The sequence below is a fragment of the Myxocyprinus asiaticus genome, chromosome 8 (genome assembly GCF_019703515.2).
Source record: "Myxocyprinus asiaticus isolate MX2 ecotype Aquarium Trade chromosome 8, UBuf_Myxa_2, whole genome shotgun sequence".
NCBI classification, from domain to species: domain Eukaryota; kingdom Metazoa; phylum Chordata; class Actinopteri; order Cypriniformes; family Catostomidae; genus Myxocyprinus; species Myxocyprinus asiaticus.
This window is the reverse complement of record NC_059351.1, coordinates 33,548,392-33,620,480: the sequence shown is the minus strand read 5'-3', so window position 1 is coordinate 33,620,480 and position 72,089 is coordinate 33,548,392. Positions and strand designations below refer to the sequence as shown.

The window sequence follows — 72,089 nt, the reverse complement described above, 5'->3', positions numbered from 1 at the left end:
CTATACTGGAGCATTTGGGACTGATTTACATTCTTTGCTACTTAAGGCCATGCCACTCCTATTTGTCTGTGTTTTTGTTTTGTTTATTATGGCATCATGGCTATGTTTTCTTTAGAGTGTCTAGTCATGAATTAGAGTTTCTGTTTACCTTATTGTGATTTTTTTTTTTTTTTTTTTTTTTTTTTTGTATTCTATTGGTTAGATTTATTTTTCCAGTTTTCTTCTTTACCATTGCATTTAATTTGCCTGTTGACACTATTATTATTATTATTATACTCATTCTCTTTGTTTTGGCCTTTTGTTTAAATAATTGTTTTTTGTATTTGTTCTTTTCCTCTGCGTGTGCCTGTGTATTGTACCCTTTATAGAATTACAGTGCTTTTAAACTTGTGTGTGTTTACAACTTGATTTTTTATTTATTTATTTATTTTTATCAGCAATAACCATTCTCTTTGTCTTTTATCAGGGGCCTGTACCATGAAGCTAGTTGGAAAACTCAGGGTTACAAGAGAGTTTTCAAGTTGACAAAACCAAATCAATCCAATTAGGCTTAATTTTTTTATTTGATTTATTTGACAAGCTTTACAGAATGTACAAGAATGATAAATATAAAACATCCCATACAATGTAAAAAACTGTCGAGGATAAACAAACACAATACAGCCAAATGCTTATTTCCATTGTGGTCCACAATAATTGGTACCATGATGCTGCTCATCAACTTTCTCTGTCAACTCTGATGCTGTGGCTGCATCCAAAACCAAAGGTAGCTGTCTTGGTGCCTCGCTTCCCTATTAGTCAATGGCTTAAAGAATAATGTTTGTGTACGATGGTACCTCCAGAAACTGGGTTTGGACAGGCTACTGAGGCAGCATAATGTCACATTGCTAGGATACCATCAACTGATTATCGCCATCTGGTGTTCAGTAAAGGTAACGCGTCTGCTTCAATCAGTCCAACTGAATCACAATGGTCTAATAATCTAGAACAGGGGTCTTCAACAGTTTTCGGACCAAGGACCCCTTGGTGGGTACAGATACGGAGCCAGAACCTCTGTTACATATTGTATAAAATTGAATGTTGCATTTTATGCCTATTAAAACATGTATGATAGGCTACCGTATTATTGGATATATACACTTTATAAAGTTTATTGCAAAGCTTTTGAAATAATCATTAAATAATGTACAGCAGGGGTCTGCAACTTTTATGACATGAAGTGACATTTTTCATTTTCCTTGTTAGTCACTGTTCCATTCCCCCTCCTTAATGAAAATAAAAAGATAGACTGACATACAGACCCTGTCCATGCAGAATAAAATGTTTGTTATAAGGTTACTAATAGTCTTCATCTCATGTGAGTGATCAACTTGATACAAATTTCATTAGGAGTAAAACTTTGCAATGAGAAAAACTATGACCGAGTGCACCTTTAATTATGTTGTTTTGAGAGTCACCGTCTTGTGTTTGTGGAATGTTAAAGCTAGGGTGTGCAATCTTTTCCAGAAACATTTTTCGTTATACTGGTTGAAAGTATCTTCACATCCTGATAGCAATCAATAATTTAAGTGGTCTAAATGTAAGTAAATATATATATATATATATATATATATATATATATATATATATATATATATATATATATATATATATATATACATATCTCTCTCTTCTGTGGAAGGGACAGGACTAAAAAATGATCGACCAATCATTGCATTCGGTCCGAATGGTATGATCGGATGTCCTACCTGTCTGTCAGTCTATATTTGCATACCACCGCGCAACTTGTTCGCGTAGACAATCACACGACATCAGCGCGGGTTCCTTGACGCTGTGCAGAGCGAGTGAGCTCTCACTGTGAAAACTCTAACATGCAAAAAAATCATATATTAAAAAAAAAAACAAAAAAAAAAAACGTATGACATTATATTATTGCGAAATGTGATTTTTTTTAAATCTTTTTTTTAAACAGTTTTCTTTTTTTTTTTAAACATAACTGTAAATAAGTTGTTTACATTCGTTATTATTGTAATGTCTAACATGTGAATGAGACATGAGGTAATCTGAAACCGTTGCAATCGATTCCACCAACACGTCTCTCCTCCTGGCGCTCTGTGTGTGTGTTCATTTGTGATAGAGGAGGCGTGGCTTTGGAGACACCTCTGAAGTGAGGGCAGGCTCTATGCTTTCAAAGCTAGCTTGCTAACTGCTAGCCTCTCTGGATTACACACCCTATTTTAAAGGACCGTGTATGCCAGCTTGATAATCTCAGCAGTAACTCTTTATTTACACCAGGCAAGTAGGCTATTTGTAACGTGCAGGCAGAGCGAGATGAAGAGATGCAGTGAACACAAGTGCAGTTTTATTTAGACAAAACAAGAGGCCGAGAACTAAACTGAACAATGTTACATTAACAATACAAGACAAAGCACAGAGGAAAACATATGACTTAAATATACAGACAAGGGTAACAAGATGACATGACAACCAATGACAGAATGGAACTAAACAAGATAAAAAGACACACCTGGGAGCAATACAAGGGAACACAGTGAATAAAGACAAGACCACAGCATATACTTCTATATAAAAGTTCTTGCAAAATTAAAGTCTCAAGACACACAACGTTACAGATCCCCCCTTTAATGGGTGGCTCCTGATGCCCAAATATAAGATATTTAAAGACCACGGGGGGAGGAGGGGTGGTGGAAAAGTGGGAAACTATGGAGAATCAGGAGAGGGCAGAGTCCAAGGGGGACAGAGAGAGGGTGGAGACCAGCGAGGGGCCGGTGGTCACGCTGGAGGCCAGTGCTGAGCAACAATCAGACAGCCAGGAGACCAGGGTGGAGCTAAGGGTGGGCGAACAGGGGACCAGGACGGAGCCAGCGAAGAGCTGGAGACCAGAGTGGAGCCAGCGGAGGGCCCAGAGACCAGGGCGCAGCCAGTGGAGGGCTTGGGGACCGGGGCAGACCAGGAGACGAGGGCAGTCCAGGTGACCAGAGTGGAGCTGGTGGATGATCCAGAGACCAGGGTGGTCCAGGAGACCAGGGTAGAGCTGCTGGAGGCGGAGACTCGGAGGGCAGAGCTGTTGGAGGCTCAGGATGCTCAAGGCGGCTGGGGACTCAGATGTCAAAGCAACATGGGGCTCAGAGGGCTCACAGGGCTCAGAGGCCAAAGCAGCTGTGAACTTTGGGATAGTATTCACTGTAGGAGTGTCAAGATCCTCAGCCACTCCCGTTCAGTGAAAGCTGAACCGCTCAGCAAAAGAGCATAGTCTATATTTTTAGAAGAATCCATTCTATAAGCCCTGCAGGCATCAGGGAATAGAGTAGCTCACTTAATCCCGTGTGGAAAAATAACTTGAGGCATACTGTATCTCAATGTGGCGGAATGATCTGCCCCTCCGGCTTATCATCGTCGCCCCGCCACTTAGGGCAGCCCTTCAGCCAGGCTTACGACGAGAGTTGGACGGGAGAGCGAGAAGAGGTGCATAATTAATAAGCCTTGTTTGTCAGTGGTGAATGAAGCACACCTGATAGGTATAATGCTTCATCACTGCTGTCTTTAAAACGCAGAGCACACCTCTACTCCGGGAGCTGGCTTTAAATCTCCATGTGTGCAAACACTGGCATTCTCGCACACCCAGGACCAGAGCTGGGAGGGTTCGGAGCTGGATGAGATGGTGTTCTGCCGGACCCATTCCTCGGACCCCTGGACGCGTTAATGAGTCGCCGGGGGTGAACAGCTTACGTTGGGCTGCCTTCCCCTCATGCTTGCCGCGGGCCTGGGAAGACAGGCTGCCAGTGACGCCACCGCCCCTCGCACCATGGACTTTGGAGGGGAGCGTAAGTGGCCGATTGACCCAGCTCGTGCCTGGGCCATCCTATGGACACTACCCCGCCCTTCACGGAGCCCCGTTTCACTGCGAGGATGCCAGATTCCCCCTTTATTATAAACACAATTCCCCCTTGGACACTTTATTACCCCTTTTGGACATTTTACATTTATTATTGTTTCCAATAAATGCCTCTCCGGGGCTTAACATCACACCCACTGTGTCTGTCTCTTGCTCACCCTGCCACAGTGGTGGAGAATGCGGGCACTTTTGTGGGCAGAGACGGCGCAGCTGTGCACCAACAGTGACGTCACTCTTCCTCTCATTCGCCAGTTATATGGAAAGCCTGGAGAGGGATGGAGAAAACATGAGGACGGCCTCCCAGCTGCATTAAAGGGTAAGTGGCATTTAATAAGCATTTACCCTGTGGCTGGTTGAGGCTGACATATTAATTCGTGTTTTTTCTCTGTTCCCACCCAGGCGCGAGTGAGAGGAGGAGCTGGCCCGGAGAGGTATACACCATATGTCCACTCTGACCATAGGGCCTGGCTGAGGAAGTAGCATTCCCATGTGGGCGGCTAAAGGGTGTGCATGGTATCCATGATTGGATAGGAGCGTGGGAGGAGGTGCCGACGGGGTGACGCTTGGGGGGGGGGGGGGGGGGGGGGGGGTTGGGGATGTGTTGAGGATGCCAGATTCCCCCTTTATTATGAACACTATTCCCCCTTGGACACTTTATTACCCCTTTGGACATTTTACGTTTATTATTATTTCCAATAAATGCCTCTCCGAGGCATGACACCACACCCACTGTGTCTGTCTCTTGCTCACCCTGCCACACTCATCAAAATCCAACCAATCACATAATTCCAGATAGTCCACAACAAAGTCCTCAAGAGGACTTGTATTCTGAGAGCAGGATGAGATAAAGAGATGCTGTGAATCCAAGGCACAGAGGCAAACATAGGACTTAAATACATAGACAAGAGTAACAAGATGACATGACAACCAATGACAGAATGGAACTAATCAACAAGATAACAAGACTATGAAACAAGACACACCTGGAAGCAATCAAGAGGAACACAGTGAACAAAAACAAGACAACAACATATACTTCAAAATAAAAGTACTTGCAAAATTAAAGTCTCACGACACACAACGTTAAACTATTGTTCTGAAAGCAAAACACAACTAATAATAAAAGAAACTGTAGGCAGTCATCTGCTCAACCGCACAGCGCAAACAATGCAAAGCAGACGCGCTTACTCATGCGACCCTCTACCGCAGTGCTGCTGAACCTGATGTGTGTCGCGCTTTGAGTGGCTTGTAATGAGCATGGGCACTTGAATGGTTTTTCCGTGCTGCGCGCTTCAGCTGACTAGCTCAGTTTAGTCACACTTTAATAGTGTTTAGCATTCCAATCAGTTCATATCTAAATACAACAGGATGCATGAATACTGTATGAGCAAGTATTAAAAAGAAAGAGGAAGTTTTGGCATGCAGGTGCAAGGAACTTCAACATGTCAATGGATTAAAATGCATACACTTATCTCTAAATACTGCCCACGTGTGAATGATTATTACAAGTGCCAATGGTGGATCAAACAATAATTTGCGGACCACCTGCGGTACCACCACGGACCCCCTGAGGGTTGCGGACCACCTGTTGAAGACCCTTGATCTATATAAAAAAAAATCAAGAGCGTTTTGGCCAGGAGTATTTCTAGGGTCTGTAGATATTCAGGGATCAGCCCAGACCATTGTGGATACATAAGGCCACCTTTGATGAAATATAGAAATATAAAACACTTTATAATAAAACTTAAAAATGTTTACATCTGTGAAGTGTCCTTTCATATAATTAATCTTTAAATATTACTGAAACTAAAAATAAAAATGTCCTACTCATTTTTGTCTCATATATGCAGCTCAAAGATCAGAAATTGCGTGCTTTTAATACTATGTACAGTTGTGCTCAAAAGTTTGCATACCCTGGCAGAAATTGTGAAATGTTGGCATTGATTTTGAAAATATGACTGATCATGCAAAAAACCTGTCTTTTGTTTAAGGATAGTGATCATATGAAGCCATTTATTATCACATAGTTCTTTGGCTCCTTTTTAAATCATAATGATAACAGAAATTACCCAAATGGCCCTGATCAAAAGTTTACATACCCTTGAATGTTTGGCCTTGTTACAGACACACAAGGTGACACACACAGGTCTAAATGGCAATTAAAGGTTAATTTCCCACACCTGTGGCTTTTTAAATTGCAATTAGTGTCTGTGTATAAATAGTCAATGAGTTTGTTAGCTCTCACGTGGATGCACTGAGCAGGCTAGATACTGAGCCATGGGGATCAGAAAAGAACTGTCAAAAGACCTGCGTAATAAGGAAATGGAACTTTATAAAGATGGAAAAGGATATAAAAAGACATCCAAAGCCTTGAAAATGCCAGTCAGTACTGTTCAATCACTTATTAAGAAGTGGAAAATTCGGGGATCTCTTGATACCAAGCCATGGTCAGGTAGATCAAGAAAGATTTCAGCCACAACTGCCAGAAGAATTGTTCGGGATACAAAGAAAAACCCACAGGTAACCTCAGGAGAAATACATGCTGCCCTGGAAAAAGATGGTGTGGTTGTTTAAAGTAGCACAATACAACGATACTTGAACAAATATGAGCTGCATTGTCGAGTTGCCAGAAAGAAGCCTTTACTGCGCCAATGCCACAAAAAAGTCCGTTTACAATATGCCCGACAGCACCTTGACATGCCTCACAGCTTCTGGCTCACTGTAATTTGGAGTGACGAGACCAAAATAGAGCTTTATGGTCACAACCATAAGTGCTATGCTTGGAGAGGGGTCAACAAGGCCTATAGTGAAAAGAATACCATCCCTACTGTGAAGCACGGTGGTGGCTCACTGATGTTTTGGGGGTGTGTGAGCTCTAAAGGCATGGGAATCTTGTGAAAATTGATGGCAAGATGAATGCAGCATGTTATCAGAAAATACTGGCAGACAATTTGCATTCTTCTGCACAAAAGCTGTGCATGGGACACTCTTGGACTTTCCAGCACGACAATGACCCTAAGCACAAGGCCAAGTTGACCCTCCAGTGGTTACAGCAGAAAAAGGTGAAGGTTCTGGAGTGGCCATCACAGTTTCCTGACCTTAATATCATCGAGCCACTCTGGGGAGATCTCAAACGTGCGGTTCATGCAAGATGACCAAAGACTTTGCATGACCTGGAGGCATTTTGCCAAGACGAATGGGCAGCTATACCACCTGCAAGAATTTGGGGCCTCATAGACAACTATTACAAAAGACTGCACGCTGTCATTGATGCTAAAGGGGGCAATACACAGTATTAAGAACTAAGGGTATGCAGACTTTTGAACAGGGGTCATTTCATTTTTTTCTTTGTTGCCATGTTTAGTTTTATGATTGTGCCATTCTCATATAACCTACAGTTGAATATGAATCCCATAAGAAATAAAAGAAATGTGTTTTGCCTGCTCACTCATGTTTTCTTTACAAATGGTACATATATTACCAATTCTCCAAGGGTATGCAAACTTTTGAGCACAACTGTATTTTAAAACGTGGTTTAAAAAACACTATTATGTCCCTTTTTGCCTTTCCATTGTTCACTGCACATTGTGTCAAATTGACAGTTTTATATCTTATTATTAACTCGTCTGGTGTTTTTAAATTAGTTTAGAAGATAACAGGCTCTAAATATGCTAAATTATGTGCTTATAAGAAAAAATATTTGCTAGATTTTGCAATGTTTGCGAGGTTCATGGCTTCGTGTCTTAATAAGGGATTAGCAAAAAACGCAAATGTCCTGGCTTATGACTTATTCCTCGAGCACACGTGTATTACTTTTTATTTAAGGGATATATATCTAAATATTTGAAACTGACCAGAGTAATTTTGTTAATAACAGCTTATATTCTGTGTTCAAACAGATGCTTTAAAGCTGCTCTGGAACAACATGTTAACCTTCCCAAGCACAAACAGTCTACCTGGATCAGATGAATATTCAGGCTGGGGCTGCAGCTGCTCGAACCAAGAGGAGGTTTTCACTGCTTCTTCATCCATTTCTCATCTGACGAACTGGTGTGTGTTTTTTAACACAAAACTGGTGGATATCCATTTCTGATCACCTTATTTTTCCAATACACTCCGCTTTCCATCTCTCATTCAAATATGCGCGAGAGATGGATGCGCGCGGCAGTATCTCTTTCGCTGTTTTGAACAGTATACTAGCATACTACTCATTAGTTCATAACTATAATACTAATTTATCACTAGAAATTGAATAAAAAGTGGGAAAAAAAAATTACATTTATACACAAATTGGCTTTAAACCGCCTCTTCTGCCGCCTTTTTTTTTTCTTCAGCTCAACCGCCATGGATCTGCGTGCACAGGATTATGGGATTTTATAGGCAGGGAAGGATGCATCTGCTGGCTTAAAAAATTGATCAAAGGGTATCTCAGTAGACAGGTGTGGCATGGGGGGCTTGGTCACATGTCTGTCTGCGGGAGAGTGGTAAGGCTCGTCACCTGGGTTGTGATTACTCTAACACCTGTCTCTCATTATAGTGATGGTGGAGGGAGACCTGATAAGGCACACCAGAGCATCAGAGTGGGAGAGAGAGAGCGACACGACATATGTTAGAGTAACCACAACCCAGGTGACGAGCTTTACCGCTCTCCCTTTCCCACAGACAGACACCTGTCCACGCCCCCATGCCACAACAGGATGTGACACGAACATTGGATTCAGATGTGTGAGGATCGAGGACAGATGAAGCTTACCGAGGACGCTTGAGCGAGGAAACACAGGAGCATTCTATGGTCCTTTTGGTCGAAGCACCTTACGCATGCATAAATTCTCCTACCCCTTCACATCTGACACAACAGTATTAATACATGATTCACCTTTGCAGTTTAAATAAACCATAATTGTCACATATTTTAACTGTCTATCTTGAATTATAAGGGTTTATTATGAAAATACCAAATCAAATTTCAACAACATAACATCAAACACTCCGATGTAATGCAGCTGCACAGAGATGGCACTTTGAAGTCACGCTTGAGTGAGCAGGACATTTCATTTTACAAATACATCTTGCTTCAATTCCTCTGTCCTTGTTTCCTTTCCTTCCATCCTTTTCCTCGTTTCCTGAGAGGGTGAAGGAAACGAAGAAAGGAAGCAAGCAAAGGTAACGAGGATGCACAATTTCTGAAATGAGAAGCACCCAGGGAGTGAAATAAGTGCTGTCAAGTTGGAGAGTTCTTTCTTCTAGTAGTGGATCAGCATCCAACGAGATTAAAGGCCGATATTGTATGATTTGTGTTCAGGTTCTTTGTTGATCATAAAGTGGAAGTCATTTAAATTCTGTCACTTTTATATGAAAATGATTATGATGAAGTAACCTATTATTTAATTCCCCCCAAAAGCCATGTCTTTTTCATCCATTTTTAGTTTAATAAACACATGTAATTTTGATATTTTATAACAATCCTAACTATTATACAGACATAAATTGCAATGTCAGAGTGTTGGGTATATTCACATATTATTTATACACATAAATCATGATATGAGGATGTGTGTCGGTCTTCCGGAAACAGAAGACAAGAAAAGTACAGGACCCAGATGGTGTTTCACCCACTTGTGTAAAATACTGTACTGACCAGCTGGCCCCCATCTTCACACAGATCTTCAACAGATCACTGGAGCAGTGTGAAGTTCCCTGCTGCTTCAAACACCATCATCAGTGCTCGAATTGATTCCAGTCTTGGGTGGGGGTGGGCGGGGGGGGGGTGTTTTGAGGGTGGTGGATTGATTCAGTCCAGGTAATGTTATGAGTGAGATTTGTTGTTATTATAGTTTCTAAAATAAAAATATTATGGGGGACCCGGACATCCCCCCCCCACACACACTTTACATTTTTGGGGTAATCTAATCCGATTACTTTTCTATTTCTTTTGGATTATTTTCAAACTAATTCTATTTTTATTTGATGTCACATGCATTTGAGTAGAATAATAATTTTAACATAAAAGTACAAAGAGGAAGAAAATGTATTCAATTTTTTATTGAACAATGCATTGATGTCATGCCATGGCCATTTTGAAAGTGAGGCGCAGGTGGGAAGTATCTCGGAGCTAACAGTAAACAACGTATTTGACCACCAACCTGGAGCTGCTGCTCATGAAATTCCAATGTTTACAGTCAGGAAAAGCGAGTCAGGCAGCGTTGGGGGCAAGGTCGTATCGCTCAATGCGAAAAAATGAAACCCCTTACATAATGCAGGTAACGTTGACTAGATAGTAAACAACATAGGTTTAAGTTCTTACATTCAGGTGCCGGTGTTATGGATCAACTGGGGATCATGTTAACTGGGGATGTGCATGTGCATTTGAATAATTTTACTTGCCTTTTCAACAGATTCGTTCAAAGTGAATTGTCAATGAGTAAAGAAAATACATTTTGCACATTAGAAAATTTTTTGGTATCATTATTAAACAGAGTTGTTTCATTAATGTCTGTTCTAATGAGTTAAACACAGTTTAAGAGCTATTTTAATGGTTTCACAGGGTAACATCTGGGTTTCCCATGTTGACGTGGGACATTGGTTTGAATGGGAACTGGCAATTACACTTGTCAGAGCAGTAAATCGTAAGTGGAACTCTTTAATTTGCAACACTAAAGCATCACAGGCTGAAATGTGTCAATAATGGGCATATACTCTTAACTTCCATTTATTAAATAAATAATAATAATTTTAAAAGTTTAAGAAAGTCTAAGGTTAAGGTTGGTCTAGTGGAAGCATGATCGTAACCATACGAATAAACCCTGGTTCAATTCCCGAGTAAACATCTGTCAATTTAATTAAATTGATTTAATAATATCCTTTACTTTTCAAAGGTTCAGTGCATGACAATGTCATATATTTATGATTACCCATGACACTGCCAAAAGAGGATCTTTCAGAATTGTAATTTGTTTTGTGTGGAGAGTAAGTACAAAGGCCAAACTTTGCAAAGCATGAGAAAATCTTAGATTTTATCTTAAATTGTTTGACAATTTAAAAAAAACCTATAAACTATAGACAGCGTAGTTCATATTTTTCTTCTCAGTAATTCAACCATTTTCAGAAAATTCAGTAGGTTATACTGTGATTACTGGCTTTCAGATTCGATTGAAATTTTGATAGATTTGTTTAAAACAATACAATAAATTGTGTCTGTGTTTTATAAAACAGTTTTAAATAGACCTATTAAAAGTACATCATAACCTGCAGCAAAGATACAACTGCACTTGATGAACCAGTATTTCAAACTGGGTCGATTAGAGATGTATCAGAGTAACTTACCACTGAACTAATGATCCAGTTCAACAGATCACTTTGTTCATTTTCAGTGGTAGAAGACAGTTACTCAAACTATCATGGTTAATTAAGCCATTATTCATTCAAAAGAAAAATAAAACAATTGAAAATATATTATTGACACACATCAGCCTATGATGCTCTAGTGTTGTATATAAAAGAATTCCACTTGTGATTTACTGCTGTGTAATCGCCAGTTCCCATTCAAACCAATGTCCCACGTCAACATGGGAAACAGATGTTACCCTATGAAACCGTTATAATCGCTCTTAAAATTGTGTCAAATTTATTGGAACAGACATCGATAAAACAAAGCGGGTTAATAATGAAACCAATTATTTATTTATTTTTTTATGTGCAAAACGTCTATTCTTTACTCATTGACAATGCACATTGAATGAATCTGCTGAAAATGCAAGTAAAACATGCAAGCACATCCTCAGTTAACATGATCCCCAGTTGATCCATAACACCAGAGTTCAAGCGCCAAAGTTCTTGTTGCTTCTTCTTCATGAATTGCTCACCTGTTTGTGGTGAGACTTGCTGTTTGAGGTGGTCGGATATGACACCGTGGCTGTTCCCATCATCTGACTTCATCCACTTTTAAGAGGATAGTCTCAAGAGCTGCAGACTTAACCAGCCTTGCCACCAGTGTAAAGAGACAGAAGAGGTCAGTTCAGACACAGGCAAAAAAGAGAGGCCTGGATCTGGAGCCAGATGCAGCTGCACAATATGAGCAGGTTACAGGGAACTGTGTATACCCTTGTGGCTTTGTCATTAATCCATATGCCCCCTGGTTTAGGACCACGGTAAAGTTAGTTTGACGTTAGACATTCATTGGATATTCGGTTTCGCTTACCCGCACTCTCTTCAGTCGACAATCTTACAAAGATGTCATTAGCGCAATTGGTTTAAAGGGAGTACATCTATACTATATAGGCATAAAAATTGGATTCAGAACAGTCAACGCTTGGTGTTGCTGCAAAAACAAACAAACAAACAAACAAAAAAAACAGTAAAATACATTTTCACATTCAGAATGTTGTAGTAACTTCCCAGAGGATAGACTGACTTACTACAGGTGAGATTATTTCAGTATGATCAATTATATAAGTACAGTAATCAATTATTTTAGAAAAAAAATCACAAAAATTCACCAAAATGATATTTTCTCATTCTAAAGGTTGTAGTAACTTCCTAGAGGATAGATGGACTTTCTACAGGTGAGATTATTGCAGTATGATAAATTACATAAGTACAGTAATCAATTATTTTAGAAAAAAAATCACTAAAATTCACCAAAATGATATTTTAGCATTCTAAAGGTTTAAATAACTTCCTAGAGGATAGATTAACTTACTACAGGTGAGATTATTACAGTATAATAAATTATATAAGTACAGTATTCAATTATTTTAGAAAAAAATTAACCAAAATTCACCAAAATTATATTTTCTCATTCTAAAGGGTGTAGTAACTTCACAGAATATAGACAGACTTACTACAGGTGCGATTATTACAGTATGATCAATTATATAAGTGTAGTAATCTATTAGTTTAGAAAAAAAAATCACTAAAATTCACCAAAATTATATTTTATCATTCTAAAGGTTGTGGTAACTTCCCAGAGGATAGACTGACTTACTACAGGTGAGATTATTACAGTATGATCAATTATATAAGTACAGTAATCAATTATTTTAGAAAAAAATCACTAAAATTCACCAAAATGATATTTTAATATTCTAAAGGGTGTATTAACTTCCCAGAGCATAGACAGACTTACTACAGTTGAGATTAATACAATATCATCAATTATATAAGTACAGTATTCAATTATTTTAGAACAAAATTAACCAAAATTCACCAAAATTATATTTTTTCATTCTAAAGGTTGTAGTAACTTCCTAGAGGATAGATGGACTTTCTACAGGTGAGATTATTGCAGAATGATAAATTACATAAATACAGTAATCAATTATTTTAGAAACAAATCACTCAAATTCACCAAAATGATATTTTAGCATTCTAAAGGTTTAAATAACTTCCTAGAGGATAGATTAATTTACTACAGGTGAGATTGTTACAGTATAATAAATTATATAAGTACAGTATTCAATTATTTTAGAAAAAAATTAACCAAAATTCACCAAAATGATATTTTCTCATTCTAAAGGTTGTAGTAACTTCCTAGAGGATATATGGACTTACTACAGGTGAGATTATTTCAGTATGATAAATTACATAAGTAATTAATTATTTTAGAAAAATATTCACTAAACTTCACCAAAATGATATTTTCTCATTTTAAATTTTGTAGTAACTTTTCAGAGGATATACGGATTTACAACAGGTGAGATTATTACAGTATGTTCTATTATATGAATACAGAAATCAATTATTTTAGAAACTATTCTATAAATTTCTGTTAATACTGTATCGGCTTCCTGTTATATAGGCATAACAGGAAAGATTGCATAATAATGTCTGATTACTGATGGCAAGAGAGATCTCCACTATCGCTTCCTAGAGCACGGTGCTAATAAAATCGCTGTTGTGGAGAGGATGCTTTAACATCTGACTTCAGTTTAAGTATATCAAGTCTAGTATTGCTGTCTTTCTGATAATTTCCTTTACATATTTTTAGTCATCTGCTCTGATGTACTATTGCGTCCTCTGCCTCAATGATAGTCAGACTCAGGTGTTCCTTCAAAGTCCACCACCAGTTTTTTTTATGTTTGTGATATTCAGCTGCAGTTGTTTTCTACAATACAAGACAATGTCATCCACCAGCTTTTTGTAATCGGAGTCTTCTCCATTTTCAATGCAACATCCAGTTGAAGTTTCGACTGCAAACTTAATGCAAGGAAACTGTGTTTGTATGAGTATTTCTCCAACTGGATGTTTCATCAGATATTTCATTTTATATGAAGTGAGATAAGACCTGATATAAAAGTAATTGTAACGTTGAGACAGGCTGAAGACAGGAATAGACGATGACGAGTGAACACAAGTGCAGTATTTATTAACAACGTGAAATCCAAAATGAAACAAACATAAGCAACTTGACAACATTACACCAAAACAATACTCGACAAAAGACAATAGCAAATATGAGGTCTTAAATACATGAACATGGGTAACCACATGACAGAGACAACCAATGACGTGACTAAACTAATGAACATGATAACAAAGCAATGAAACAAGAACAATGATAAAACAGAACTGATAACAAGACTCATAAACATAGACCAATGAAGAGACAGGACTAATATACATGGTGGAAAATATTTAAAATACATTAAAACATGACAATAATATTACTGTGATAATTCCCAGTAACAAATAAGTAGGACATCTGTGATATTTATTTTTTCAAAAACTCTTTTATAGTGATCCCCAAGTTGTTATGTTAATGCTGTCATAAATTGTTTTCTATACTTAGGTATATTCACTACATTTCCATTTACAAAATTTATAACAAATTCATAACAAATTTTCCACCAAAAAAGTTTATTGCTATATTTTTATTCATTCTGTAAGACTATTTTAAATGAATTTGGGAAAGTCAGTTTGCAGTGTTTTTCATTTTATTTCAGTAAATAACTGAATAAGTTGTTGCTAATTAATTGGCTTTGAGTGACATTGGAGATTTTAAGGGATACAATGGTTTAAATCCATGGTTGTTTCAGTCAGGACCATTTGCATCAAGTGTATGAATTTTACTTTCATTTGAAGTAATAATTTCATTGTATGCTTCTTTTCTGGGCTCTCACTACCCAGCCATTCATGGGTAGAGCAGGGAGAGCAGAACTGAATTTATAGTGAAAGTCCAATCAGAGGGCAAATTTATTAAATCAGGGCAAGAAAAACCTAAAGTAGCATTGGTCGCAACAGGCAGGGAAGCAGAAAACCAGATGAAAAAGGCCTTAATTCAGAGACACACAAGGAACAATCAAAACTCCCTGAACAAGTAACAGGAACCGACAGAAAGCAGATGATCTAACACATGATGATCTAGCAGAAAGCTAAATAACAGTCAGAGTATAAATTCATAAGGGAAAGAAGACACTAGCACAATAATATGTGGGTGGAGGATGGAAATGCACAACTATTTATTTTTTTCTAAAATAATTCATTGTTGTACTCATATTGTTATAAGTACTGTAATAATCACACCTGTATGAAGTCTGTCTATCCTCTGGGAAGTTACTTCACACTTTAGAATATCATTTTGGTGAATTTTGGTGAATATTTTTCTAAAATAACTGATTACTGTACTTATATAATTGATGATACTGTAATAATATCACCTGTAGTAAGTCCATATATCCTTTTGGAAGTTACTACAATATTTAGAATGAGAAAATATCATTTTGGTGAATTTTAGTGATTTTTTTTTTCTAAAATAATTGAATACTGTACTTATATAATTGATGATACTGTAATAATCTCACCTGTAGTAAGTCCATATATCCTCTAGGAAGTTACTACACCCTTTAGAATGAGAAAATATTATTTTGGTGAATTTTAGTGAATATTTTTCTAAACTAATTGATTACTGTACTTATATAATTGATCATACTGTAATAATCTCACCTGTAGTAAGTCAGTCTATCCTCTGGGAAGTTACTACAACATTCTGAATGTGAAAATGTATTTTATGTTTTTTTTTTTTTTTTTTTTTTCATGTATAACTTGCACGTCAATTGAATGAATGAGTGGACATCTATGTTTTAACGTAGTGGGGGTTGTTTTCAGACGGTCCCTTACATTTGCTAGTCAGTCAAAGCGCATCAGAGCATTGTAGGCATAATTTTGAAGCAACATAATTTTATTTTTCACACACAACAGTCTCTAGAATTTACTCAGAATGATGCCGAAAACAAAAAAACATCCAGTGAGCAGCAATTCTGTGGATGTAAATGCCTTGTTGATGAGAGAGGTCAACAGAGAATAGCCAGATTGGTTCGAACTGACAAAGTCTACGGTAACTCAGATAACCGCTCTGTACAATTGTTGTGAGAAGAATAGCATCTCAGAATGCCATTCTGAGATGCGGGTTGGCTCTGTTTTGCCAGCACGAGGGGGACCTACACAATATTAGGCAGGTGGTTTTAATGTTGTTGCTGATTGGTGTATATTCTATAACAATTTTTTACAGTTAACATTAATAGCAATGAATGAAAATGGGTACAAAAATATTGTTTTATTTAGAAATGCATTTCTGTGTACATTGTCTATCCACATACAAGGCATATGTCACATATGTGACATATGCCTTTTGTAATAAAAATATTCTAAGAAACTATTGACAGTCTTGTTCAAAGGATAGTTAATTGAAAAATGAAAATTCTGACATCATTTACTCACTACCATACCATTTAAGATGTGTATGACTTTCTTTCTTCTGCAGAGCACAAAGGAAGATTTTTATTATAATATTTCAGCTCTGTAGGTCCATAAAATTCAAGTGAATGGTGTCCAGAATTTTGAAGCTCCAAAAAGCAGATAAAGGCAGCATCAAAGTAATCCATAAGACTACAATTGGTTAATCAATGTAATCTGAAGTGATCCAGGTGGTTTTGGGTGAGAACAGAACAGAATGTAACTCTTATTTTACTGTACATCTTGACAGCAGTCTCCTTGACATTGATGATTTCAAGCACGATTACAATTTCCAGTACTTGACACATATGCAGAGCACTAGATGGTGCTTTTGGAAGTGTAATCAAGCTTGAAATCATCATTGTCAAGGAGACTGCTGTCAGTCCACATGTTTGACGGTACTACATAATGAAAAGGGTAGGAAACCATCAAAAATGTGATACTCTTTGATCCGTCTGATTGCTCTCTCCATGTATATACTCAAGCAAGCAATCTCTTGTGTGTGTGCAATTTCTTGGTCAAAGAGGCAATTGTCTTGAGCATGGAAGCTAGCTGTTACCATCTGTTCTGTTTTACTTAGTCTTTGCATCTAAGTCCATCTCATCAAAGACTCTGCTGTAGGTTGAAGAGATGGGTAGAGTGTTTTGAGGGTGTCATTATCTTTAAATCCTGTGTAAAACATGATCAGCTTGGGCTCACATTGGAAGCACTGGAGACAAAACTTCTGACTTCTTAAATTTTAATTTTCTTCTGTCATACGAGCAATTTCCTTCTGTGCTGCACTCAGCTGCTCTTCCGTTGAAGGTGACATTTCCAGATAATCTTGGTCATGCAGTGCCCCAAAACTCTGGTTCGATCTTTGTTTTGACACAAAAGAGAAAAAAAAACAAAACAATAAGAACAGAAATAATTATCAAGTAGGTCACTGAGTCACCATGCAGCAAACACTCACGATGCCTGTATAAAACCACTCTCGCCTCTTTTGCTCTGCTCTCCATTAACGGAGCTCTGTTAGACAGGAATGAGATGACAGTTATCAGTGTTGTAGATTAATTATCACTCTGAACAACACAAATGTAGTCTAACAAACTCACTCTTCCTCTGTGTTTGGATTAGGAAACCAATGGTCCTCCTCTTCCTCCTCCTCCTCCTCGTCAAGGGGTTCAATGTCACTAGGAGTGCTGTATAGGAACATCAAAATTAATATAGTCATGATTTCAGTGTTGGCCATTCATAGGGTTTTCTTTTAATGCTTACTGGTGGTTGTACATTAAACCTTTATCTCCAAAATATAAAAAATGAACACTGATAACACAGCAAGATATTCAAAGTCTGCTGTTGTCCTTTTAATAGGGGTGTAAATGTTTTATATCACAGAATGATATTTCAATTTAGTAATAGTAACATTAAGTAGCAAACAACCCCAATGTACATGTTTCAAATTGATCTTAAAGATGCTGAATGAATGATGTATAGTTGTCATTACAAATACTATTACGTTATCTAACCAAGTTGAAATAAAACCTATAATGGTTGTAATATCTATCCAATGTGTGATCAATGAAGGTCTGATGCTGCCATGAGTTCTTCTGTCAAATCTGAGACTAGAGTATTCTGTCAAAACAGTAAACGATACTGTAAGATTTATGTAACTCTCAGAATTGACAGAAACCTACAAAGAACAGATATTACAGGCATTATGGATTTTATTTTGAGTATATGGTATACGACAACAGGACATTACAGTACTAAATTTAAAGATAATTCTGTTATGTTTTTGTGATTAAACCAAATACTCTCATTAACACAATCACAACAATATTTTTGTTTTGAAAGGACATGTTTCCAACCTTAAAGAAAGCACAACATCAGGTTTTGAATGATAGTCTAGCTGTGTTACATGTGTAATTAGTATGTTTGGAAAGTTTTGACATTTACTACTACTGAAAATAACACCAAAAAATGATTAAAAACTGTCATTGTGCATACAGCTGGGTAAAATTCTGACGTATTAATGCTTATCAAAATTTATGGCAAAACCACATATTAATGGCCTTATAGGGAACATTTTATGACAAAAACATGAGTGCAAATAAGTTCTCACTGAGGTTCTTTTTCTAACACTGATGCATTTACCCTGTTAACAACAACATGATCTCTGAAGAGATGTAACAGTTTTGATTAATGTCAATATGCTATCGAGTTTGAAAAATAAAGTATTCATATAATGATAAAGAAGTTAACGCACCTCAAATTTCGCTGAATTGTCCTGCAGATGCCTGTACCATGAAGCCGGTTTCGTTGACTAGACAGGTAAGTTTAGATTAGTTTACCTCAACCCAAGGTTTTTAGGTACCATGAAAGTTGGTCTGCTTTTAGCGGTGTTCTTCTCCATAGTAATGTACACTACACGGCTAACCTGCTCAGCAGGTTGCGTTCTAGATTACAGATCGCTAACAGATGCTGAACCAATCAGCTGTGAGTGAAACGACATCTCTGACGCAATCAAGTCACTCCCCCGTGTCTCTTAAAGCACACTTTACAAATAAAATCTTAGAAATCCATAAAAATTGACTCTTCATGATAAATTATTTATTTGAGAATCTAAATGTAGATTTTCAGCAGATAGAGTGTTGTTTTTAGTGAAAAATGTAATTGCTTTTCATTTTCCCTCTTTAGCCATAGCTAAAAATATCTTTGAAAATATAAACATACTATATTAGGCAATCTATAAAACAGCCAGTAAAATGGATTAATATGATACCTGCAAAAAATAATCGTTTTAAAAATATTAAAAGCTCAAGATTGCTATGGAAAGGGGTGAATGCCACCCAAACCCTTTCTTTCTTTCATGGACTCGAGATGAACATACAGTATTTTACTTGAAGTTGTAATAATATAAGCAATAAGCAGTACACAAAATACGTCTTTTATAAAAAGAACAAATACATCTTATCATTGCATACCAATTTTTTTGCATACAGTATTCCAAGTGCTCACTTTTTAATTAATCAATAGTAGCCTTTTTTATGCTTTTTATTCTTGCATTTGTTTATTTTTTTATTTTTATTTTATTTTTTTTTTTTTTACTAAAGACAATGTACAAATTATACATCAAGAAAGAGAAATAAGAAAATAATAATAAAAAAAACATGACGTTATTTTGAATATTCAAATAACCATTCACAACATATTTGATAAATAACATGTGTAATTCCTTCATTTACATGTTATATATTATTTCAAATAAAGTGGAAAGAAAGTTAAGGCATCACCTCCTTTTTTAAAATATTAAATGAGATAGGACATCATACCTCGTATTTTAATTTTGTTCAAAAATCAAGAATCTGAAGGAAACAATCTATCTAAATTAATTTATAATTATTAATTTATTTTTAAGCAAATCCCATTTATGTTCACATTCCAGACTTTTATTATTAAATATAAATGTTATTTGGTATATTTCCAAAATCGTTTCTCTCCATCTTTGAAATTGTGGGGGTTCTGGTTTAAGCCAGTTTTTTGTAATCTGTTTCAAAGCTGCTATTCTGATTACCCTAAATATATTTTGTTCACTTTTATTTCTTAAGGGCAATGGCATTTTACCCAAAATAAGGATTTCTGGATGTATTTCTGTTGTGCAGTTAAATATTAAATTAACCTGTCTAATCACGTCATTCCAATAAATTGTCAGATTAGAGCACTCATATAGAATTTGACTGTGTAATGAGCATTTTTTTCTCCACAATTTCTCCAACATCCCCTTTTACCATGCTATTGTATTTATTTTGAATAACAGGTGTTATAAAAAAAAATCTCATTTGTATCTTCCAAGCATATTCCCTCCAAACACTGGATTGAGTGATATTCAGGGGTGGAAAGAGTACTGAAAAAAAAAAAAAAAAAATACTCAAGTAAAAGTACTGTTACTTCTTAAAAAATGTAGTTTGAGTAGAGTAAAAGTACCTGTCCTAAAAACTGCTCAAGTAAGAGTTAAAGAGTAGCTCATTTAAAAGTACTCATGAGTAGTGAGTATTGAGTACTGAGTTGTGAAATCTATGCCCCTTTATAATAAAAACTCTATGCTGTAATTTAAAAATGTAGCACATTGTAATTTACATTCCCTTTTATGGCTGTTTGCCAGAAAGAATAAAAAATATAGGTATTTTATAGGTGTTTGTGACTGACAACTTTTAAAACACATCACTTATCTATGATACTGTAAACACTACATGAATCTGATTTAAAAACAATACATAAAAGGGCGACATGATTACAGAAATGAAAAGATGAAAAAGTTATTTTCCATATCATAATGTATGAAACAATTACATTAAAATCAGTTTATGTGTAGGGTCTAAATTTTCCTTAATGCCGATTGAGAGAGTTGTTGCGCATAAAACGTTCAAAACAATGCGAGGAATGCAAAAAACAAAAACAAAAAAACACTAAAAAAGCAGGGTCACTTGGCGCGTCATGTCCCGCATGATAGAGGGGGTAGAGCAGTTGTTTGGTACAGGGGCTACATCGTACTTCAAAGGAATAATTCACACAAAAATGAAAATTCTCTCATCATTTAGTCACTCTTATGCCATCCAGGATGTTTCTTTCTTCAGCAGAACACAAATTAAGATTTTTAGAAGAATATCTCAGCTCTTTTGGTCCATACAATGCAAGTGAATGGGTGCCAAAATTTTGAAGCTACAAAAATCACATAAGTCAGCATAAAAGTAGCCTAATCCATGTGATTCCAGTGGTTAAATACATGTGATTCCAGTGGTTAAATCCATGTCTTCAGAAGAGATATGATAGGTTGGCTGAGAAACAGATCAACATTTAAGTCAATTTTTGCTATAAATTCTCCTCCCTGCTCAAAGTTAAATCTCCACTTTAACTTTCACTTTCTTCTTTTGTTTTTGGTGATTCACATTCTTCATGCATATCGCCATCTACTGGGCAGGGAGAAGAATTTCTAGCAAAAATGGACTTAAATATTGAACTTTTTCTCACCCACACCTATCATATCACTTTTGAAGTCATGGATTTATCCACTGGAGTCATGTGGATTACTTTTGTGCTGCCTTTTTGCTTTTTGGAGTGTCAAAATTTTGGCATCCATTCACTTATAATGTATGGACCTACAGAGCTGAAATATTCTTCTGAAAATCTTAATTTGTGTTCTGCTGAAGAAAATAAGTCATAGACATCTGGGATGGCATATGTATATGATGGAGTAAATGATAAGAGAATTTTCATTTTTGAGTGAACTATTTCTTTAAGTAGCACATTAAATTTTCTGAAGTTTGTGACTGGTGGAATGTTCTGCCTGAAGTATTGCTCTACAAAGTTAGATACTTTTCTATCAGGCATTAGAAAAAACATGATAAAGGCTAAGCATAATTATAAATTTTATCATCTCTACTTTCCTGGTAATTTATTATACAAATTAACAAAATCTCTATATCAGGGGTTAGTATTATTAAAAACTAACAATATTATTTAAAAATATTATTATTAAAAATGTCACTGTTTTATTATATTACAGTAATACTTTCAAAGCTATTCAAGTTCAAAAGTATTCAGCCAAAAGTAGTGTGTTTTTCTTGTTTCCTTATTATTGTTGTTTGATTAATAGCCTTTATATGACAGCCTACTAGACAGTGTTCAATTCGGTTACATGTACACTTCAAGTCCAACATTTTGATGCAAATACGCTTTTTGTCCCACTGTTTACGTTCACTTTAGGACAAACCGTCTGCGTTTACATTAATGCCTCACCAAGACGGGCATTGGCGAAATTATGAAGTTTATTTGACCATTTAGGCACGTATCTGCATTAGCACTCTCCAAGCACATGCGCATGTAAAGCGCACAAACATTAGCTGCCTGTCAATCAAACAGCATGCAGCTACAGATGCCCTGAAATAAAAAGTCAATCTTTTATATTTTATATAGATCAACTAACCAGTGGTTTTCTTGCTATTGCAATCGATGTAATGAACACCCCTGGTCTAGATGTAGAACATAGTCTAAGTATAGAAAATTACTCAAAAAAAAAATCTTTTTTTTTTATTTTTTTTTTAGATAAACATCAAGATTGTTTTATCACCCAGTCCTATTGATAACATTGCCTTAATCTCTCACATCAACCCAATAACCTCAGTGATAGAAAGCTAAATTACAGGCTACATTATAGACACACAGAATCTAGTAAGCAGAAATATAAAATTTACCTTGATATGTTTCTTCAAATTAGAGGCAGGATTAATGCTGATATCTGGCTTGAGCAAGTTAAACTCACATGACACAATAAAGCAATTGGCCTTTTTCACTGAGAAAAGCCCTTTCAGGTGCGGCCATGATCTACAGCTGCCGTTCAAGTTTTTTACGTGTGATTTGATTTGACGGGAGTCAGGAGACTCTCCCTAGCCAATCATGTTGATGGATAAAAATAAAATCAGGACAGGGAAGTAGCCAGCACAGACGGTGGGAAAGTAGCACACTAAAAGTACAGTTACAGCACTTAAAATGTACTCAAGTAAAAGTATACAATTTTAAAACTACTTAAAAAAGTACAATTCCTGGGAAAAACGACTTAATTACAGTAACGTGAGTATTTGTAATTTGTTACTTTACACCCCTGATTATAGTTATATACCATTTATATTTATATAGGCCTACCATAAGAGTGTGTGCGCAATCTTTGCAAACTTGCCGCCAGCAGAGAGCGCGGGTAGCCTACGAGAAACTGAATATCCAAAAAATATCGCACCTAAAACTAACTTTACCCTGCTCTGGGAGCTTAGGTGTGAGGGACTTGCTCATCATGGAAATTACGCTAAAAGAAGTTCATGAATGCTCGTCTCTCAAAAGCTCGACCACTGAATTTAAAGTCAGCATTCTACACATTGCCTTCACATTTGTCCAATAATAAAAGGCACACAAAACTGACGCATATACGACCAAGTAGATAGGCCTAAAGGCCACCCATATTTTCATTCAAAAACATGGATGTCGGAATGATCTGAGCTTGAAATTAGTACTCTTCGCTGCCATGTAAATACTTATTGTCTTATAATAAATATTAAATGTAATAATATCTTCCAATGTATTTGTTTATTATTATTATTATTATTATTTATCATTTGTTATTTACTGTTGTAGCTGTTATAATTCACTGGTATGAATGCTCATCTGTCTTGGATGCACCCTACGTTAAGTCATATTCCCTGAACCGCATCTTGCTTTGTTCATTGCACTGTAATATGTTAAAAATGAAAATAAACCGATTCTTTCCTTACTCTTTGATGATTTCTCATTTAAAAAATGCACAAAACACTGATGTCAATTTAAATTTCAGACTCACCCACATGTACAAATCAAATATTCAAGCTGTATATTCATTTTATATCCATGAGAAATCTGTGTATCATTCGTTCATTTCATATTCAATTAGGAATTCAAAATCGGAAAAACAAAAAAAAGACTTATTTTTTTATTTTATATTGGTTTTGTAAACAAATAAAGAAATAACAAGTCTTTTTTTGTTTTTCCGATTTTGAATTCCTAATTGAATATGAAATGAACGAATGATACACAGATTTCTCATGGATATAAAATGAATATACAGCTTGAATATTTGATTTGTACATGTGGGTGAGTCTGAAACGCGGTTGGGCAACATGCGCTGTCATTTATCCTGCCTCAGTTAAACCCATCAGAATAAGAGTTCAACACAATACAGCTCTACAGATGGATAGATCTTTTTCACAGACTGTGAAGACGCATTTCCGTCTTATTTATCAGCATAAATCTCACAATTTTTTTCATATTATAAATATATAAAATAGGGTTTCTATTACAGCTGCTGAGTAAATTTGGCATCTTCTCCCATTTTACTTAATCCACCGCTCTCAATTTTTATCCTCTTCTGGAAAGTCATTCAAATGTAATAGTGGGGGTTTTCTTTTGGTCTTGGAGCAAATGTATATATTAAAATAATATTTGCTGTGATCTCCCATTCACCGCTGTCAAAGTTTACCCTGCACACATTTACTTTCGCATTCCAAAAACCTGGGTGTGAAAAAGGTCTATTAATCTCATTTTTAATTCAGAACATTAGCATTCTTCCAAATGTTAGACAGCTACATATTTATTACAACTCTGCTGTCGCTTGTTAAGCAACCAAACAATGGGTTTATCCAGCAACTTACACGGCAATATCTCGCCAAGATGCTGTAGCTCCTGTTTTAAAAGGCAGGGTATAGATTATATAAAAATGTTGTGATGCAAATTACCAAACATATCCACAAATTCGCACATTTCTATACATTATAAATAACTAGACTTCCATTAGTGAGATAAGTGGCAGAAGTAATCCAATAAAATTGGGTAATACTGTAATATTAGGTGGATGTGCCTTAATTTCATTACAGCACATCAGCTGATTTTAGCAACAAAGTAGTAGGTAGACCAGATCTTTGACTGTATATTGCTAAACTCTGTGTTTGTTCATCATATTTAAAAAAGTAAAAAACTAAATTGCTACAGAATTGCTACTAGGACTGGACAGGCATAAACACCTGTAAAACTTTACGAGTTAATTCATGAATTTACATTTACATGAGTTTACCTACCCTAGTTCATCTGGATTTGGGCCCTACCTCCTTATATTTATTTGCATATCTTTCAAAAGGTTTACACATGGTGGACAAAATACACATAACATTTGGAAGGTCAAAACACTCAAGATTTGCAAGTCTTATACCAGTATTGATTCAGCATCTCACTGGAAAAATGAAGGTATCCAGCAGTCTCCTGATTGTCTTTTGTGGACTGACTACAGCTTTAGTTAAAGAACATGTCTATGTAAAAATCCCAAAGAACTGGATAGATGCTCAGAGTTATTGCAGACAAAATTACGAAGACTTGTCAACCATCCAAAGTGAAGAAGAACAAATTATGCTTAAAGAGCTAGCCGGAGTAAACTTCACATACAGTTGGATTGGCCTGTACAGGAGTGAAACCAACATTAACAACTTTCTGTGGTCTAATGGAGATTCGTTTTCCTTCTCTAAATGGGCACCCGGTCAGCCCAATAATCTGTTTGGAAATCAGTTCTGTGTATACACAGAGGTCAACTGGCATGATTTTCAATGCAATTATTCCTATCCTTTTTTCTGCCAAAAAAAATCCTTCATTCTTGTTAAAATGAATAAGACATGGGAGGAAGCTCTGGAGTACTGCAGGGCTCACCACATTAACCTGGCAAGCATGACCTCTGAGATACAACTGCAGCTGACAAAAAATGAGAATGCAGAATCCCAAACAGACAGTGTGTGGACAGGGCTGCGCTTCCTGACTGGAGAATGGCTTTGGGTGAACAGAGAGCCTCTGGGGAATCAAGCCACACTTCCAGAGTGCCCAGCTGAGCCCTTTCGTTGTGGAGCCCGCAACAGTAAAACTGACAAATGGGAAAACAGAGACTGTGATGAGAAGCTCAACTTCCTCTGCAACTAAAAAAAAGATAAGTGAGTTATGTTAAAGGAAATGTTAATGATGTTCATTAATTAAGATAATAAAACATAGTATGTAATCACTTTAGAAGTTGGGGTCTATGAAAATAGAAATAAAAAAAATTGTATTATGATGAGTTTATATTATTATATTTTATTTTCGCAAAGGAAATAAACCTTTTTTTTCTTTTCTTTTTCTTTTAGAGAAAGAGAGAGATATTTCCTGATGCTGATCTTTTTTTTTTTTTACTGAAGTAATGTAGAGAGGAATATCTGGCTAACATGGCATAAACTTAATACATAAAAAAAGTAAAACTCTTGTTTACACTCATGAATGTACAAAGCAGTAGGCTATTTCTCATGTTAAATGTATATCTGGGTGGGGCTGGATGTCTTTTATAAGTCTTTGCCTTATAGTTGTCCAATATATTTTCTTCAATAGTAGGCTTTAGTGTACACTTTTGGAAATGGTTATCATTGCTGTGCTACGGCTATATTTTATATACAGTATATTGTAAATATGAGGGGTAAATATGTTAGTTGAAAATCACATATTGACAATGCATTTCAAAAATGTAAATATCCTGTAAGAGAGATGCCTCATTTGAATTTGAATGAGAGGTATTCAAATAATCAGCAGCAGACAAAATTACAATGCAAAATTATTTTTTATTTTGTTTTCCTTGGTTTGTAGAGCCACCTTTTCCACAGTTTAATTTAGTTGATTTTGAATCTTATCTTTTAAATAAAGTAACTTGAAAACTAATTTTATAGTAGTTGATTTTTTTTCTGTCCCTACATTTTGTTTTAATGTTTCATGCACTATAACAAATCAGAGGGCCTGGATCATCTTACAATTGCTCATACTTTCTGCCTCTCTTTTTCTTATTTTCTTTTCATTTTACAAGCTACATCCATAATACTTTCTTTTTTGTTTTTTGTTTTTTGTGGAAATGTGCTGTTGAGATTGATTTCTTACTAATGTATGACAATTTTATGGGAACCCTGACTTTTGTTTATTAACACAGTTGCACGTTTAATTCCTAAACGATATAGTATGAAGAATGAAATACAGTACATGAAATATTTTGAGAACAAAGTTGTACAAGTGTACGTGCCTCAGTCTTCACCTTTAAATCAAACAGAAGCTTAACACATGGGTTTGGAACAACATGATTGTGAGTAAATAGGCCTATTTTACATTTTATTTTTGTGTTAGTTTGAAGGAAGTGGGTTGAACAATGACTAGCATCAAAAGATGTTATCGGATGGCAAATCTGATACTGATAAAGTGCGACGCAAAAACATGATGTTTGAACAGCCCCTTGTTCACACCACACAGCACTAGCTGAAGTTTCTCAAAGTTACCTCTCAAAAAGACAGACTTTTGTTTCAGTTGACTGTTGATACATTTCTACTGTTTCCAGCGCTTTTTTTTCTCTGTATTCGTAAATATCCAGAAACTGTTTTACTGTGTGAAAACCCGCTCCAAATGATTCAGTGAGAGAGCGGACTGAACAAATTGTACTGAATCACGAATCGATTCGATTCAGACCGTTTTGCCAGCCTGTTTGGCCAATTCACTGAAAAGAACTGACTCAAAAGAATTATTCATTCGCAAATTGGACATTGCTAGTTCTTTTAAACAGCTAACAGAAATTCGGGACACATTTCATGATTGGTGAAATATTCTGCGAGTAAATGGTACGCACAGTGCGTATGGCCGTACAGCTGCAGGCGCCCCTGCGTATGATATATGTTTGCTTCCTTGTTACTGTTGCGAAGCAGCAGCTTCAGCTAGAGGATGCTTCAATATCCCTTCCATGGCTGCATGTGTCTGAAATCGTGGCTTGTTGACACTTTGAAATATGCCAAAAATATACAAAATAAACAAAAACTCATTCTAATTTGTATCTAATAAATGTCTAATCAAATGATCCTCTGGAGCGCACACTCAAAATAAAAAAAATTGCATATATTTAAGATTTACGCAGTAAAGTTACGCAGGCACTGCCCGCTGCTGCCCCCCTGTGATGCCGACTCTGTTAAGACTACATTTAAAACATTAACTAATGTGACATTAAATTGTGTTATCAATGACTTCATGCCTCATTCTGAGTAGAATTCACACAAGAGCAGTAAAAGAAGATTTTTTTAGTCACACAATGATGATTTAAAGTAATGTACTCTGTATGTAGATAATGTGTAATTTGTGATGTTTACCTTTTTCATGCTTGGCGCTATATACGGCCATAAGCGGCAATTACACTGTGTTATTTTAATTTATGATGACACTGATACTACTGCAAAGATAGATATTTAAAAGTCTGTTATTGGGCTGAATACAGACAAAAGAATAATGATAAGAATGGCATTTCTAACTTTGGGCAGATGTGTGAATGGCTTTCAGCTTCAGACAACACATGAGTGAAGCAGCATATCGAACAACAAAGTGAATGGGCACTCATATAAAATAATTTGAGTAGATTTGATTCCTTTGTAGACTAACTAAAAAAAATGCATGGCATGTTCTTGGAAAATGTCTCTACTCGAACAATTGTACAGATGTACGTCAGTTTACACCAGCTCGCTAATAACTCTGCATGCCGGTGTGTTCCTGTTGACTGATCTTAACTGACTGAACAGGAATTAGCTGTCTTCTGCAAAGTAGGTGGAGCTCCAGGTCACACCCACTGATGACATGGGCTAATGGCAGTAAGAAGGTGTTAGCAGCCAGTATGATGTTTTCGTGAAAGTTTGTACTGGTGAGCTGTTACAACTACCAAAATGAACTCAAAAAACAGATTTCGTTTTAAAGATGTCACACCCATTCATTCTTCAATTTCGAATGAAGAGTGCTGGAACCTCAATGGTTTCAATTTGACTCTGTTCCCCAGACAAAGCTATCCTATGGCTTCAGATGACTTAGGTAGGATATAAAGCATGAGTAATGTGGACTGCTTTTATGATACATATATGATGAATTTGCATCCTTTTTTGAGGCTTGAAATCACCATCGCCATTGCACGGAAAGCAACATGCAGGACATTCTCTGAAATTTCTACATTTGCGTTTCGCAAAAGAAAGAAAGTCATGCAGGTTTTGAACAACACAAGTTAATTTTTAATGTTGGTTAAACAATCCATTTAATGAAGAAATAAAAAGAAGAAAAAAGCAGTAAACAGTCTAACTTTTCAATCATTTTTTCTCTCTCTTTTTGTCTTAACAGGTGATGAAAAAAAAAAAACATAGCAAGGCTCTATGCCATATCTAGATTTTCTTTACAAGATGTATTTTGAAACAATGAAGGTCCTGAAGTGTGAATGTAAAAAATACAGCTCACACTAAAGCTTACAAATAAATGCACAAATTTGAAGTGTTGAAAGGTATTATTAATTAGTGATTTTTGTCCAAGCTGTATCAGTGCACAGAGTGTCTGACTGAATGAGAAGCAAGACTGTTTAATCTGAGAATAAAAAAATAAAAAATAAAATACTTGAAAAATAAGTCCAAGTCAAGTCACAAGAAATTGCAATAATCAGTCAAAGCTGAATCTCAAGAACTGTAGTATTTGCAGTCAAGTCTTCAAAATAATGATGACAATAAGGCTTGAGTCCACATCCATGTTGCACCTGATCTGAGATGCAACACAGACACACAGAATGGCTCATTCAGGGTTTCTCAGAAAATCTTATTATTTAGAAGGCCACTAAATAAATACCTCTAATTATTAAAACATATCCAAGGACAGCTGCATTGAAGTCAGATCAGATTTAGTCCCAGTTTCTGAGTCAATTAATGCATTCATTCTGATATGAAATTGAAATGTTTTCTTGCTGTAGTTTCACAGTGATTTAACAGGCTGAATGTCAGTACAAAAAGTCTGTGAATATGGACCGGAAATAAGAATAAGAATGAATAAGACATTATTAAGGTGGCAGATCACTTATCTTACTTCAAAAATATTTCCTGGGGAAATAAAGTTAATGAGGTTGAGTCCTATCCTTGCTTTCTTGACCAGTAGAGCAATCCTTGAAAAATATGGCCTTGTACTACATGATATATATATATATACACACAGTTGTGCTCAAAAGTTTGCAAACCCTTGGAAAATTGGTAATATATGTATCATTTTTAAAGAAAACATGAGTGAGCAGGCAAAACACATTTCTTTTATTTCTTATGGGATTCATATTCAACTGTAGGTTATAACAGAATGATACAATCATAAAACAAAACATGGCAACAAAGAAAAAATGAAATGACCCCTGTTCAAAAGTCTGCATAGCCTTAGTTCTTAATACTGTGTATTGCCCCCTTTAGCATCAATGACAGCATGCAGTCTTTTGTAATAGTTGTCTATGAGGCCCCAAATTCTTGCAGGTGGTATAGCTGCCCATTCGTCTTGGCAAAATGCCTCCAGGTCATGCAAAGTCTTTGGTCATCTTGCATGAACCGCATGTTTGAGATCTCCCCAGAGTGGCTAGATGATTTTAAGGTCAGGAGACTGTGATGGCCACTCCAGAACCTTCACCTTTTTCTGCTGTAACTACTGGAGGGTCAACTTGGCCTTGTGCTTAGGGTCATTGTCATGCTGGAAAGTCCAAGAGCGTCCCATGCGCAGCTTTCGTGCAGAAGAATGCAAATTGTCTGCCAGTATTTTCTGATCACATGCATTCATCTTGCCATCAATTTTCACAAGATTCCCCGTGCCTTTAGAGCTCACACCCCCCCAAATATCGGTGAGCCACCACCATGCTTCACAGTGGGGATGGTATTCTTTTCACTATAGGCCTTGTTGACCCCTCTCCAAACATAGCGCTTATGGTTGTGACCATAAAGCTCTATTTTGGTCTCGTCACTCCAAATTACAGTGTGCCAGAAGCTGTGAGGCATGTCAAGGTGTTGTCGGGCTTTTTTGTGGCTTTGGCGCAGTAAAGGCTTCTTTCTGGCAACTCGACCATGCAGCTCATTTTTGTTCAAGCATCGTCGTATTGTTCTCCTTGAAACAACCACACCATCTTTTTCCAGAGCAGCCTGTATTTCTCCTGAGGTTACCTGTGGATTTTTCTTTATATCCCGAACAAGTCTTCCGGCAGTTGTGGCTGAAATCTTTCTTGATCTACCTGACCTTGGCTTGGTATCAAGAGATCCCTGAATTTTCCACTTCTTAATAAGTGATTGAACAATACTGACTGGCATTTTCAAGGGTTTGGATTTCTTTTTATATCCTTTTCCATCTTTATAAAGTTCCATTACCTTGTTACGCAGGTCTTTTGACAGTTCTTTTCTGCTCCCCATGGCTCAGTATCTAGCCTGTTCAGTGCATCCACGTGAGAGCTAACAAACTCATTGACTATTTATACACAGACACTAATTGCAATTTAAAAAGCCACAGGTGTGGGAAATTAAACTTTAATTGCCATTTAAACCTGTGTGTGTCACACTGTGTGTCTGTAACAAGGCCAAACATTCAAGGGTATGTAAACTTTTGATCAGGGCCATTTTGGTGATTTTTGTTATCATTATGATTTAAAAAGGAGCCAAACAACTATGTGATAATAAATGGCTTCATATGATCACTATCCTTAAATAAAAATTTTTGCATGATCAATCCTATTTTCAAAATCAGTGCCAAAATTTCACAATTTCTGCCAGGCTATGCAAACTTTTGAGCACAACTCTCTCTCTCTCTCTCTCTCTCTCTCTCTCTCTCTCTCTCTCTCTCTCTCTCTCTCTCTCTCTCTCTCTCTATATATATATATATATATATATATATATGCAGTTGCAATCAAAATTATTCAACCCATCTGACAAGCAATACATTCTGGTGATGTGAATTAAAACACATCAACTAAAACCTCAGTAAACAGTCAAAGTAAGTTTTTAATACACATTTGAGTGATTTTGAGAACAAAGAGTTCAATTTACCCAATTTTTAAAAGAAAAAATAACTAATTCTCTCCACAAATGTCATGTTAAAAATATTCAACCCTCAAAGTCAATCATTTGTGGAGCATCCTTTAGCCTGAATAACAGCAAATAAATGTTTCAGGTAAATGTTCTCAGGCTTCGGACACCTCTCTATTAGAATTTTTACACATTTATCATGAGCAAAGGCTTCCAGCTTATTGACATTCTTTGGTTTCTGTGCTGCCACTGCTTCCTTGAAATCCCAACAAAGGTTTGCAATGGGATTTTAATGATGGACTGAAAAGGCCATTTAAGGACATTCCACGACCTATCCCTGAACCAGATTTTGGACAACTTGGATGTATCCTTGGTGTTACTTGGTGTAAAGAGCTTCAATTTACACACTGAAGGCATAAAATTTTTCATGCCAAAATGGCCTGATACATGAAAGAATCCATGGTGTCAGTCACATAGTCAGGATAGCCGTTTCCTGCAGCCGCAAAACACCCCCATAACAGGACTGACCTACCTCCATGCTTGACTGTGGGGATGGTGTCGTTCTTGTCATTACCTTGTCATCTTACTCCAGACATACTGCTGACCCATGGGTCTAAAACCAAGTTTAGTGTCATACGTCTATAAAACCTTCTTCTAGGACTCCACGGGTCTTTCCTAATTACTTCTTGAATATTCAAGTCAACATTTCCCTTGGTGAAGTTTTGCTTTCTTCCACACCCCAAGAAGGTTGCTGTTGTACCATATTTAAAAAATGTATGAATGGTGTTGCCAACTTTGTCTATTGGAAATTGAAGTGCCTTGGAAATGTACTTTTAGCAATGACCTTTCTTGTGTAATGAAATAATCTCCTCTATTAGCTTTTGAGACAGCTTATTTTTAATAGCATTTTTTGCATAGAAATAAATTTTTGCTTACAATGCTAAACTTACATTTTAAAACTTAAATAAGTGCCATTGCAGATTGATGACTTAATTTTGTTTTAAAACAATTACTTGTGTAGCCTTACATATTTAAGAAACAGCTTACATGCAATAGGGGTTGAATAATTATGACATAGCTGTATTTTAAAAAACATCCTATTTTGAAATATTAGGTTATATATTCACACTATGACTTTGAATGTGTCACTCAACTGATATAGATGTTAAGTTTAAAAATTCTGGGTCATCAGAAAAGCTTGCATTTGTCCTTACTTACAAATCCTTACTGTCTTGTGGGGGTTGAATAATTTCGATTGTAACTGTGTATATATATATATATATATATATATATATATATATATATATATATATATATATATATATATATATAGATAGATAGATAGATAGATAGATATATATATATAGATAGATAGATATATATATATATAGATATAGATATAGGGCTTTACTGGTTGTTTAGATCAGTGTTACTATCAGAAATAATTAATAATTATTTCTTTAGTTATTAATTAATATTTAACTTAATTAATTGAATCTAACTCAGTAAAACCTCATATGGGGCTCAAGTAAATGTAGTGCGCTACGTTTAGGAGTGGGTTTGGTTATAGGATAAGTAAACTTTGGCGTTAACGGGAGGGGGTACATCATTTAGTCATACTGACAGGGTTTCGGCGCCTTGTTCCTTTGAGGAGTTCGATGGACCTGGTGAACAACGGAGCACGTCAAGCTTCGTTACTAACTCAGTCAAGCATCTCCTTATATCCTCCATTTCCTCTCTCAAATCTTGTTCTCTGAGGGGATTTGAAACCTTGCCTACCCACTCACCTTCTTGTTTGGGTTTTCATTCAAAACGCGCCTTTCCTTTCGGCCGGCGAACGTTTTGTCATTTAGGCCTGCCATGACCCTGGGTGTGTGTCTGGTTACCACCCCCCTGGTTCTGATGCCTACCCTGCTGGCGGGGTGATCGGCGCCTCTGGGGTCCTGTTCTAGCATTCACCTTAACGCGAGGCATTTTGTTGCCTTCAAGCGCTAGGTCTGCATATTCTGAGGCTTGGATCCCAAGGGCTCTGGCATCGCCTTCGTGCCCTCGGGCAGGGTGCACGCGTGTCTCCTATGCCAGTTGCGTGTACCTTCTGATTTCCTGCATGGTGGGGTTGCCCGTTCTGCAGTGCATCGTGACGTCATATGGCACGCACTCGTGGAGGTTGTGAAGGAAGAGAGACTTGAAAGCTCGTTCCTCCTCCAGACCTGGTGCGTTACTTCCTTGGAAGTATGTGGTTATCAGGCATCTATAATACTCACGCGGAGGCTCGTGCCTCTTCTGGGTGATGGCGAAAGCAGCTATGGTAGCGGAGGCTTCGTCGATATACAGCGAATACTCCTTGCGTAGGGCTTTACACAGAGGTGAGTAGCGGTTTCGAGTACCAATCGGTAGCGTTTCCAAGAACGCATGGACACTCCTTACCGTGGCCTTCCATATAAGCTTGAGTTTTTCACGCGATGAAGCATAAGGCAAGTCAACTAGGCAGTGCTCACTTTCTCTGAGATAATTGTTGATGTTTGAATCTTGATTACTTGGGTCAAAGCATTCTATGTGCCCTGCGAGGGACTCGAGTTGTCGGATGCGCAAGCCTTGGTGTCGGTATGACCACGGGTCGTCCAAGTCATCCGAAAAACCATAGTCACTCGGATCGCTATAGCGATGAGGATGACTTCCTCCCCTTCGTGGTGTGGAAGGAGTCCAGTCGACACGTGGGGGTGGACACCGGGTTGAGTACAGCTCCCTGGCTAATGGGATCTTCCAGCTGCTTACACCAATCTGGGCTTGAAAATAATTGTCCCCCTTCCGTGGTGTGGAGTCAGTCAGTTTGAAACGCACGGTGGCGTGACTGAAAACTGACTGGGGGACAACTATAAGGAGGGGCACCTGCATCCAACCAGCGGGCCGCTGGAGGAGCTTGAAAGGTGTCTTGGAGGACGAAGTCAGAGACTGTACCACTAGGGGCAGCTCGGCTCCTAGCGTGTGTCCCTGGGTTTCTCAAGGGCACATTTCTACGTGTAGCGCTAAAGAGGGGGCCCTCTTCTATGTCAGATGTTGTGCTGTGTGTTTCAGCTGCACTTACCTGATCTGACTCTACTCTTAGCTGAACAGCTTGAAGCTGCCTGCGCAGGGTTTCGTTTTCCTCCTGCATCCAGGCATTATCTTCCTGTGCCTGGACTTTCTCAGCTTGGGTGCACCTAACTTCTTGGTGCAGGCTGAGATTTTCCCTCTGCACCGCTCGGTAGCTGCTCTGCAGCTGGGCGGGCTGGGCCTGGTGCTCTGCGGTTTGCAGTTGGTTTCTGAGGTGATGAAGAAGGAACAGGTGGCCCACTAGGTCTGGGATTGTGCTCTTTGGCTTCCCGACCAGGTTGTTGACATAATCAACTAGTTCCTGCAGTGCTTCATCACAACGACTAATATTGTAGCCATTAAGGTTATCTCTCTCCTCTACGGAGAGACGGAGGACTGCAGTGACTACATCTTGCAGTGCTGGGTCGACTAACCTCTGTGGAGCTTCAGCTCCAGTCACGCGGGGTGATTGGTGACTCATTTTACTGGGACAGTAAATATTCTTGCAACACAGTGGCTCTGATAGCTTGTTGTTTTACAGTTTATATAACGCTGACACGAACGCACAGGTGAGAGGCTTCGACCTGTGGCTTACAGTCTACTGTTATGTAATGTGCAAATTTCACTGTGTTCTCTCTTTGGTGGACATCAATGAAGTGACTTAGCACCCCTCTGTAACATCTAGGTGAAAGTGTTAGGAGTTAAATAACAACAACAGCAGGTTTTAAGCAGACTATCGTAAATTTACCAACCCCTAATTCACTCTTAAGGGCACTTTCACACCACACTGGCTTATGTTTGGCAAGTTGTGAGAAGTCAATTGTCAAACAGAACCAAACTTTGAAGTAAGGATTCAAGTTATTACTTTGGATTCTTATGCATACACACTGTGACAGAACTGGCACATAGGATGCCTCACACGGGGCAACGATTATTATGTAGGGCTTTACTGGTTGTTTAGATCAGTGTTACTATCAGAAATAATTAATAATTATTTATTTAGTTATTAATTAATATTTAAATTAATTAATTGAATCTAACTCATTAAACCTCATATGGGGCTCCAGTAAATGTAGTGTGCTACGTTTAGGAGCGGGATTGGTTATTAGCAATAATTAATAATTATCAAAGATAATTATTAATTATTAAAATCAATAGAACATTGATGAGAATCAATGTTAGCTTTTTTAATCCTTTAAATCAACCATTATCAAAAATAATCATTAATTGTTAACATCGATGAAACATTGATTAAAATTAACACTAGCATACTGATCATTCAAATTATCAAAAATGATCAAAAATCAATAGAATATTAATAAGGATTAATATTGACAGGGCACCACCCTGGAATCAGGGACTAATAACCAGAGAGTATAACAGTCTCAATATTAGATTGTTTTCTTAGGAAAATCGACATACGAAAGAATATCGATTTTCGGGAAAAAAACAATGAATGAAGGCTTGAATCCAAGCACTGACATCCCGTCAGCATGACACAGGTGTATGCAAAACAAACCAAAACACTTCTCTTTGTAATATAACAAAGTTTATTTATCAATTAATAATTAATACAATGCAGTCAATAAACTTCTGACTTACAACTACAAACTAAACAGTGATATGATTAGATATGGAAATCAAAATAATCCTATAACACATTAGGGTGTGTGTGTGTGTGTGTGTGTGTGTGTGTGTGTGTGTGTGTGTGTAAGGAGGGATGCGCACAAAATGGCGGACGTGACTTTCGTGGAGAGTATGTCACGCGAGACTTCCGGCCAGAGAATATGGTCGCGAATGTGGGCGGAGAGAAACCAGTCAATGGCATCTACCAGTTACTGCGTGTATCCGCTTGTACGATAGCTTAGGGACAAACCTGAGCTTTATGACGAAGCTATCTACTAGCCAAAAATGTGTGCAAGAATGTTTGTGAGGGGTCGCGCGTGTGTGTGTGTGGTTAGTATGAGAGAGAGAGAGAATAAAGTGATGGCCCCAAAGCCGGTTTTGCGATCGTGGGAGAGAAAGCAGCTGTTAGTTTATCACTCAGAGACGTGGTGAATGGCTCGTAAACCGTCCCGCGGTCTTTGATTCTTTAATGGATAAACTCAGTTTGCCGGTCTCACCCACGATGGTGGAAATGCACAGCAGTCCAGTGTGGTTGGACTACAATACAGCAAATCAAATTTGTGATAATTAATACCCTGAGTATTAATAATGAGCGGACATGGCAGTCCGTAAACTGTACAAGCAATAACCTTGATACACAAGAATAACACACTATAATATTCTATCTCTGCCCAGACGTAAACCTCTTACTTGAATCGCATGAGGACGCAGAATGTGTGTTCATCCGTCCTTTAACTCCGACTCGGTTCCTCGAGGCTCGGGTGATGACGGGAGGCCGTTTCTTCACTCTGTCGGCGGGCGGTACAGCTGCTGATTCTCGGTGGGCTGGTGGAGAAATCAGCGACATCGACTTGATTTAAGATGGAAGAGAAATCTTTTATCTCTTCGCTTCTGCAGGCAAATGGATGAAGATGCGGATTGCTCGGCGATCTCCTTCGGATCCGTTAGAGTGTTCGGTGGAACACAGAGTAATCTCAACTCGTCCAGCGAGACGGAGATTGTATGGCCACAGTTTCAAGTCGGACATTACTTCCTTGTGCCACGAGGCTGCACCTGAGAGCAGCGATGAGCTGCATCTACACATGGCGAGCAAAGTTGCTGGAAGCAAATCTCGGAAGCATTTCAGAGGTATTTCTACTCCTGATGATGTCATGGTTGAGGGACGTTCTGTTGTGTGCCTCATCCAATAGGAGTTGAGAGTTCGATCCTTTAGTGAGCAAGGATTCATGGGATTTGTAGTCTGTTTTGGACTCCCTTTGTTTGATTTTGGCGCGGTTTTTATCAGTAAGATTTATGACTTGTTATGTGGGGGCCTGAGTTAGGTTTTATGACTGTGTTAGGCCTGCCTTTGTATTCTATCTGAATACATGAGGCCCAGCATATATATATAAAATAACCATACAGGACACAAAACAACTTTTTGGGGGGGTTTTATCTGACGGCTGTTTCAGAAAAAGGACAGCGATCGATAGGGCCATATTATAAAAAAAAAGAGAAAAAAGGAATAAAGAAAATACAAAAATGTGCCTTTGTTTATTTGAAAAATGAAAAATTGGACTACATACCAGGAGTTTCTGACAATTTGTAAATGTGACTCAAAAAGAACAATGTCCAAAATGAGAGCAGAAATGATTCACTGAATTTCAGCACAATGAAAAATCAGAAATACAGAGATGAAATACAACAAATGAAATACAGTAATGAAATATGGTTATGAAATATGGTAGTGAAATACAGTTCTTGTACGTGTGCACCAAACGTAGTCAAACTCCACACATGCAATCCATATGCACGCCAAAGAACTCTCAAACGATGAACAAAACCGGGAGCTCTATTGCACATCTGTTTTCATGTCTCTGTTATATGTATATACTGTATATACACTACCGGTCAAAAGTTTTGAAACACTTGACTGAAATGTTTCTCATGATCTTAAAAATCTTTTGATCTGAAGGCGTATGCTTAAATGTTTGAAATGAGTTTTGTAGACAAAAATATAATTGTGCCAACATATTAATTAATTTAATTATAAAACTAACATTTAATTTAAAATAAAATAATTGAAATTGATGACTTGGACCAAATAATGAAGAAAAGCAGCCAATAAGTGCCCAACATAGATGGGAACTCCTTCAATACTGTTTAAAAAGCACATATATATATATATATATATATATATATATATATATATATATATATATATATATATATATATATATATATATATATATATATACATTATGTCAGAAATTGTGCATGAGACATTTTCTGCACACATAAGTAGCTGCCCAACTTTTACACATTATTTAGTGAATGAGAGCCATTGTCTCTTCAAATGAGCCTTGACAATTGTTGATAACAAACCTTGACTGCTGAAAACAAAGTAGAGAGAATGTCTACAATGCAGTCTGTATGCCTATTTAACAACAACATAATATGACGTGCATATGTGTGGCAACATTTTTGCTAAATTAAATTAGGTGCTTCATTATGTTTATGACACTGTACAAGACTCTGCCTGAAAAAAAAAAAATGACTCTTGAGTTTTGAATTCATGTATGATTTGTGTTCCAAAACATTAGCGCATACTAGAGTGCTTTTCTTTCTTTTCTTTTTTTTCCCACACAAGGACATTAAAATATTTCTAACTTAGAGACAGAACAAAGAGACAGAGCATGTACACATCAGTTGCAGTTGCATTTGCAGTTTTCTGTCATTATCCACAAGGTAGTGCCATTGAGTTCATCCTCATTCTCGTCAACATTTACATGATTCAACCAACCTGGACAAGGTTCAAACAACCTGAAACCACTACAGATTCACTAGTAGAGGTAAGACATTTCAATGACGAAAGAAGACAAGAAGAACAACAACTGTGAGAGAGAAAGCCACCAAAAGAAATACAAAGAGAAACAGCACAGGTGAAGAGCACTTATGATCCAAGGACGTGAAGATACATGTTAAGAAGAACAAGAAAAGAGACAAACAGAGATGGTGAAAGACGTCATAGAGGTACTCACAGCACATTTCCACTTCACTTTTGGTCTTTCACACAAACACTTTTGCACACACTCATGACAAACCATGTGTACAGCTCTCATTTTGGACATTAGTTGGCACTCACACTGGCTGATAAAGGACTTTTTAATCATGGGAAACTCTATCTTCCAGACCATCTGTTACCTGTTTGCATCTCTCACACTGCTATTGCTCAGTGTCAGTAGAAACACAAATGGTGAGTTCTTCAACTTCAGCTGCCCTATACACTGACTGCTGTTATATGTGATATCTAGAAAGCATTATTGTATGGGATTTATTTGAAACTCTACAATGGTGACTCCCAAGTGACTGCTTTTGTTGTTTTATTTGTTGCATCAAAAAGAACATAATCATTGACATGTAATCAAATTATGTAATATTGTTGTATTACGTATAACGAAGTACATTCTGGTAAATATTTGCTTGGACCTGAATAACAGAGTCCTTAAAGTAGAATTCTTCCAAATGTTAGTTACTTTAGATTTTAGATACCTACTGTATATCTAAATTATTATCCAAATAGACATATCTTAGATAAAAAATTTAGCTGAAAAATCTTAGTCCTTAATTAAAAAAACATAGAATACTGTAACATATAGAAACATTTATAGAAATTAATATGGGTGGGTTTATCTGAACATCTTTTTGGAATTTATAGAAACAAGCAAGGTTAAAATTTGACCCATAAAATTTGATGAGATATATACATACAGTATATATAGAGAGAGAGAGAGAGAGAGAGAGAGAGAGAGAGAGAGAGAGAGAGAGAGGAGAGGGTATACTGAAAAAGCTCTCTCTAATTTTCTTTTTTTACACACATTTTCTGATTTCCCTCATTCTCCTAGGGTCAGAGATCAATTGTAACGCAAGTATCAAGGTGCCACGACACACGCTGTTCAGAACCCCTGTTATGACAGTGTTGAAGATAAACTGTTCTGTTACTATATATGAATGTAAGAACCCAAGGATCTTATGGTGCAAAATCTATGGAAATGATTGCAAAGCTTTAAATGACTCAGTTTACATAAAATCAGAGTGGAGGAATACAGCAGTACATGGTGGGGTTGCATTCCTGACTTTTATGAACATCTCAATGGAGGATGAAGGTTTATACAGATGCAGAGTTGGCGAGACCTCTGTAAGCCATAATATTAATGTCACTGTGACAGGTATGTGAAATTATCTTTCATTTCACTTGTATAATGTTAACATTCAGACATTTTGTTGAAAGGTAAATGCTCAGAACTTGTTTTTCACTACAAGGAAATTGTGTATTATGTTTTCAGTAGGGAATGAGGTTTCACACAATCAAAGCAAAACAGGTAAGGGTATGAGCATGACCATTACAGCACATACAGTAGGCTAATATTACTGTTCATTTTGTGCATGTATGGTTAGTAGGTTTTCTGAAGTGCAAATTCAGGTTCAAATTCATTTGTGAATCTATGATAATTACAACCTTACTCATAGATATTATTTTGTTCAATTCTTATAATATTAGATGATCTGAATAAAATTCCTGGTCTGCAGTGGCTATGGCCATATGTTTACATCTGCAGTGGAATAGTGGGGCTGGTGGTCATTGTTATGACTGTATCATTACTTATTTTCAGATGCCAAGGTAAGTGGTTTGTGGTTAATTGCAATACATTTGTGCTACTAGTTTTTGTTTTCTTGTGTGATCTTTGAAATTTTCCATAGAAACAAAATCGGCAAGGAACAATAAGACAACTAAAAATCAGGTATAGTTTGTTTTAATTTTGGTCTCTGGGTCTATTTATAGTTTCTATTGAAAAGGAGAAGTTTTTAAAAGCTCTATTTTCACTTCAACAGTACATTGGAACACAAAGAACTGGCCAGGCTCCTCCGTCCCATCCCCATCACAACACCCATTCCCCCTCAGCCCAGCTGAACTCTGCTTGTGTCTATGAAACTCCACCTATCAAAACAGGATCATCATCTGGAAGATTCTCAGCCAATAAGGTAGCATCAAAAGGGAGCCATAATAATGTCAGCATAGAAGGAGAAGAGAATGTCCTTGTATATGCTTCTTTGAATCACCAGGCAATGCCTAGAGAGCCCAAAAGAACCACACGACAAGAACCGGAACCATCAGAATATGCTGCAATCCGTTTCCGGTGATTCAATGAGTACACAGATACTTTAAAAATTAGTACTCAGATATGCTCACTCACATGCTTTTCTGTATTAAGGAATCACTATAAAGGACACTTGATGAGGAATCAAAATCTGAGTGTTTGGACAGCTCTGTTTCTGGGTCATGTGATAGAAGCTGGTTGCAAGTTTTACAATGGTTCAGCAAGCATTAACAGAGTGTACAGTCTGTAATTTATGGCATTTAATGCCTTGTTAAAATAAAATGAAATTAAATGTTATAAAATAAAAACTTAAAACATTTCTTTTATAAATAAAAAAATATTTTATAAATAAAATAAAATGTTTTATAAAATTAAATTTGATAAAATAAGATAAAAACAACTTAATTCTCAAAGATATCAAGAAAAAAAAGTCATAATGTTTTAAGATTAATCGTAAATTATGCCTTTTAGGGAGTATAAAGTCATAATGTTTTGAGAATAAAGATGTTACATTACAAAATTTATTAGTAAAAAAAATCATTTAGTAGTAGTAAAACATTTGTGTAATATTTTGAGAATAAAGTAGCATTATGAGACTAAAGTCGTTATTAAGGAAATTAAATGTATTCCGGAGAAAGAACCAGATGGACATTGAGGACATTTCCACTTCTGAGCAATCTAAAATGGCAACCAGTGGTCGACTCTAAGGGTTATTGAGTGGTGGTGGCGTAGTGGGATAAAGCACATAACTGGTAATCTGGTTGCTGGTTCAATCCCCACAGCCATCACTATTGTGTCCTTGAGCAAGGACTTAACTCCAGGTTGCTTCAGGGGGATTGTCCTTGTAAAAAGTGCACTGTAAGTCACTTTGGATAAAAGTGTCTGCCAAATGCATAAATGTAATTTTATCAATGGTTACATCTGCATCTACATCTGTTCTACTTTGCTGTCCATCATCACTTTGAGGTTACTTTCATTGTGACTTTATTCTCATAATATTACAGTTTTAATCTCATAATGCTAATAATGCTCATAATGGGTGTTTGATGCTGTCCTTCTCTGCATATCACCCCCTTCAGCATATCGTGGTGCCGTTTTGTGGCCCTCTTCAGCCAGTACCGGTCTGTTCAGCTTAACGCTGCAGCCCGTTTCAGCTTATCGCCGCCCATTTGACACCTTTCGGCCCCGTTTCACGGCCGGCCCACCGGGAAAAGTCCCAGTTTGCCCCTGGCTACGACTTAGGCTGTGTTCACACTTGGCAGGTTTGGTTCGATTAAAACGAACTCTGGTGCGATTGTTCTGTTAGTGCGGTTTATTTGAACAAGTGTGAACGCTGCCATCCGAACCTTGGTGCGCACCAAACAAGCGGACCGAGACCGCCTGAATGTGGGTCTTGGTCTGCTTCCAAACAAACTCTGGTGCGGTTCGACTGATATATGAACGCAACATGGACCAAAGACATCTAAACAGACCAAATGAATTTGCCTAATACTGACCTCAAGCATACCTGGTTCTTCTCATCATACAGTGCATCTGGAAAGTATTCACAGCGCTTCACTTTTTCCACATTTTGTTATGTTACAGCCTTATTCCAAAATGGATTAAATTCATTATTTTCCTCAAAATTCTACAAACAATACCCCATAATGACAATGTGAAAGAAGTTTGTTTGAAATCTTTGCAAATTTATTAAAAATAAAAAACGAAAAAATGTACATAAGTATTCACAGCCTTTGCTCAATACTTTGTTGAAGCACCTTTGGCACCAATTACAGCCTCAAGTCTTTTTGAGTATGATGTTACAAGCTTGGCACACCTATTTTTGGGCAGTTTCTCCCATTCTTCTTTACAGGACCTCTCAAGCTCCATCAGGTTGGATGGGGAGCGTCGGTGCACAGCCATTTTCAGATCTCTCCAGAGATGTTCAATTGGGTTCAAGTCTGGGCTCTGGCTGGGCCACTCAAGGACATTCATAGAGTTGTCCCGTAGCCACTCCTTTGTTATCTTGGCTGTGTGCTTAGGGTCGTTGTCCTGTTGGAAGATGAACCTTCGCCCCAGTCTGAGGTCCAGAGCGCTCTAAAGCAGGTTTTCATCAAGGATGTCTCTGTACATTGCTGCATTCATCTTTCCCTTGATCCTGACTAGTCTCCCAGTTCCTGCCGCTGAAACACATCCCCACAGCATAATGCTGCCACCACCATGCTTCACTGTAGGGATGGTATTGGCCAGGTGATGAGCGGTGCCTGGTTTCCTCCAGGCATGACGCTTGCCATTCAGGCCAAAGAGTTCAATCTTTGTTTCTCATGGTCTGAGAGTCCTTCAGGTGCCTTTTGGCAAACTCCAGGCGGGCTGTCATGTGCCTTTTACGGAGGAGTGGCTTCTGTCTGGCCACTCTACCATACAGGCCTGATTGGTGGAGTGCTGCAGAGATGGTTGTTCTTCTGGAAGGTTCTCCTCTCTCCACAGAGAAACTCTGGAGCTCTGTCAGAGTGACCATCGGGTTCTTGGTCACCTCCCTGACTAAGGCCCTTCTCCCCCAATCGCTCAGTTTGGCCGGGCGGCCAGCTCTAGGAAGAGTCCTGGTGGTTCCAAACTTCTTCCATTTACGGATGATGGAGGCCACTGTGCTCATTGGGACCTTCAATGCTGCAGAATTTTTTCTGTACCCTTCCCCAGATCTGTGCCTCGATACAATCCTGTCTCGGAAATCTACAGACAATTCCTTGGACTTCATGGCTTGGTTTGTGCTCTGACATTCATTGTTAACTGTGGGACCTTATATAGACAGGTGTGTGCCTTTCCAAATCATGTCCAATCAACTGAATTTACCAAAGGTGGACTCCAATCAAGTTGTAGAAACATCTCAAGGATTATCAGTGGAAACAGGATGCACCTGAGCTTAATTTTGAGTGTCATGGCAAAGGCTGTGAATACTTATGTACATGTGATTTTTTTCGTTTTTTATTTTTAATAAATTTGCAAAGATTTCAAACAAACTTCTTTCACGTTGTCATTATGGGGTATTATTTGTAGAATTTTGAGGAAAATAATGAATTTAATCCATTTTGGAATAAGGCTGTAACATAACAAAATGTGGAAAAAGTGAAGCGCTGTGAATACTTTCCAGATGCACTGTAGGAGCTATGTTGCCCATTACAGTTCAGTACAGGTGTCGGAACCACCGTCAGCTGTCCTTGCAGCATATCTTTGTTTGTGTGTGCAATGGAGGAATTCCTGGCGCTGTTTTGACTCCTTTACACATTTTATTAGCTCTTCGTTTGTTCTCAGCAAGTAAAAATACCACCATATAGACATTTAAACGAGCGCATTTCGCCCAGCAGCCAGCATTGTTTTGGATGTTCGGCAAGTTCCGTTGCAAAAATACGTAATAAAAGCTGTCCAATCAGGTTTTTACTTTTTCCTGATGCCTTTTGTTTTATATCTTTAGGTTCTGTGTTAAAAATGCCAGTGTGAATGCTAAGCGAACCAGGATTAAATGTATCATTTTCTTTTTTTGGTCCGGACCAAGAGGACCAAGAGAATCGAACTACTAGTGTGAACACACCCTTAATTCTCGTAAAATTATTAACTTATTCTCAAAAAATGACGACTTCAATCTCATAATGTTATGACTATATAAAAAAAGAGGCCTATAATGTGATTATATACAAAACATTACAATCTTGTTCTTGTAAAGTATATGATTTTCATTCTTTAATTTTAGATTCTTGTTTTTTTAAGTGGCATAAACACACTGTTGTAGTACTTTCTGTGTTTTCTCATTTACAAAAGTAATTTAACAGCTCTTTCATCTGCCCCATAAAGGAAATTTATAATATACTTATTATATATTTTATTAATTGTGACAGGGTATTTATTAAAATGTGTAGTGAACCACACAGTTAATGAAATCTTTTTTCCCCCTTTGTTTGACACCTGTACAATGGCTGATCCTAAAGCAAGGTGTTATGAAGCAGTGATTTTTTTTAAACATTTTGAGGCTGAACTTTACAAATGATTTATGAATTATTCAGTGATTCAAATTTGCAATGGATTGCTTCATTATTAAGCTATGAGAATGCTTTAGAAATTCCATCTTGTCAGTAATCTCAAACACCTTTATTCAGATTTACATGGCAGGCTACATGAAAGATACTGGTGCAGAGCATCCTCTGAGTATCAATAATATTATGACAGACTGGAAAACATCACTTGCTCCACAAGTGTTTCAGGAATGAATTACAGTCAAACATTAAAGTCAGATAAGATGGGGTTTTTCCTCACAAATGTATTGTGGCATAATATTGTATGATATAGGGTTTTACAAAACATTGTAAAAGACCACCAGGCATAAGGAGACAATTTTTTTTAGGTTTTGATTTGTAGGATGTCTATACAGAGTACAAACTGAGAAGCCCACAAGAGCAAAAGCACGCAGACACATTTCCTGTATGAGAAGGGGGGAGACTGCAACTTACCAGATATGGTGGTGGGATTGTGTACCACCCACACTGACAAATAGTACATACAACCTCCTACTATCATGTACTAAAGGTCAGTGAGTAACAAAATCCCTTCTATTTATACTGTACATACTGTGAGTGTGTGTGTTTGTTTTTGTGAATGAATAAATGAATCCAACATTTTTCATCACATCAAACCTGAATGTGTTTTCCACACAAGTGAGGAAATGCTGCTGTTCTACTCTAATGTGTTGGTGTGTCTAGTGCCAGACTGGTTTCACCTGAGATCTGTGGCTGACTCATTCCTTTAAAGGGGAGTTCCATAAAATATTCCACTATTTAATTTCAACACAGAATTCTATTTACTGTAAATCAATGTAATTATCGAATGCTATTCATATGAAAATATAAGACTGCCAAATGTGAATGATTTTGAATAATTTATCCTTAATTTTATGAAACATCCCCAAAAAAATAAAAGAAAGATAGAAAGAGAAAAAAAGATTTCTTTGATAATACTAATAAATTATAAGTGCATTTATGTGTATGTCTATTGTTTCCAGTTCTGCTCGCATCCAGCAGAAAGCAGAAACTTTTTTCAGTTCCAATCAAAAGGATTCACTACATGCAGCTTGGACATTTTTGAGGAACTGTCACTGGTAAAGATTTATGATAGCATGATTCTCTTCTGCTTTTCAAAATATGTTGCAACAGTTACAATTATCTGTTGATATAGGGTGCTAAGAACAAAGGATACATTTCTGTTACATGTCATAACATTTATTAATTTAGCAGACAATTTCATCCAAAGCGACTTACAACAGAAACGATTTATCCCAAGGAGGCAGTAATGAGAGAAGTGCTGTAACACAAAGTTGCAAATTGCTCAGAGAAGCACAAGTAGGATGGTGAGAGAGAGAGAGAGAGATGTGAATGGATGGATTGAGTTTTTTTATGAAAAAGAAAGAAGACAGTTATTGCATTAGTAGGATGCATGCCTGAGATGACAGAAAATCAAACAAAGTATGGACCCCAAGCATCGGAATTTGCTACTCATTGTAACATTAATTGAAATAAATTATTGTAAAACTGCTAAAACGTTTTACATTTTTCTTAAAGAGGATAGCATAGGCTGATAGGAAATGGGATGGGTTTGGGGCAGAAGGCTGGACTTGAACCTGCACCGCTGGGAGCTCCATGGCCCTTCAAGAGAATGGGTGCTACTTTACCATGGCTCTAATGTTACCATGTGTTCTTTTAAGTGGGAAATATGTTAGCAGGGTAAACTTAACATTCACTAATAGTGATACAGTGTACACTTTGTCATTCTAAACAGAAGCATGGTTCAGATTAGCAAACCAATCTGTTAATAATTTAATTAAAAATTATATATTCAAATAAACTACATTTTGCATGTTAACAAATCAATTCAGAAGGCTTGTAGTGGTACATAACAGTTCAGTAGGGGCATGTAATGAACATCACTGTAGGCCAGATGAAGTAACTGTGAAATGCGGTGAGACTTTTTCTTTCATTATTTCCTTTATGAGTGGGTGGATGAAAACACACAAAGTGGATATCTCTGACTCAAAATCACCTGTTGTTTGCCTTTTAGAAAACTATGCAAATTGCAACAGTATCATGTGACCGAGAATGTCACATAGTATTAACGAAGTAAATGTTTAATATTTTAAGAGACAGAACTTAATACAAGACATATACAAAAACACAGAGTTGTCAAAAGGAATGGAATTGCCCATTTTAGAATGAAACGGGTGAGCTACAGTTTTCAAGCTATGAGTGACTTCCCACTAGTGGGAAAATAATACACTGTGTAACACACTTCACTCAAATCCAAACATTAGGACAATAACTTGGCACCCAATGCAGAAAAGGGGCTCACTTCTAGAAGAGTATTTTCCCCAGATAAATTTAGTTATTTTGATTACACATATTAAAAGGTCAGTAAAGCTTTAGCAATATAAAAAAAAATTGCCTGTATTGGCTTTGATATGGTAACAGAATAATAGAAAAGGAACTTCCAGATAATACAAGCTGGCTTGGATTTAGGTCTCTTTTAAGAGTGTGCATTTCAGATAAGAAACAAAAACAAAACAAAAAAATGCTTCACTCAAATATACAGTCTAGAATAAATATGGTATTTAGAGTTGATCATTAATATAAAGTTAATATTTTTTTATAGTGTTATATTGTACTGAATATCAGTTATATTAAAAGACGTTAACTCCGATTCTTCTGTGATTTAGAGGGATCACCGTTGTTTGGTCAGGGTGAACATCTGAACATAGCAGCAGCATTTTCTGTCATCCTTTGTTCAGTCGCCCTTAAGGAAAAAAGTAGAAAGAAATATTTCACAACTTCCATATGTTATTATATATTCCATTGAATTTCTGACAGAACCAAATGATCAGACATTGTTTGTAACATAAAAAAATTATTTTAGCCTAAAATGCACTTCTCAAATCATGTATCTTTAGCTACATGATTTGATAAGTCTTAAGTGTGCCCTAAAATTAGACAGCAGAAGCCCATGCAGAGTTCAACCTAATCCCACACATACCAAAGTTACAACTCTTAAAGCTAATGAAGAATCATATGCTCTTACACACTATTTGGAATAGGGGTCCTGTTCACAGTCATGTTTAAGTGTTTAACTTAATGCATTCAGCTAAGACTTGGGTTGTATAATCTAACTGACAAATCCCTTTATTATTCCAGTTGAACCGTCTTTCTGTGAAATTTCATCGCTACTGAAACAAATGTCTTTGATTCAAGAGAAGGATCCAATAGAAAATTGATTTTCTTGGTTAAGAACATTTCTAAAAAGTTTATTAGTAAGAAAGATATGTCTATTGTAATGTAATGTTATCCTCTGGCTAAATATTGAATTAACTAATGAAATCCTCCATCTGCCATTATTTTAACAAACTAAATCCTGTGCTAAACAGGTTATTACCAGTAGTCTTGCCCAAACTGGTGCAGATAACATTGCAACTTTTACTTTTAAGATCATCTTATCTAATGTTGTATTTGTAATTATTTTACAATGGAGAAACGCTTGTTTTCCAAACCAGCATGTAGATCCCTCAACATTAAAGGAATGGTTCACCCAAAACTGATCATTCTCTCATCATTTACTCACCCTTATGTCATCTCAAACTTGTGTTGTTTTTTCTTTCTTTCTTCTGCAGAACACAAAGATTTTTTGAAGGCTATACACCGATCAGCCACAACATTAAAACCACCAGCCTAATATTGTGTAGGTCCCCCTTGTGCCGCCAAACAGCGCCAACCCACATCTCAGAATAGCATTCTGAGATGCTATTCTTCTCACCACAATTGTACAGAGTGGTTATCTGAGTTACTGTAGACTTTGTCAGTTCGAACCAGTCTGGCCATTCTCTGTTGACCTCTCTCATCAACAAGTCGTTTCCATCTGCAGAACTGCCACTCACTGGATGTTTTTGGCACCATTCTGAGTAAATTCTACACAGACGGAAATGCCTTGTTGATGCTATAAGCCTAAACACCACAATACATAGGTCTTAAAATGATAAAATCTCACATAAAAGTCAAACAAAAATGACTGCCGTATGTACTCTCTGCTCGTGCTGGTTCACATTTCCATGTCATGTGCGTGGAGTTAAACTGCTGTGTTTAAATAGGCTCTTTGGGGTGCCTTGATTTTTAAATGGTTTAAAATTAAATTACACTTAACTTGTCTAATATTTGTACTTAAGACTGCACACCAGAGCAAAAAAGGGAAAAAAACACTCTCTTACAGTTTATCAAGCATTGACACTTTTTTTTTTGTTAAAAACAACCTGGAATCATGTTTAATAACAGTCATGAAACCCAACACAGGTGTTTTGAGATGCGTTTCAAAAATGTACGTTATTTTTACATTTACTCTGTGATCCCACAATTAAATGTTATTGCCATGCTAAATAAAAATAAGAAAATAATTACGATTTCGATAATAAAGTCATAATATTTTGTGAATAAAGTACAAATTAAGAGAATAAAGTTGTAGAATTATGAAAGTCGTAATAGTTTGAGAATAAAGTCGTAGCATTATGATATTACATTTCGTATGAGAATAAAGTCAAAATGATTAGAATAAAGTCATAGCATTTTGAGATTATAGTCATAATATTTTGAGAATAAAGTATAAATTATTAGAAAAAAGTCTTAGCATTGTGAGAATAAAGTAGTATATTGTGTGAATAAAGTACAAATATTAGAGAAAATAATCTCAATATTAGGCTAAACAGAACATCATTATCACAACGATGATGATGGACACTGAGCCAGCAGCTTCAATAATGCAAGAGATGGATGTAGTGGATGTACTTAAATCATACTTTAGGATAAGATTTTACAATAAAGAAATCCTTGGTCTTTTGGCGCATCAGCACAGAGTTATTAGTATCTGGACTCTGCAGCAGTTATATAGGAAATGTAATTTATTTAGAAGAAAGAACCAGACAGATTCGAGCAGTCCTGCTCGGCGTTGTTATTGGGTTTTCCTCTCTAAACACTACTGTTCCTGAGGGGATGTTACCACATACAATATCTTGATATGGACTTATATAATTCACAGCAGTTCCAATTATTTTTCACTTCAATTGAGTGTGAGCCTATCTCGTGCCCCTCCCTTGACAGGTTCCCACATGTTGAAAACTCCTGTAATAATGCACACCTCATTCATGATCAGAGAGCTTGCAAAAACTTCCCACAAATTCAGCTCGGTTGTATAGCCAAGTTATCTCCCTGGTTAGTGATATTGTATGTAAAGACCCAGATGCTCCACTTTGCTGTTGTCCACCACATCACTTTGATATTACTTTCCTTTTGATTTATTATCAAAATATTACGACTTTAATCTCATAATGCTTCAAATTTCTTCTCAATTATTTTTACTTTATTCTCAAAATATTATGATAATGACAATTGATTTTATTGTTAGCGTTAATTTCTGCACAATGAACAATGAGCCGACAAGATGTAATTCTTGATTTGATCCCCTGCAATTTAAATTAAAATGTGTTTGATCCATTTAATGTGCACCTGATGTGTGCTTATATAAAGTTCTGAACCAGAGTCAGTGTTGCGCTTATTATAATTATTATTTGACAGGTAGGGTGGTCATTTTTTAAGTCATGGAATGAAGGATTCTTCTTAGTTTTTTCTTAATCTTACATTTTTTAATTTATTTTATTTTATTTTTTTACTTTTACTTCTACTTTAGATATATATATTTTTTTGTTTTTTAACTTTTACTTCTACTTCTATATATATATATATATATATATATATATATATATATATATATATATTAATATATATATATATATATATATATATATATATATATTTTTTTTTTTTTTTTACTGTGGGGAGAAAAGTCGTACCAAGAATTTAACTACATGTAGTACTGTGTATGATTATGTATATGACCAATAAAACTTGAAACTTGAAACTTTTATATTATAATATGGCCTGTGGGCTAAGCCTCGGATGACACTGAAGTCTAGTGTTGCCCCTGATATAAGGTGAAGTTGGGAGGGCTTCTTGCAAAAGAAAGGAAGTGGTAGCTCCATAGACTTCCTGTGTTTCTGTAGCTAAATGTTGCACAGTAAAAACATACTTCGCCTTTGGCTTTGGTTGCTCTAAATATTTTCACAGTTTTACTCATACATTTTATCTGACAATGTATTAGATCATGGGAATTTTTGATGAACCTGTGTAATACATTTTAATGATATCCTTTTGATGCACTAGGATTCAAATCAGATATCCTCTGTAGTCCCTGAGCATGAAACCTGGACTATTTATCTGATATATCTGAAGCACTGAAGTAGAAGAAATGGTGCTGTTATATGCAATGAGAGGACAGCTCAATAAACACAAATTGATCAAAATGATGTGGACCTCCTGTCTGATGTGAGGGCCTTTTTTAGTTTTTGTTGTCTCTTTTCTTCCTGGGCCTATTGTGTAGATTTAGCTGCCTTTAATACAAAACAAATATGAAATGCTTTTTTCCTGGTAACCCTCTCTGGTGACCTGCTAATTCTAAGAGAGGAAAGCAGAAGAGAATGAAGCAGGAAGAAAGTGTGAAGTGGGAGGTTATTGTGCCACACTTTTTTCTCTCTCTTTCCAGCTATTCATCCCACCACAAGGTTCTGTTTTCATAATTTCCTTTGTTTCTGGGAGCTTTATTTACAATTGTGCAGTCTTTGTAATGTTTCATAAGTAATGTAAAAAAAAAAAAAAAAAAAAAAAACATGTCCCTGGGACACTCCATGAGCATTCTGTGAAGCGTTACATAAAATAAATATAACATATTAATTACTTATTAATAACATGACATAGCATGATGTGATAAATTAAGCAACAAGCACTAAATATATTATTTCGTAACAAATAATCTTAATCTTAATCTTAATAAAAAGAGCACCTATTATTGTTTTTCAAATATTACCTGTCATGAAGTGTGTTATATAGCTGTTTGTGAATGTAAAAAAGTCTGCAAAGTTTCAAAAATCAAAGTGCACGATAAATGGAGTTATTGACTCCCAAAAGAAAGAACCGATTCTGAACACCTGAAACAAGTCGTTAGTAATTCCAGACTTACTTCCTGTACTAACCTACATAATTCGGTAACAAAAAACCCACCTCTGGTCTTCATTGGCTGCTCGCGAACAGCTTTGACCCACCCTCAAACACTACACTAAGCGGTAGACCAATCACAACAGACTGGGACATCTGACCAATCAGAGCAGAGTAGGCTCTCTGAAAGGAGGAGTTTAGAATGAATCCTTTAGAACGGATCATTGAACGAGTCATGATGCTGCAGTTTAAATTATGAGCAAATTAATGTGTTTTTTGACCTTGGATGCATGTAAATCTATTGTATGAGACCTTTAAAAACAAAATTAGGCACGTTTAAAAACCATAATAGGTGCTCTTTAAAAAAGGTATGTTTAATAAGGAGAATAGATTCTAGACTTCAAGTTAAAGTAATATACAGGGTTCAAACAAGTTAAGCTCAATTGACAACATTTGTGGCCTAATGTTGCTATAAAAAACGTTTGTTTCAACTTGTCCCTCCTTTTGTTTAAAAAAAAAAAAAATCTGGGTTACAGTGAGGCACTTAAATGTAAGTGAATGGGGCCAATCTGTAAACGTTAAAATACAGTTTTACAAATACAGTATAGCCCATATGCATGTTAACATGATTTTAGTATGATAAAATAGCTTACTAACCTTTCCTGTGTAAAGTTATTTCCAACTTTACAACTTTGTTGACAACAAAATGCCGTAAACCCTAAAACCCCAAAACTGACCATAAAAACAACAATTTTATAGCTAAATAATACATGAGTTTTAACAGAAGTGCTTTTATGAAAATATAAACTTCAAATTTCTGCCTATAAACCCTTGAAAAATAGGCCCCATTCACTACTTTTTTCTTTAAAGGAGGACGAAGTCGAAATTGTTTTTTGAGGTAATCAACATTATGCCAGTGATGCTGTTGATTGAGCTTAGCTTGTTTTGATCCTGGAATATTCCTTTAATGTAAATTCCAACCAAGCCTTTATAACAGCTGTTTGTTTACTACATTTAACCCTAGATGGGGATGATGTAGCCTTGTTGTTTGGGCTGATAACCAAAAGGTTGTATTTTTAAAAGCGACAAGGGGCAATTCAAGAACTATTACCATTGTCCCAAAGGTACTTAACCCCTAGATTGCTTCTGTCCCTGTAATGAACTTTAAATCGTTTTGAACAAATCATTCAGCTAAACTCATTTACAACATGCATTTGTAAATGAAAATCATTTACAACATGCAGTGAAACGTTCACCTAAAATACTGCAGTGCCTTAAAGTGGTCTTCAACAATAACTGAAAAGGAAGCTTGTTTTTCACCTCTACCACAATCACCTGGATTGAAAAAAGTGTTTGTGTGCAGCAAGCACACAGTTTGTAGCTGCATTTGTTTTCAGAGACAAGAGACAATGCAACAGTCTTTTGAGTCAAAAGCCAAGAGCTCTAAAAACAAGTCATGTACACATCAATCCAAAGTAAGGGAGGGATGACTTCTCCCTTCTGTGTGAGTAGTTATCATGCATGCAAACTTATACATGCCTACATGTACCGGTACAAATCCTTATATTCTTAAACTTGGATCTAAATCTATTCTAAGTGTTTTATGAACATTTAACTAATAAATGGTGTGTAAATTACTAGAGCAGTGTTCTTAATGCACATGACCTGGGATTCAAATAAATGTTATTAATTTGAAATATGAAATTAAAGAGGAAATACATTTCTGTGGCAGTACTGACCATATGAGCGGGTGAAGTTAGCACTTCTTCAGGCAGATACATAGACATATGAGCAGCACAAGTGCCACGCAGCTTGCTGAAATGAAAATGACATGGGTGTTCCTAGCTGCAACACAAAACACAGAGATATCAATAAAAAAAAAACAAAAAAAAAATCTAAAATATTTTCTCACCACACAAGTCCAAAGACAAAATTAAATCACAATAGGACATTAAATAAGGGAAGAACAAGGGCAATGAGAAAATTTTGCAATTTAAGGGGCCATTCAGACCAAATACATTCTTGCCCTACAAAATGCTAGATGCAGCGCAATGAACAGGTGTCTCACTACTCTTTTTTTAAAAGTTGAAGTTTTTTTTATTTTATTTTTTTTAGATTTTCTCCCCTTTTCTCACCAATTTGGAATGCCCAGTTCCCAATGCGCACTAAGTCCTCGTGGTGGCATCGTGACTTGCCTTAATCCAGGTGGCAGACGATGAATCTCAGTTGCCTCTGTGTCTGAGACCGTCAATCTGTGCATTTTATCACGTGGCTTGTTGAGGGCATTACCGTGGAGACATAGCACATGTGGAGGCTTCACACTATTCTCCGCGGCATCCACGCACAACTCACCATGTGCCCCACCAAGAGCGAGAACCAAATTATAGCAACCACGAGGAGGTTACCCCATGTGACTGTACCCTCCCTAGCAACTGGGCCAATTTGGTTGCTTAGGAGACCTGGCTGGAGTCACTCAGCACGCCCTGGATTCGAACTCGTGACTCCAGGGGTGGTAGTCAGCGTCTTTACTCACTGAGCTACCCAGGCCTCCACGGATAGGTATTCTTAAAGATGATATCATTCAGCCCCCTATTGTCAATACAAGGGTAAAGCAATCCATCTTTCTTCTCCACAAAGGAGAACCTCACGCCCTCCGGGGATGAGGAGGGGTGAATGTGACCGGCTGCCAAAGACTCCCAGATGTACTTTTCCATGGCCTCCCTCTCTGGGACATAGAGCCAGTAAAGTCGGCCCTTAGGTGGAGAAGTGCCCGTCAATAAATATATACAAAAAATAAATATATGGCACAGTTGTAGAGATGGTGAGGAGGGAGAGATGCAGCCCGAGATTTACTAAATGCCACCCTCAGGTCGTGGTACTCTCCTGGAACACCAAATATATCACCTGGGTCGTCCTGCAACACAGAACAAAAAACTGGGGGAGGAAACAGAACCAAGACAGTTGGCAAGACAAAACGAACTCCAAGAAAGAACAGTACTCTCTGCCCAACTAAGGTGAGGGTAATTCCTCACAAGCCAGGGATGACCTAACACCACCGGGGCATAAGTGAGCCTATAAGGAGGAACTTGATCTCCTCCTTGTGGTTTCTGGAAATGGTAAGGCTCACCAGAACAGTAGTGTGGGTGATGTTGGTCAAGGGCAGACTGCTGAGGGCGTTGGCAGCCAAGGGCTCCGGGAGCGGGACGGTAGGTATTCCCATCTTGGCCACAAGTCTGGAGTCAATAAAGCTGCTCTCAGCCCCAGTCAACCAGCGCTACACAGGAGTGGCCTGAGAGACCACACTGAAGTCTGGCAGGGAGTAGAGTTACCTGGCCAGGGGTTTTCCTAGAACAGTCCCGCTCACCAGTAACCCCTGACCTACTGGTGAGCATTGCCTTTTACCAGGCATTTGGTGGCGACATGACCCGCTCCCCCAGAGTACAGACAGAGACCTTGGGAGCGGCTACATTGTTTCTCTTCCCGTAACAACCGAGTTCTGCCCACCTGCATGGGTTCAACCTCTGAAGATGGCTCTGGAACCCCTGTCAGTGTGACAGGACATAGAGGAGTGGTCAATATATCACAATGTTGAATAGTTAAGCAGTGACATTGCTGGAGTATCAACCGAGTGTCTACTCTGATGGCCAAGTCCACCAAGTCATCGAGTATGTCCAAGGCATGAATCTCATCTTTAACATAATCAGCCAACCCATGCAGGAAATGGTCTGACTGCACCCCCTCATTCCAGTCATCTGGAAGCTGCCAGGGTTTGGAACTCAATGGAGTTTTTGGAGACAGACCAGACACCCTGGCTGAGTTCAGAAAGTGCCCGTGCTGCCTTTTTGCCATAGGCTGCAAGGTCAAACGCCTTCTTGAGTTCATCACCAAAGGACTGGAATGAGGCACAGCAAGGATCTTTATTTTCCCACACAGCAGTTCCCCACTCACAGGCTTGATCGGAGAGCAGCGTGATTACGTAGGCAACCTTAGACTGTTCAGCAGGAAACGATGATGGCTGGAGAGCAAAAACCAGAGAGTATTGAGATAAGAACAAGTGACAGTTTCTGGGCTCACCTGAATATGAGGCTGGTAGATTAAGGCATGGTTCCGAATGACAGGGTTGTGAGGGAACCATGTGGGTTGCCAGTGTGCTGGATGCAGAGGGTCAGGGATTGGTGGAAAGATTCAGCTGTGGGATCTGGGCAGACAACTTGGTTATCTGCACTGCCATGGCCTCAGTGGCTTTACCAGACGCTGTGATCAGCTCCTGTTGTTGGCCGAGAAATGCCCCCTCCACTAGGTCCATGTCTGGCCAGATCATAATGTCAGTGATGATAATGAGGACCCAAGAATGGAATTAAATAAGTAATGTTTATTAGACAATGAATCTGATGAATCATGCCTGGTCTGATTATTTATGCTGAGGAACACAGATGGCAGGCCCACTACAACTTCAGCTTTCTGTTCTTGGCTGACAGAAGTGAAACCCTTTGTGGTCATCTGCTGCTGTAGCCCATCCACGTCAAGGTTAGACATGTTGTTCATATGAGATGCTATTCTGCTCACTACAATTGTACAGATGTAGTTATCTGAGTTACTGTAGACTTTCTGTCAGCTTGAACCAGTCTGGCCATTCTTTGTTGACCTCTCTCATTAACAAGGCATTTATGTCCGCAGAACTGCAGCTCACTGGATGTTTTTTTATTGTTTTTGTTTGTTTTTTGGCACCATTCTGAGTAAACTCTAGAGACTGTTGTGTGTTAAAATCCCAGGAGATGAGCAGTTACACAAATACTCAGACTAGCCCGTCTGGCACCATCAATCATGCCACGGTTGAAATCTCTGAGATCACATTTTTTCCCTACTCTGATGGTTGATGTGAACATTAACTGATGCTCCTGACCCGTATATGCCTGATTTTATGCATTGCACTGCTGCTACATGATTGGCTGATTAGGTAATCGCATGAATATGTAGGTGTACAGGTGTACCTAAGAAAGTGGTCACTGAATGTATATGCAGAGTGTGGAGGATGGTGGAAACTAGCTGGATCCTTAGATAGATGTAAGTGGCAACAGGTTCCAGAGTCCAGAGCAGTGCACAGAGAAATCAGGAAATGATAATTAATCCACTGGAATAACGGCAGGAAAATTTCAGAGAGACAGAATTGGAGCTGAAGACTGCAGCAAAGGTCGGTAACAGGGCAGAGAGTCGAACTAAACAAAAGATAAAGGTCAAACAACAAGACAAAACTGGAACTAAGATGAGGCGAGATGGCGAGTAAACACACAGGATTATCTGACAATGAGACAGAGCACACATAAGGCATAAATAGAGCAGGGAGAATGAGGAACATTCTGCTTCAATCTAACAACAATGCCTGCTTCAATCACGCAACGCCTGTGATACATGAGGAAAACAAACAGAGCATGCAGACTCATAGAACAAAGCTGATCGGAGGTCTGGACTATGACATTTATCTGTGGGTTAAAACCCATGTTTGAGTTTGTTAGATCTGTGTCCTTTTTGTTGGTGGCGAGGGTTTTTGTCCTTTTTATTGGTTTATTATATGATGATTTATATTTATTATTAATTTTTTCTACTGTGTTCTCTCAGGAGCTGAGGGCCCAGGTTAGGGGCCTAGCTGTTCTGCACTAAATGGTGGTGGTGCCCCTGTCACGTGCTTAGTGCTGTTTATTCACAACTGATTCACCTGTGTGCTTGTGTGAGTGTCTGTACACCTGTGGGTGAAGTATCTTTTCATAGGGGGATCGCTGTGCTCGGCTAGCCTACCTGCTCCTGGTAAGCCTCAGCCCTCATTGTTCAAGTATACGTTGTTCCATTTTTGTGAGTATGTGTGCGAAGCCTGTTGCAAACCACGCAGTTATTGTCTGTGCTCATTGTGATTTAAATCACTTTTAAATTATGAAATGCATGTCCAGTTCCTTTCTGATTTTGTCTGTTGGTGATAAAGAATATTTTTATATTTGTATACACGTCTCTTGCCCTTTTGACTTGGAACTTCTAACCTGTGTGCCCTTTTCTTATTTTTGGGTTGGTGTTTTCCCTGTTTCAGCTTTCCCATTGGCATTTCCTAAAATATTAGCATTAGCGTCACTTCTCCCCACCCGCTAGAGTGCTTAATCCTTTCCCTCTTCTCTCTGTGCTCCACCACATTAACATAGAAGCGCATACATATGCAAAAAAATTTTGGTGTGAATAGCCCCTAAGTCTGCAAAAACATGCAAAAAATCAGAGCAATTGTCAAACATCTCTTCAAAAATATCAGATGCATTTTTACCTCACCAAGTTTTACTCACATTTGTTCAGAGAGATAGTGATGGCAGAACCAAGGCCCTGATGGTGAACTTCACACTTTACAAGTTCATTGTCTAGTAGTTCAGCCTGAAGTTGAATGGAACTGACCACCATTGTGGTGCCATCCCCTAGCTCGTATATTGTTGTCACGGCAGGCCCCAGTGTATGGTTATGACCCTCCACATTCCATGAGATCTCTGCTGCTGGACGAGACACCGCTGTGCAGTTGGCCTCAACAATGCCCTGTGATACGGTGGTGTAACTAGCCTCAGGTTTGGGTAAAACTAGGAAAATTACATGTTCATTAAATATTTGAGTAACACATTATAATTATCATCTTTTTAAAGCTAATGTAAGTTTTTCAATGTTTAAATATGTTCTCCTATCCCAGCTTTATATGCAGAGGTAACCATCTAATAGAAAAAATATATGATCCCAGAAAAAAGCCATATTAATGTATTATAACAGTTAATATTAAGGATTTACATACTAAACTAAATGTTAACTATTTTGGTATTACATTTATACCAGCAAATATTTCATCAACATCAATAGTATTTATTAGTTATAGACAAATTTCAAATTGTCAAACAGTAAAATTTCTTAACTCTTCATGAATTTACCTTTACTGCTTGTAATAAATTATTTTTATATACTTTTTTTTGTGTTGCATTGTGTTGTGAATTTAGAACATCCACTTCTGAAATTTAAAAACACATAGCAAGTTTTTCCAAAATTTACACCAAAACAAAGACACATGAAAAAAATCAAAACATTTTGTAACCAGTGGTTAAATGTAAGACATTGCTAGCACTTCTCTTTGTTTTATTGTAAATGGGAGCTTCATCCTAAAGACAAAGGAATGCAGTTGTGTTGTTATGCTGATAACAAGCCATCAGACATTGGTCATGTCTGCGGCAGACTCCATCAAGGAGGGACTCTGTGACATAAGTCAGATAAAAGAGAAAGAGACAAACTATTACAATAAGAGGGGTGAGTGAGGTTCTGTCCACTTATGAGGCTGTGTGAGCTTTTTGGTGACAACAGCCATACTGTTTCAGAAATATAAACAGAGGGAAATCAGACAAAGTGGAGCTCTGTTCTAGATGAACAGAGACACAGTAATAGCATTGGCTCTCATCCCAAACTGTCCCCTAAACTACAGTCACAGCCAAACATAATAATCAGTGTCAGATTTAACTGATCATGAGCTTTCTTCCCAGGAATGTTTTTTAGCTTGCAAATGACAAATTAATTTCAGTTAGGAAATGCAGGGGTCTTGCGACATCTTTTCCTAAGTTTCAAACTACATTTAACTTGAAATGGGAAATAAACAAGTGAGACTCTCAAAAAGTGCCTGTCAGATGCATGTGTACATAGACGTGTCCTTAGAAAAGCCCTTAAAATAAGTCTACCTCAGACAGATAAAGGAAATAAACAATATATTGGCTTGTGAAGGCACTTTTTGTATTGCCTAATCAAGTACTTGTCTGCCACAGATTCTGCCACATTATTTTTATTTTATATTATATTAATAATTATTTAAATATGATATTACATATTGAGTATTTTTTATTTGTGGGACTTTCTCGACAAATATTGATATATGCGATTAATTTGATTAATTAATGGGCATATCGTGTAATAAATTGTATTAAAAAAATAAAAAATTATTGATTTGTAGCCCTACTAGTAATATATTATATCCCTAACCATCAGTGCTGGGCAATGTTACTTTTAAAAGTAATTCATTAGATTATTGCATTTCTCCTTACAGAAGTAACTTAATTAATTAAAAAGTTATGGAAAGTAAAGTGTTACGTTACTTTTTTGCATTATTTTTTCATTACTTTTTTTCTCACCGCCAATCTCTCTTCTGCTATTCTATGCATTCCATACAAATAAGTCATGCATTGCATACAAGAGACATTACAGGTCATGCTAGCTACTGTACAACACGCTTGACAAAACAACATACTAAACAAACAGATATTTAGAAAGACAACAGTCAGTAAGTCTTCACATCATATTTATAATAAAGACTCAATAACAGGAATACGCATGATTTGTTTTTCCATCGACATGGCAGCCAATATGAATAATGAAGAATAACCACTGTCTTACAAAATGCAACAATGTTCAACATCTGAACTAGTGGTCGACCGATATATCACAGAGGCCAATAAATCAGCCGATATTCTGACTTTTTTCATTATCGTCATCGGACGATACATTTTCCTGATTTTTTTCTTGAGGGCGGTGAAAATCGCCTGCTTGCATGTGAAGCGACTGAGGGTGTTTTCCAAACAGCATTTTGGCAATGGGATGCCACTCGAAAGGTTGTTCCAAACAATAGTAGGAAAGTAAATTTTTTCATAAAGGGCCCTTTCAGAAGACTTTTAGTGAAGGCTACATTTAAACTGTAATGCCATGTTCCCTTCAGAGTGCCCACATCAAGAGCTCTGTCTTTCGTAGTGAGTAGGGCATAGGGATGATCACTTTCGATTGGAATTCGCCCTGAGACATGTAAACGATCCAGGCTGTTTAAACCGTCAGGAGATTGCTGCTGATCGCTGGATCCGCACGAGCGTGAGTGCAACCAAAGTCTTTCTAGCAAGTCCGTCCATTGTCGGCCATGTTTGGAACACTCTCGGGAGGCTATTTCCAGTCATGACAGTGCAGCTCCTATCTACTTGAATGGGGAAAGACCGCAATCTCTAAAACAGTTGGTCAAGATTACAATAAAAGTATATATTTCAAATTAGCTGTAAAATCTGACAAACACTGGAATCATAAACGGTGCTTCTTTACCTCAGATTACGGTAAAAATCCCAGTTTTTATAGCTAATGTGCATGTGTGTTCTCGAGTTAATTAACAGGTGATGTCTGTATCTAAAAAGTGATTGGCTGTTTTACCTGTAAGGTGGGACTTCCTATCTACATCCGTTGACCGTTGGCTGCAGTTGGGCGTTCTAATTTCTCCCATTCATTTTAATTGAAGTGGCCCATTTCTGCTAAATAATCTCTGGTGCAACTTCAAGGTAAAAGTGCTTCAAGTATGCCATCCACCTTATTCCTGTAGCATTCGCTAATGTAGGCAGCGGTCATTTAGTCCCTGTTTCAGATGGTATTAGAATGTGATTCAGATGATCCGATAACAAGTGATCAGCACTATATACAGGTGTAAATGGGATGCAAAACCTTTTGTGATCGAATCAAAAACGCATTTGAAACGCTGTAAACACCGTCCAGGATGCAGCGAAGCACCACTCCTTATCGGTCAATCAACTGCTGCGCTAAATCAAGAGTTTAAACTGTTCATGACTCTGGTGACACATGGCTTTAAAGGGAAATAACTGTCTGATCGGGGAAAATTTAAAAAGAGCTTATATATACATGTACGAGATCTTTACGGATCTTCTTCAGTGTGTCTTCGTGTGCACTTATAGTAGATGAAATTTCAGCTGTACCTGGTGCGCCATTTTTCCAAGCTTCTTTGTCTTTGTGACATTTTTCCGGTTTATTAATTTATGATGTATTGATGCTATATGTCACAAGTGCTCACAGAAGATGCATTTGTGTGAACAACAGCGATGTGTCTCGCCTGACCACATGTGATCAGATCACTCGAGAGACATCTTAATACTGTGATGATGTGCATTAAATACAATACCTGTTGTTCTTCAAGAATCCAGTAGATGGCACTGTGTTACAGCAAATGTTACAAATGGTTTGAGAAACAGACGTACAAGACCAACATGTAATGTGCGATCAGTAAATAAACAGAGACATGTTGAGATGTGAGTCATTTTATTTTGAATCATTGAACAAAATAAATACCATCTATAAACAAGGTCTTAGTGAGTATTGTATTATGTTTTGCTCAAGTCGTTTCGGCTAGAACACGTTATGATGTCCTCACAGAGCTCAGGGATAACGTGCTGTTCGTGGCTCTAAATACATCCTGAGGCCACTTCTTAAAATCGTCCTGCCAAACCTCTATTAAAGATGGAATGGCTATCCGTATATAGTACTTATTAAGCTCCGTCAGGCTGTGCTCACACATCTAGAAGTATGAATGAATGATCAACACTGCAGCAAAATATTAATGAACATTTGATGCAACTACAACTGTGTTTACTTCTTAGCGGAAATACCTCCCACATTTCATGCAAAGCATCATGGGGCGTAGGAATAATGTGGATAAATGTGTAAGTAAATGTCTTATTCACTGTGCACTGTATGTACAATTGGTTTGATTCAGTATTTCTTGAGTAAATGCGATTGTTAATGCGCCCATGCCATATATGGTTGCTGGACTACTGTATGTAATGTTTTTTCCTTCTTTCTAATATATTTACAATTTCTTCATGTGTAAATAAATAAAAAAATATTGATTACTAAACAGAAATCAGAAGAAACTGCTATCTACCATTTAAAATACAATATTATTTTTTTAGATTCTTTTTTTACAAAGTTTTGTGTGAAATTGAGTAAATATAGTGCTAAATAATCAAGTTTATTAATAGCAATTAATGTTTATGTTATTTACTATATTAAATTGTGTGAAATATAGGCATTGTATCGGCCTATCGGCCACCCTGCTCTCTGGATATTGGCATCGGCCATTAAAAAACCCATATCGGTCGACCACTAATCTGAACTTGCATCATATGTCACATATGCGGTGCCCATCGACAATGCAACTTAAGATGTTTTTCAGAAGTCAGGATAAAATTCAGTGGGGAATGCCAACATAACATGTTCAAGGAATAAGTCTGATGAATAAATGAATAATTTCAATTTAAGTCATCTCAGTGCAGCTTGTTTTGAGTTGATCCACGGTACGTACTGCGGACAGCCTACTGCAAACATGCATGTTGATACAACTTGAATGGAATCGTTTTTTAATGCAACCAAAATGTCATAAAAATGGTATGTTTCACAAATCGTATTACTTGTTTATTATAAAACAAAAATGTAAAATATTTTAATAAATTAAGACATTTTGTCTGTGTACACAAACCATGAAGTATGTTGCTCGCAGCCGCTAATCCAGAGTCAGCTTTTCTCGTCCCATTCTCCTAGTTACGGGGAGCTCTAACACTGAGCAGTTTGACTGCATTGGTCACTGAACTGAGTGAGTATTTCACCCTATGTATCATGCCGTGGCCAGTGGAAAGCTAGTCTTATAATCCCTCTGCCTAAACGCGTTTACTGATTTTTTAATGCAGTTTATATTTACACCTGAATCAATCGTGTTTCATTCAAACAAATGTTGAATGTTATATGCTTTAACACAGAGCAGTTCGGATGCAAACTGATCCTAGAGAAGTAGTTATGGGCAGCTTTAAAACAAAGCAATTCGGATGCACAAAAAGTCAGCGATCATTCCACGTTTTATGTAACTATAATCATGCCGTGGCCACTGGAAGACTTCTCTGGGCTTATGCCTGTGCTATATTATACCACGAAAATGTGTGTTTACACACTTTTAAATGCAGCCTACATGAATCAAGCACGAGAATCAAAGTTTCACTTACCCGAAAGTTACATTTTTGACAAAATGTTGCCTAATGAGGACACATTTCTTAACTCTTGCTATGATTGTTATGACAACTGCAAAGTTTATGACGGTTGCTCGTAAGTTCCAGTACACAAAAAAATAAACCACTGCAAATGATGAGTACAACTGGATTCCACTGAAGCGTTCGGATTTATATTCCTTTACCAGCAATATTTTGCAGTTTTTAAAACATTAATGTCAGGGTGGGTTAAAAGAAGACTTGCTGTGGTCTGCCCATTGCTGATAAGCATGACTCATACTCTCTAGAACTACAATACCCATCATGCACACACATACTACAACTTCATTGTGCATCTCTGGTAATCAAGCATCCCACTCTCTAGAACTACAATGCCCATCATGTCTCCACCTCGAAGTTTGCTGATTTATCGCAATACTGGGAAAGGAGAGGTGTACAAAAGCAATGCATTACTTATTTAAAAAGTAACTCAGATATTATAGTCTAAAATAAAAAATACTGTGTTACTTTACTCGTTACTCGGAAAAGTAATCTGATTACGTAACGCGCGTTACTTATAACCCATTACCCACAACACTAGCTATTTTTCCATCCAAGATGCGAATTTAGTTTATGCGAAAACCATATTATCGCAAAAACAATGTGCGAATAAAGCCGCATTTCCATCCAAGGGTGTTCTAAAGGATGAAATCGTCACTTCCAGAGAAATTGTAGCCACAGTGAGTGTTTTATTAATAAAATACTGGTGGTTTAGAGCATGCAGACAAAGCACCCTAAAGAACTTTGTCTCATGTTTGGGAGCGACAGCGTGTCACACACTTCTGGGAGCGCTATATACAGTATGTGCGTTCATCCATCCTTGACTATACCGAGCGGATCTATAAGATATTTTTCAAAAGTGTCAATATACCTTCTCTTCCATAAAGTTCAAGTTTGTTTTTCGAATGATTTGCTCTGCAAACTCTTTGTGGGCTTTGGATTTTCTAGACACCGTTATTTCAGGATGACCGGAGCAACATTTCAGATGCGATGATTGGTTCTCTGGTTATTCAGTTACATTACTTTTTTTGATGCGCATCTTTTATTCCTAACAAATTTAAAAGGAGTTTATTCGGTAAATGTGTTTCCATCATCGTTTATGCGCATTTCTTGTTATCAAATAAAAAATGTATCCACCTCAAGCGAGCGTATAATTTTTTTATGCGCATTTTGGAGATTTATTCGCATCTTGGTGTTTCCATCCAGCAGTTTTATGCGATATCCCAAAATGTACATAAAAACATTGATGGAAACATAACTACTGCTAACCATACACCTAGCCCTAAAGCTAACCCTCTCACAAACCTGTATGCTTTTTTAGATTTTCATCAAGACATTATTTAATATGCTTACTAAGCCGTTTTCCTTGGGACCGTTTGTTGTTCCCCACAGTGTAAGTGATTTCAGGTTTTACTATTCTTGTAGGGACATTTGGTCCCCACAATGTAGCATGGATACACTTTCTCTTTTGCTCACTCTAACATTTTCTTTCTCCTTCTTTAAATACACCCACTCACACACATAGATTCAAAGACCTGATCGACAAACCACAGGGGTGTAAGTTTGGTGCATTGCTGTAAAATACCTAAACAACCCTTATGGAAAAAGCACATTAAGTTACCATTGAAGCACACGTGTTAACACATTAATTGAGAAGCATGTGTGACATTTTTCAAACCGACACAAATATAACGTGATTTAATGAAGCACATGTGAAATTCATGTGTTTTTCCATAAGGGAAAAATATGGTAAATGTATATTTTATTTAAATTCTGCAAAATTATAATGATTATAATTCTGTGCAATTGCTATTTCAAAACATCCTTATAGATAAATAAAAAATAACATTTTTGCCAGAACATTTACATTTCTCATAAGATGCGGCTGAATCTTAATATTTATCATTGCAATTAAACATTTACTGATTTACAAGCTGTATTTTATTATATGCCAAACACTTTAGGGACGTTTCAAGTACAGTAAATATCAATAATTTTACAATTAAGCAAATGTGTGTCTATAAGCTCTGCCATCACTGCCATTTGGACTTACCATATACAGACAGACAAGCTGTTGCGCTCTTAGTGCCATCTGGATATGTGTGGAACTCGCAGGTGTAACAGCCTTCATCCTCTGTCTGAGCCGGTTGTATGGAGAGCTGGGTTTGGCCAAGGGCTGGATTTAGACTTACTCGACCCTGGAAAGTGTTTTCGATGATGGGTGAACTATTCTTGGCGTAAGAAGCAACAGTAGTGGTGTCCCCTTGTTCAGCTGTTTTTTTCCATAAGACCTGCAGGACTCTCTTATTTAGAAGATACTTGCATGAAAGGGTAACATGCTTTCCACTCACAACAGTTTTATTGCCCATCAGCTCCACCATTGCTGGAAGAAATACAAAAAGAAAATAGACTAAGATTTTACATCCTCTTTTAATCAAAGGGAATAAAGGGATAGTTCACACACAAATAAAAATTCTGTAATCATTTACACATCCTCATGCTGTTCTAAATTCCTGCGACTTTCTTTCTTCCATGGAATGTTAGTCATCATTCACTTTCATTGTATGGAAAAGGATGCAATGAATGTGAATGGTGACAGAGGCAAACATTCTGGCTAACATTTTGTTTTGTTCCATGGAAGAAAAAAATAAGGTCAGGATTGGAAAAACATGAGGATGAGTTTATAATGATTTCTTTTACATTTTTGGGTGAACTACCCTTTTAGATAAATGTTCAGATAAATGCGTGGACTGTAAAAAACTATAACATAGGTCCATTCCTTCCAGTCTGTCTCCAGACTCACTCGAGGTCATAAAGTCTTATTTTTCTCACAAACCCAATGACAGTTTTTATCTGATACAGACTTTTGTGGTTTCTATGATAGTTTGCTGCCAGTTGTTCAAGTAGGACTTTGGCAGGAAGGTGAATCAAAACCACTTCCTGTTTGGTCAATACATTACATAGGATTATTTATAACTCTTGTCACAGTTTTTCAGTTGTCTTGCAAGCATAACGTGATAACCACCAATAACAGCCATTCATCATGGGAGCACCTTAGCAGCACATGCTTACCCAATAGTATTTCCGCTGTAAAGTCTCTGTTATCTCTTTGGTGAGTCATATAACCTCTGACCACTTCAAAATATATTTCCTTTTCAAATTCATATGAAGGACTGTTTCAGTTCAGTACATGATGTGGACATTTTTAGAAAGTTTAGAAGTTATTGCCAAGCCTCACCCGTAAGTGAGAGACATGTCCTTCCTATCTGCTGCCCGGTCGGATACACGTCAAAAAAACAATGGTAGCAGCCCTCGTTGGCCGGCCCAGCTCTGCTGATGGTGATGACGCTGTTGTGAGCATTTTGACTTGCAGAACGTGCTGTGAGCTCAACTCCATCCACACTGGTGATGTGATCATGTTTATCAGGTTGATAGTACAGTATAGTTTTATTTGCCATGTCAACCCACAGCACCTGTTTTAGAACCTCCCCTGTCTTCATGGTAATATTACAGGCCAGTGTGAAGGGAAGCCCAACCATCACCTGTAGATTTGATGGTGCAATTACCTTACCTAGGACATATATAATAATGAACCTCATCAATCAGAAAAGGAATTGCAGAAGGAATTGCAATGAACCAAAATTAAACCAAATAACTAATGGAGTGTTCTTATAACTGTAGACTGTTCTCATTTTCTCAATATTTAAGTAATGACATTCAACAAAATATTCGGCAGTTACAGTTACAAGAAATGACAGGAAATTAGTTCTCTAATGCCATCATTACACTGCAAAGGTGGCTGAAGCTGTGTCTAAAGTGGCATATATTCCACAAAAAAGGTGCTTCTAGACATAAATTACAATTGCAGAAATAATCTTATACAAATGAATGCTTTAATTGTGAAATTATGAATACAGAAATATGAAAATATTATAGAAAAAACCATCATAACAACAAAAAGTTTAAGGCTACACTAATGGTGCATTTAATTTATATAGAACCAACGCTTCATCAGAACTGCCTTTAATAGGGACTAAATGCATATTTAAGTATGGTATAAATGCAGCATTGCAACTTTACATATGTGGTGCAGTCTCAGAGAATGCTCAGAGAAGTATTAACTCGTCTTTGAAAAAATGCCTTAAAAGAGCGTAAATCTTCAAAACATTACATTCCATCACAAAGTGCATTCAATTCTAGACTTCAGATATTTTACAAATCAGACCGTAAACTGGGCAGGCACCTTGCAGTTGACAGAGCAACATCAGGGTCACCCAGACCTGTAGAGATAGCGCTGACATAGATCCAAACATCTTGACCTGCAAGAAGATCATTTAACTTAACTTAATAATGTAATGGGCCAAACAAGCATTCAAGTGAGACAAGGAGAAATTTACAATACAGACTTACAGATTCCTGTCAGAATAAGTCATGCATATTTAAGCAGGCTCTACAGTTTCCACAATTGCATTACAATGGATAACCAAGGCAGTACCACCCCAATGAGTCTAATTAAAGCCTTTTCCCAGAAGGGAATTTGATGATTCAGTGCACTATAGAAGGAATTCAAAGGCACAGTCAAATTCAGCATTTTTGGATTCTTATTTCTGTGTTTTATGCTGCCTTCCTGTGCTATCGGAATTATCCTACTTCTTACTTTTGAAGTGGTAATTACGAGTGCGTTGCTTTTAAGTGCTTTGTTGTTGGAAAGAACAGGAAACAAGGATGACGCCAGGTTCCTTTATACATATTTCTTGAGGAACTTTAATTTTGACACCATAAAACATAATACTCTGTTAGTTTGCTTATGATAACAGACTTTTGGCAAATACAAGCTATTTTCACAGTGTAAAAATGTACAGCATGCAACAAATGGTTGCTGATATGCATAAATGTGTATGACCAAAATGGCAAACGCTAACAATTAGCTGTATTTAGAAAAATTAAAAAAAAATTTGATTCACTACGGAAACCGTACTCTCCTCAGTAATGTTGAAAGTTAACATCTCCTCCCAGCTCAGAGTTTCCCAGTCGTAATTATGAAATGAGGGGTCCTTCATGTGCAACTTCCGAATGGGAAAGTTGTATTTATCATCATTTCAACAGCACGTGAAGGCAGCCTTATGGCAAGAAGAGTAAAATCTTTTAGATCTAACCGCCTACATCCTGCCAAGGTTTGTTACCTTTTACATTAACATGCATAATACCAAACTACCACTTTGTTGCTAGACTAGCACTAATGCAATGGCTTGTTTAGGAAATAGCTTCGCTTTGCCCTTTAAACAAACTTTATCATTAAAATCACTTGTGTCTAAATTGCCAGGAAGTCTACAGAAAGTGTGCTGCTAGGGGGGTGATTTTTGGCCCACATAGCAAATATTTCCAGGCAGCCACACCCCTGCTAACCTCAAACGTAAGACCATGGTTAGACCATTATACTGCTTTTGTTGTTTATTTTATCATTGTCACAAACCTGTTAAAAATAGCTTAGACTCACCCTCTATCTATTTTTAACTATTATTATAACTTATTTATTTTACCTTAAATGGTAAACAACTGACACTGAATTTGAATCATAGTTACAACTTATTATAACATTCATTATTAAGCCTTTAACAAACATAACTAAACACATCAGTAGTTAATGTAGATTCAAATATGAAAAATTAAAATAGCCTATATGAATTAATAATAATTTAATTTCTAATGATTTCAATATAGGCCTACATTAACTAATAATCTATTATTATTCTATGTAATAGAATAATAATTATATTATTCTATGTAATAATGTTTGTTTATCTGTAATCGTGAATAACAGAATAGCTTTCCTTAGTTATTATAAAGTGTTTCCAAATATGCACTTTACAGGTCTTATTTGAACAACACATATGGCTCAAGAACCCTAACCTCTTGCTCCTTTACTATAATAGAAAAAAATCATCACTAAAAGTGCCATAACAAGAATTTAGAGGAAGAATGAACAAACTGCATAAATGAGAACGAAATAACTTGTAGAAGGAATGCATGCACAGTTTGTGCATACTTTAAAAGTTGCTGGAGAAGCTAATTGTTGGATGTCTACTAGTCTACTGGGAAAATATTACTATTTCTGCACAATATCAGGTTAAGAAAATTACATGTTTGCAAACACTTCAGCGTATCCCTATTACTAACTTTTATTCACGGACATTAAAAAAAATAAAAATAAATACAAAATCAAAAAATAACGTTTTGGATAAGAGACTCACCTTGCAATGCATGGCTGTGTTCATTCATATTGTTAAAACGCTATAAGTGTTGGCAAATCCAGCGTCTCATAGGCTACTTATTCTGGCATGTGTGATTCGGGATACCAGTGGAATTGGAAGCAGGAAAGTTGGACCAGCCAGTCGTGGGAAGCATAGCAAACAGTTTTTAGAAAGACTCCAGTGACGTCCAGGGCTCGGACTTGTGCAATAAACAGACCCAGTAAACAGCGACATCTAGTGATAAAGAGCTGTCTGTACTAACGTAAAATGTCAACAAAACACTACTAATTTACTACCAATAATTTCAGTGCATTTAAAAATGCAGGGTTGACAACTTTGGGTACCTGGTTGGAGTGAAATTTTGATGACATGGGCTAAATCTATCACACACACACATTATTTGTACTATAGGCCTACCATGACCTAATCAAACCCTACAATGCATATCATTTTTTTTGTGTGTGTGTGTGTGTGTGTGTGTGTGTGTGTGTGTGTGTGTGTGTGTGTGTGTGTGTGTGCTTACTTTGTTTTATCCTGTCATTCACAATTTCAAAACACACACTTACACTTTGGCACAACCAAGGTTTTACTTATGTCAGAATGGTCTTTGGTGACAGTTGACCTACATGGTCATTCACAAGTTCGTAGTTGGTTGATTAATTGCAATTAATAATTAACATAATTGCTTAATTGCATTTCATGTTTGCATTGGACATATTGGAGTTATTTTTGAATATTGCCAGATTTTTTATTTTTATTTTTTTACTTCGAGGTATGATGGGAAATCAAACTATAATTTATTTATTTATTTTATTTTTTAGGACTGTTTTACTATAATACTGTGCTTCTATTGAATAATTTGTTTTCTACTCCTGAAATATTGTTTTCCTTATACTTAATGATTTATGTAATCTCTTGGAATATCTAAAATCA

The 72,089-nt window shown here is 37.1% G+C and overlaps 2 protein-coding genes and 1 long non-coding RNA gene across 7 annotated transcripts; 1 reads left to right on the top strand and 2 right to left on the bottom strand.

The window, feature by feature from the left end:
* Nucleotides 1-16,095: 16,095 nt before the first annotated feature.
* LOC127444857 (uncharacterized) lies at nucleotides 16,096-19,088 on the bottom strand. Its single transcript, XR_007897882.1, has 3 exons — nucleotides 18,894-19,088; nucleotides 17,740-17,826; nucleotides 16,096-17,653 (listed from the first exon to the last, which is right to left on the bottom strand). It is a non-coding gene; the product is annotated as an uncharacterized LOC127444857 (long non-coding RNA).
* A 20,498-nt stretch (nucleotides 19,089-39,586) lies between these two features.
* LOC127444846 (B- and T-lymphocyte attenuator-like) lies at nucleotides 39,587-43,484 on the top strand. Of its 4 annotated transcripts, none has more exons than XM_051704422.1 (7): nucleotides 39,587-39,780; nucleotides 39,863-40,003; nucleotides 40,653-40,976; nucleotides 41,094-41,129; nucleotides 41,309-41,428; nucleotides 41,509-41,549; nucleotides 41,641-43,484. In XM_051704422.1, exons 1-7 carry the CDS (start codon nucleotides 39,726-39,728, stop codon nucleotides 41,947-41,949), a joined length of 1,026 nt encoding a protein of 341 aa, XP_051560382.1. In that variant the 5' UTR covers nucleotides 39,587-39,725; the 3' UTR covers nucleotides 41,950-43,484. The 4 variants fall into 4 exon arrangements, 3 of the variants coding, with proteins under 3 accessions (XP_051560382.1, XP_051560384.1, XP_051560383.1); XM_051704423.1 differs by having other exon boundaries at nucleotides 39,623-39,780; nucleotides 39,940-40,003; XR_007897880.1 differs by having other exon boundaries at nucleotides 41,309-41,549; nucleotides 41,641-41,748.
* A 1,520-nt stretch (nucleotides 43,485-45,004) lies between these two features.
* On the bottom strand, nucleotides 45,005-71,302 carry LOC127444843 (OX-2 membrane glycoprotein-like). 2 transcript variants are annotated; one of them, XM_051704419.1, is made up of 7 exons: nucleotides 71,157-71,302; nucleotides 69,149-69,224; nucleotides 68,144-68,476; nucleotides 66,959-67,288; nucleotides 59,323-59,604; nucleotides 54,742-54,847; nucleotides 45,005-48,713 (listed from the first exon to the last, which is right to left on the bottom strand). In XM_051704419.1, exons 1-6 carry the CDS (start codon nucleotides 71,178-71,180, stop codon nucleotides 54,759-54,761), a joined length of 1,134 nt encoding a protein of 377 aa, XP_051560379.1. In that variant the 5' UTR covers nucleotides 71,181-71,302; the 3' UTR covers nucleotides 45,005-48,713; nucleotides 54,742-54,758. The 2 variants fall into 2 exon arrangements, with proteins under 2 accessions (XP_051560379.1, XP_051560380.1); XM_051704420.1 differs by having other exon boundaries at nucleotides 54,742-54,817.
* Between the last annotated feature and the right edge of the window lie 787 nt (nucleotides 71,303-72,089).

What these genes read in the sequence shown, in the direction of transcription:
- LOC127444843 (XM_051704419.1), bottom strand. Translation starts at nt 71,180, where the DNA reads ATGAACACAGCCATGCATTGCAAG. An exon ending in GTTGCTCTGTCAACTGCAAG is followed by an intron (nt 68,477 to 69,148) that starts GTGCCTGCCCAG and finishes TATATGTCCTAG; the next exon opens with GTAAGGTAATTGCACCATCA. An exon ending in GACATGTCTCTCACTTACGG is followed by an intron (nt 67,289 to 68,143) that starts GTGAGGCTTGGC and finishes TATTTCTTCCAG; the next exon opens with CAATGGTGGAGCTGATGGGC.
- LOC127444846 (XM_051704422.1), top strand. Translation starts at nt 39,726, where the DNA reads ATGTTAAGAAGAACAAGAAAAGAGACAAACAGAGATGGTGAAAGACGT. An exon ending in TGTCAGTAGAAACACAAATG is followed by an intron (nt 40,004 to 40,652) that starts GTGAGTTCTTCA and finishes TCATTCTCCTAG; the next exon opens with GGTCAGAGATCAATTGTAAC. An exon ending in TATTAATGTCACTGTGACAG is followed by an intron (nt 40,977 to 41,093) that starts GTATGTGAAATT and finishes TTATGTTTTCAG; the next exon opens with TAGGGAATGAGGTTTCACAC.